The following is a 71130-nucleotide window of genomic DNA, read 5'->3' on the forward strand; positions in this document are numbered from 1 at the left end:
TGAGGAAAATAGCTCTTGTTTAAGCCACTTGGTCTGTGGGACTTGGTGAAGTCAGCCCAAGTAGACTAATTTGGGGCTTCCAGTTTTGGTGGCAGAGATGCTCTGGTTGCTAGTTATAATGCAGCGCAATATGGGATGGAGTGGGGGTGTGCACAGGGAGAAAGCACCTGGTTCTGTCAGGTGGGCATCAGGGGAGGTTCCCTGGAGGAGGCGGGAGTCCGGGAGCTAGATGCAGGAGGACAAGAAGGAGCTAGTCCTAGGGACAGGGAAAGGGGATGTGCCAGTGGCCCGAAGTGTTAAAAGGTTGGTGGGTCTGGAGGCCCGAGAGGAATCCTGTCACTAGAGTGCAGGTGGGGAGGGAATGTGAGGGAGAGAGGACATGGAGGCAGGCGGGGCCCATTTGCCAGCCAGCAAAGGCCCTTCTGTGTCTTTCAGGGAAGGCCATTTAGAATTCAGTGCTCTCCAGATTCCCTGCTTGCCTGAGGACTCTGCGCTGAGCCAGTAACTTGCTGTATGACCTTAGACAAGTCATTTAACCCTTCCACATAGCAATTTTCTTATTTGTAATCGGAGGAGAAGGATCCCTGCCCTGCCTACCTCCCGGATACTTTGTGGGCTCAAAAGCTAATGCCTGTGAAAGCACTTTGGCAGAAGGCCCATAATAGCGCCAGAGAGATGGAAGGTGTTATTATTATGTAACCACACTGACTCCCATCTGAGGAGCGTGGAGTCAATTGCAGTCTTGAGGGATGTCAGGGAATTGGCTGCTCTCTGAAGCTTGTCATAGAGACCCGTCTTTTCATTGTACTCCTTTCATATCACTGTTGGCTCGATGAAAGAAGGGGAAGGAATCTTTGATATGTCTAAATATTCCGCTCCCACCAAGACGGGAGGGATTCCGAGGAAGAGCTATTATTAGAGGCTGAGCTGGAAGCAGGCGCCTTTGGTGGATCAGAGCTGTCAGCTTGCATAAACAGCCTCGTGCGCTTTGGAGCCAGCCGGGCTGTTTCAGGCCCCGGGCGTGGGCCAGGGGCTCCTACCCTGCTGGGGGAACTGCGCTGGGCTGGCCTGGGAGAAAGGGGGACTGGGCTCCTGGTCCCGATTCTTCATCTACTTTGCTGGACAAGTGGCTCATGCTCTCTGAGCCAGGTGAAGACAGAGAGGGCTTCTGTGTGCAGGGAAAATGAGATGCTGTGCTGCTACACAGAGGTCTGTGCGGGCAGAGCAGGGCTCGGGCACAGGCTGCCAACACCCTGGGTATGTTGAGGCCAAAATAGTTTTTCTTTGGGAAGGGTATATTAGAGTTCAGTTCTTCCTGAACTCCCTATCGGAAGCACCCGAGAGTTTGAAAATTCAGATTCCCAGGCATCACTCCAGGCCTCTAGTATCAGAATTTCTGGGGGTGAGGCTAAGGACTCTCTTTAGTGAGCTCCCAGGTGGTCCTGAGGCAGGGGTTCCAGCATTTGGTTTTCCACACTCTGAATTTGTGGGACTGGGTTATCTGTCTGGCTCTAAGATGCTGTGATTCCATGAGAACAAGGGCACAATCTCTTTCTTCATTTGCCTCCAGGCCACACTTAGCCCCTGCCCCCCCAACCAGGAGCTTGAGGGTCCTTGGGCCTGTGGTCCATCTGCTGGGCAGACACTGGCCAAACCCTGGGTCCTGGTCAGCTCTGGCTGGGGACATTGTCCCCCACACCATTCTTACCTAGATTGCTGTGTCACCTGCCTGTGAGCCTTGTAGGGACCAAATGGGGAGAGCTTCTAGAAGCTGGAAAAAAGGGCCCCACTGAACTCTTCAGTGGCTAGACAAAGTGTCTTCACCAACTAAGAGCCTCCGGGAACAAGCCCAGGAGATCTGGGATGTCACCTAAATCTGGTTTAGCCTCTTGTTTCAAAGGTGAAGAGATGGTCTCAGCAGGGCCAAATTGGTTATTTGAACTAGAACCCCTGTCCTATTGGGTTAACTCTGGTTCCTCTGGGAAATGGGTTAGCTGAAAGAAAGCAGAGCTCAGTCATTGTCCAGAATCTTAGGATACTTTGTGTTCTAATGGAGGCTGACACCCTGGGGGCAGATTATAGCCTGCCCCTGGCCTGGCTCTCATGGGTCCCTTACATCACCAGTTTGCAGAACTGACCGTCTTTTTTAGCACAGCCCATCACAGCCCCTCAGTTTCTGCCTCTCTCCTGTCCCCATAACCACTGACATCCCCAGTGAGAGTCAAAGGCCGCCTGGTTGAACCTGCTTGGGAGGGTTTATAGACCCCCGTGTCCAGGATGCTCCCTTGACCAATGAAGTCATTGTCTTGGGGAGGTCCCAGGCATGAGTGTGTAGTTTTACAGCTCCCTAGGTGATTTTGTTGTGCAGCTAAGGGGGAGTACTGCTACTCCAGAGTAATTGGTCTCAACCCCAGGGCAATATGGTCCCCCAGGGACATGTGGCAATGCTGGAGACATTGCTCCTGGTGTTCAGTGGATAGTGGCTGGGACGCAGCTAACCCCTCCTACAATGCACAGGGCACCCCCCTCCCCAGCAGGGAGTAATCACCCACAACGACAGGTGAAGAGAGGGACATGCCCCACGTGGGTGAAATGTGGAGGTGACTTTGCCTGTGGTGCAGCCACGTGGACCCCAGCATTGCTCTCAGCCCCCTTCGAGGAACTTGCTAGAAGTGCAACCTCCTCAGCTCAGGCCTACTGAATCAGAAAAATCGAGAAATCTTGTCCTAAGGATGGAATGTGGGGAATGTGGCCCATCAGTGAATCTTTGTGGGTGCTGCCATATCTTGCGGTGGCCAGTTCCATGGCTAGCAACGTGGAGACAGTGAGTGTGGTGAGAGGTGAATGGGGGAACAGTCACAGAGCTGGGGGTCGGGGCAAGGCTGACTGACCCCCAGGGAGCATTCAGGGGCCACAGGAGATGGGGTGCCACCGTGTGTTAGCAGGGGTGGGAGAAAGTGGCTGGGCAGCAATGGGAGGTAGAACCAGGTGAAGTGCTGGGCAGCCTGGGGTGGCCCTCTCCCCTAGCCTCAGTTGACATATCTCTAAAATGGGTGATGATGCTGCCTCACGGCCTTTCCGGGTCAAATGACATAGTGTGTGAAGAGTTAGAACCCTAAGACTCCCAACGGTACATTTTACTGAGCACCTACTCTATGTCAGGCCTGGACCAAGTACTGTAGAGACAGTCTGACTTCATGTTCATATTGGCTCAAAAGTTCCTAAATCACCCTCAGTCTACAGATGAGAAAGCTGAGGCAGAGTTTGTAGGACACTTGACACTACGGGGTGACATCTGCCGGCGAGGCTGAGTGGCAGTGAGAGGACATTAGCCTTCTCCTTTTGTCTGACTGTGGGCCAGCTTCCATCCCTGCAATGCTGCCCCAGGACGGCCAAGAAAGCCAGCTGTTTGGGGCTCATCAAGCCTGCTCCTCGGCCCTGCCAGGGTTCACTTCGGGTAGAACGGAGTTAGGAGAAAGCCTTCTTCTCCTTCACCTTTCAGGGAGGTCATTCTGCACAAAGGAGTGGGAAATGGCTCTGTTAACACCAGGCCTGGTCCCACCTACCTCAGCACGCTGGTCAGTCACGTCGCCCTGAGGCTGCAGTGCCTACCACAACCAGGAGCAGGTGCAGAGGGGCAAGTGGGGCTCTTGCCTCTTGTAGATGCTCCACTTAGAATTCACATGTTCGTTCGTTGGCATTCATTCATCTCTGCTGTCCTCCATGTGCTCACTGGCCCATGGTTAACGATGATGGGGGTGTGGGCTACCGGGAGGCTTCAAGGAGGAGGTGACATTTTCCTAGCATCTTAAAGAACCCTAGCCCGCACTGTCACCTGTTCTCACCTACGCCTTGCAGTCTTGCCCACACACCAGTGTCCACATACACAGCACCAAACCGTCCACCCAGCTCCTTGCCAGGCCCAGGAGTTTCAACTGCACCTGTACTCCCTCAGTCCTGTCAGCAGCCATCAAAACAAGTCATGGGTCAAAGCTGACCCCAACTAGATTCTGTTTGGCTCACAGCCTTAAAAAAAACTCTGAGCTAAGTACAACAATTTAAAAGTCAGAAAGTTGCATATTAAAAATTGCATATTTATTGCCTTCTCTAGAAAAATGGCAGTCCCTCCAGCAACCAGCTTGTGGCCCGTGGCAGCGTGGTGGTCGTCCCTGTGATAGATGGGTCCCTCCCCCCAACCCCAGCCACCGGATACATTTAGAATCTAACTGGGCCCTGGAGGCACTTGACTTTGACACTGCTGGGTCTTTAAGGCTGGGTCCTGTGGAATTTCCCTGTGAGTGGCTGTAAGACACCGTTAACCCTTTTACTCCCTCTCAGGAGAGTGTGTCAGAACGGAGTGAGACTGACATTTGTAAGGGAGGTGACCCATTCATAAACATTGGCATTTATTATAAAATGACTGTGACTCACATCCCACCTGAGTGGGCTGCCCCTTGAGATGTGACACCAGAGTTTGCAACACAAAACACTGCCACACACTGTGTTTGGTTCTGCCCCTCAGTGGCATTTCGGAGAAGTTAGAGCTCCGTGCATACTTTGCCCCTACAGCCTCCGGCCTTCACCAGAACCGAGTTTCGCAGGTTCTCGGGGGCCATGCAGTTTACAGTCCCAGGTATACCTGCCTTCCCTCTCCCCAGCTCAGGCAGCAGCTTGGGGCTTTCTGCCTTCAGGAGTTGCTGTGGCCAGGAGGAAAGAGAAACTGTGTGGAAGACAATCCTGTCAGGCCCTCCTTTCTCACGCCACCGTGAGACAGTGGTGTTGGGAGGTGGGAGAGGAAGGAGGAGGATGGGAGAGCCCCTAGAGAAACAGGGAAGAAAGGACGGGAGGTCCCCCACTTCCTAGGAGGTGTCTTCAGACCCGAGTGGAAGGTGGCTGCTGTAGGGCCTCTCCCTGCAGAGGCCCGGGAGGGAGAGCTGGGTGATTTTCAGCCTCCCTGAGGTTTCCAATCCCAGGGTGGGACGCAGGCAGAATGCTGTACACCTGAAGGGGCCGAAGCTGGGTACAGGGGCTCTAGCTGCAGTGTGCAGTGCTGCTGAGGCCTGGAGGGGTTCCCCGAGCCCACACCCTGTGTAGACCCAGGGAAATCTGCCTGGGAGGGAAGAACTCCTGGCGTAAGTGACGGGGTGAACTTTCTAGCCAGCAGGATCAGGGCTCCAGAATTCAAAATGAAAAAGGCTTCGGAATTCAAAATGAAAATAATCTGTAGGAGAGGTTAAATGATTTTTCCTATAAGATTGAGTCTGGGGACTGAGATTCTTGTCCTCAGAACAGATAGTAAAGTAAGTCAGTTCCAGAATCACATCGCAGGTGGGTCAGGATAGCTCCCCTGGAGGGCCTGTCCCGGGCTCTGTGTTGAGAAGGATTCTGAGGCCGTCTTGGATCAAGGGCAAAACAAGCTTTCATTATTAGTGAGCTGTAGCATATTTAAAAAATCCCATTTTAAATTAAATTAAGTTAAATTAAACTGAGGCCCAGAGGTTTGAGCTTTTTGCCTAAAGTTGAGGCAGAGCTAGAGCACTCTGGACGTCAGTGCTCTTTAATTGAAACAATACAGTGTTTTTTTGTTGTTGTTTTGTTTTGCTTTTGCTTATTTGTTTCCTTACTTATGCCAGGCTCTGTGTTAGATGGTGGGGCAGTTAGAAAGAGTGTAATGCTATTAAAACTTACTATTAACTTCCTATCATAATATTTCTAATCCTCATGAAGTACTATGTGACCAGTGTTTCTATGAGTCAGGGTAGGTAACTGCATGTGAACCCCCTCAACTTTTCCTGTACTGCATGTTTAAGGCATGTTCCAAGGTAGGGCCTCCTGGCAGTCTGGCAGGAACTCAGGTTCTTTCCATCTGGTGGCTCTGTCACTTCCCAGGGCCCCACCACTGTCTGCTGGCAGAAGGGGAGGGGGGTGAGTGTGGAGGACCGCGGGAGGGGTTCCTGGGTTGGCTGGGGCATTTCACTCCCACCCACCATCCCAGGGCAGAGCTGGGAAGGTAGCCTGGAGGTGTGAAGCCAGGCCACAACACAGGTTGTGCCCATTCTAAAGAGGAAGACGCTGAGACTCCGCTTTAACTAGCTGGCCTGAGGCCAACCAGCCAGTGAGAGGCGGAGTCAGAATTTGCTAGGGCTACCCTAACAAAGTACTACACATTGGGTGGCTTCCACAACAGGAACTGATTGTTTCATAGTCAGTCTGGAGGCTGGAAGTCCGAAATCAAAGCTGGCCTTGAGTGTGTGAGATAGTACACTTTTGTCATTGCCAGGATTGGTCCCTCTGGGGTCCAGGGGAAAGAGGCTGCCTGTCTCCTAGCTGTTGGTAACCTCAGGTGCTGCTTGGCCTACAGGTAGCATTCTTGTGTGTTCATCTGGTCTTCCTTCTGTGTGTGTCCAAATTTCTTCCTTCTGTAAGGACACCAGCCATAGGGGAGTAGGGCTCAGCCCAGTGATCACATCTTAACTCGATCATCTGCAGGATCCTCTTCCTGAATACGGTCACACTCACAGGTCCTGGGAACTAGGACCTTCGCATCTTTTGGGGGCTGCAAGTCAACCCATAACAGTCCAAACCTGGGTATATTGGAATGTCGTGAGAATGGCATGAAGAGTCTGCCTCGAGACTTCCACGGAAGGTAACATGTAAGCTGGGCATTGAGGATTGGTGGGGATTCTGTAGGTGGAGGGGCAGAAAGGGAATTTTGGCCAGAGGCCCGATGTTCAAGCTCTACCACATGTGGCTCACTAAAGGCAGGACCTGCATTTTCTTTCCATCCTGGAATCCAGTTGAGGCCCTAATTCGAACTTCCTTCTTTGAGTCTAAATCGCCAAGAGCTGACTGCCCAATTAGAGGCATAGAACAAATATGGATTGAGAACTACGTTGTGACAGGAAACAGGCTATCCCCTAGGGACTCAGAGACTGATAAAAGAGCTCCTGCTTCCTGGGAGCTCATAGCTCAGGTACTCCCACAATGGGCCGACATGAAAATGTAACCAATGAAGTTAGTATAAGAAACTTGTAAGTGTGAAGTGAGTGGAAGAGAATGGAACCTTATAGCCATTAATGAGATTTGGCGTGGGGGACTGAGGAAATCTCGGCAGGCTTCCTGAGAGAGGGGGACTCTACGTGTTGGGATTTGACAGAGGGCTTGGTTATGCAGAGAAAGGAGAGGGGAATGGGATTTTAGACACGGGGAACGGCCTGGCCAGGATTGCTAGAAGCCAGGCTGCTTTTGGAGGATCAGAGAGCGTGGAGCGCCAGCCTGGGAGGTTGGATCTCATGCCATCCGAGGGCCTGGCTGTTTGCATTCTTCTGCAGGGCAGACTGCGTGTGAGGCCCTACAACTGCAGATGCCCTGGGCTTGGTTAGCATGGCAGCATGCATAGCCTGGGGCCTGCAGAGACCAGCAGGGGTTGGTGCAAATGCCCCCCACCCTCCGAATTCCCAGGTGGATACTGTGAGATAACTGCAAGGATCCAAGTTTGAGCAACTAGATAAGAACAGACATGGAAAGCAGGCAACTGTTGTTCTTGACACAAAGAGTGTGTGTGTCTGGGGATGTTCCTGCTAAGATCTTAGCCACTGTCCCAAATTCACAGTTATTAAGTTAAATGACCACCTCTGCAGCGTGTGGGGGGGTCCCCAAGCTGCCCTCACTTCTCAGACCTCTCTGGGAGCTCGGCTTATATGCCTGGTTCCACTGGCCTTCCTCCCTGGCCTTCGGAAGGTGGAAGGGGTGTTCCCCCGCCAACCCCATCTGCTGGGACAGGAAAGGTTCTCCTGTAGGGAAGGGAGGAGGGAGGTCATTTAGGACTCCTGCCCAGGGCAAGGGTAACCCCTCTCAGAGGCCCAGGAGTGAGGTCCAGAGGCCCTAGGCAGGACCGTGGTCTGGGTGCCGGAGCAAGGGTTCTAGTCCCGGCCCTGCACGGATGCACCAAGGGAACGTGGGCCCAGTGTCGTTCTCTGAGCCTCAGTTTTCCTCTCTAACAAACAGGGAAAGTGAAATCTATTGTGATAATCAAATGTTTTGATATTGGATAAGAAAGAGCTTTCAAGACAAATGTTCTGTCTTTTGAACGTTTTGGAAAATTTATAAGCAATAAACTTATAGTCTGTCAAAACAAACTTAGTGTGGAAGGGAAGATTGAGGCCAGTCACCCTCCTCCCCACATCAAGGAGTCCCTGAAGAGGAGGCCTCTGATCTCACCCTGTTTGTGTATTGGTTCACAGATCTTTAATTAGATGAGCAAGAACTGGGAAGAGAGCAACCAAAAGTCAGCCATCGCCAGTTAGGGGAGTCGTCCTAAATCAGGACTTAGGCCTGGTAGACGGACATAGATGCCAATGGGGATGCCAACCCCTGTGAGTCGTTCCAGGAACACACTCATCAAGCAAACGTTCCCACTCAGGCAAGAAGGGCAGCCCCTTTAAGGCCCAGCTCCTCCAGGGAGGCCCCCGAATTCTCTACATGCCGCCCTCCTGCTTATGGCTCTGTGTGGGAGGTGTTTGCTTCTGTTCGCCTGTGTTCTTTCCAGACGGTGGATACCTCCAGCCTGGAAGCTATGTGATGGTTGTCCCCCCAGAACCTGGTACAGGGCCAGTGGGGAGTAGGTGCCCTTGTAACAGGCAGTAACTCAGACTCTTGGCCGAGCCAATGTTATGGGGCCTGCCGGAGCCAATGTTATGGGGCCTGCCGTGTTGGGCACTGCGAGAATCCTGAGGATGGGTCTGGTCCTTGCCCCAAGTGTGTGCCCAGGCGGAAACCCAAGAGGGGTCAACAGAAGGGAGCAGTGTGGAAAGAGGGTGGGTGTGCGAGGGACTGTGGGCACTTGGCCTGCATTATGGGAACAGACAGGAGTTAGGCAGGCAGCTGGGAAGAACTGGGACATTTCAGGGGGAATCACAGACATCCTTCAGTGCCTAGGGAATGCAGGGTCTCGAGGAAGCGTATCATTTTCTGTCCTCCCACCAGTGGTTTGTACACGTAAGTGTCACTGTCTTACAGGTGAGCAAATTCCGGCTTCTCCAGGTTAGATGATTTTCCATGGTCATGCACAGGGCTGAGTTGGAGCTCAGGTTGTCTAAGGCCCGGGGCCATGCTCCTGGGCAGGCCAGGGGGACCACAGGTCATGGGCAGAGGAGGAAATGGGCATGGTTGGTGATTGGTGAGCAGCAGGGAGACCAGGGGGAGAAGGGACAGGCCAGGGGCACGATGGGCCATACCCCACAACCAAAGAGTGTTTCCCTGTCCTTGCTTACCAGGACTTTCAAGCCCATGGGCTAGACCTTGCTACCCATTGGGCAGATGAGAAAACTGAGAATCCGAAAGAGTGGGCTCTGCTGCTCTGCTGTAGATCGCTTAGGATAGGCTTAGAGAGAATAGGGGTGCCTCCACCAGAATGTCAGCTCAGTGCTTGTTTCCACCATACCTCCAGGGCCAGAATAGTGCCTGGCTCACAGCGAGGGCTCAGTAAATGTTTGCAGAATGCAGAATGAATGAATGAATGAACAAAAGAAGTAGCAAATGAATAAATCTGGGAGCTGTCCAAGCATTTCATGCCTCTCTCTCTCTCTCTCTCTCTCTGTGTGTGTGTGTGTGTGTGTGTGTGTGAAGTTGGCCATGCTGCCCTTAGATCAAGATCTAGATGACCTTAGGAGTTCTAGGAAGGACACATTTTTCCCCAACAACACACAGAGAGCCACAGGGAATGAATTCGCTAAGGCTCGTTCTGTCCTGGGCGCTGTGCTGGGCTCTGGGTCACTTGTTTACCCAACAAGTGGTGGGAACCGGGCAGGAGCGTCCTAGGCCTTGGGGATACGTCAGTGAATGAGAGAGTCAAGGTCCCTGTCCTTAGAGAGCTTTCTTCCTAGTTGGGGAACACAGAGGAATAAGTCAAAAAGCAAAAACAACCCAAAAACAGGAAGGGAGAGGACTTTTGCTAATAATTGCTATAAAAACAACGAAGGAGGGAAGAGTAGTCTGTTTGGGATGTTTTGGAAAGGGGAAGGCTTCTCTTGACTGGTGAATTTGTCCCTTTTTTTTTTTTTTTTTTCTCATGAGTGGGACCTTTAGCCTCGTAGGGAGATGGAACTAAGGCATGTTGGGGACCAGGATGGAGTCATTGTGGTTACGTGGGAAGGACCCTGTCACTGCATGTGGGGGGACTGCCCCTTGAAACCATGGGGAGGAGGGCTAAAGTCAGGGTGCTGGGGCTTGGGGTGTGTGCATGTTGATCCCAGAAAGAAGCACGAGGTGACCTGGGTGATGGTGAAGGGGTCTCATCTCAGCAGGGAAGTCCCACTGGGGGTTGTGAAAGTGGTGAGGCTTGGATAGCCACTACAATGGGTACCAGGGATGAAATCTTCCTGTATGAAGCAGGGTGGGGAGTTGTTCAAGTTGTGGGGGTGTGACAGCTGGTTGAACTGGTGGGCCGGACGGGCCCTCTGGAGGGTGGCAACCGCTACATTTGGAAGGGCGTCTTGAACTGCTGGCCTCTGCCCCACAGCAGCCCTTCGTGCCACTGTTCCAGGGGCCCTCGAACTGGCTATTCCAGCTGTGGTCAGGCTGGCTGTTCCAGGGGGCATCATGGTGACGGTTCTAGCCAGGGTCCTCATACTGCTTGCCCCACAGGCCCTCATGGCTATTGTTCCCGAGTGGGCAGTGGGGTGGTCTGCCCCGATGGTAGGGTTAGGGGGCCTGCTTGGGAGGGTGCCTTTGGCCCCAAGGAGCAATGGGATGAGGCTGATCCAACCATGGGGGGCTTGTTAGGTGGGATCTGATTATGGGGCCCAGGGCCCAGGGCCCAGGGTGGCTGTCAGGGGCAGGATGCTGGTTTCCCCTACAGGTGCCATATCCGGGGGATCCAGGCATTTGGATGGGTGTTTGGTGGGATCATGTGGGTGGGTGTGGGGGTTGGAGGTGGGACTGGTGGTTGTGGGATGGACTTGACTTTGGCTTCCATTTGTGGCATTTAGATTTGCCACCGCTGCTGCTGCTGCTGCTGGGCTAGGCCATTGACAGACTCCTTGTGCTGCATCTTGAGGGTCTGGATCTGCGGCTGGAAGGCCAGCTGCACTAGCTGGACCACCAGGGAGGACTCGCTGATGAGTGTCCCCTGGTACTGGCTGAGCCCCAGGGCTGGGCTCCGGAGCTGCTGGGTGACAGAGCCGTCAATGTTCCTGAGCTGCAGGAGCCATGTGACCCTTAGCTGCTTGTTCTCCTCCACAGCCAAGAAGCTGGTGCAATAGATGGGCCCCAGGCCTTTTTGCAGGGTGCCCAGCTGCTCCTGGCCTGCTTGTGCTGGCTGTGAGGGAGAGACTTCCGCATGTCAAGGCCCAGGGAGGCAGCCAATGAGGTGCAGCCAAAGCTCGAAGTGCGCCCTGTCAGCTGGGATGTGGTTCTGGAGGTGGCCCGCCATCAGCTCACAGTGTTGGGGGGACTTGGCGTTGCCACACATCCAGTTCTGCCTGGCCAAGATGGCATCTCTGGTGCATGTGATGGGCTGCGGCAGGAGGTCAAAGTAATTCATGCCCACCTGGCTCTCCTCCAGAAGCTTCTGTATCTGCTGCTTTACTGCATGGACCATAACCATGTGACAGGCACTATTTGAATTGAGTCCTACTTGGTGCAAATGGACCAGATCAGGAAGATCTGGAGGAAGTTTATTTCAGGTAGAACATGTGCAAAAGTCCCGAGGCAAGCTGCGGCTTATGCTCCGGAGGGACAGAAGGAAGCTGCTATGGCTGGAGCCCCAGTGAGTGATCAAGTTGGAGGAGAGAGGAGAGAAGGCAGATGGTAGGTGGGACCCATTGTGATTGGAGCTTTTGTAATTGCTACATGAAGAGTTTTGGGCAGGCCAGTCACAACATTTGCATGTTGGAGTGTTGAAAAGTTAAGAAGATCCACTCATAAATGATGTAAGTGTGCCGAATGCTAAGAAGATGTGAAGGATGTCATCGTAGTGATTGTGGGGGACTTGACTCTGTCAGAGGAGGTGACATTGAGTTGAGATCTTCAGGCAACTAGGCAGGGACACTAGGGTGCATCACTCCTGCTGGGACAGTGTGGCTGAAACATACCCAGAAGGGATGCATCCTGAGTAAGGTGGGCAGGATTGTTGGAGAGCAGATTGGGCAGGGGCCTCTGACCATGACGAGGGTCTGGCATGGAACCCACGGAGGGGTGGGTGGGGCAGCAGGGTCCCAGCGGAGGACCCCGGAGGGTGGGTGGCAGCTGGAGAGGATCACCGTGGACAGATCTGATAGCTTCCTGGGATCCCTTCGGATCTGCAGGTGGGGTTGGTCTTGCAACATTCCCAAGGAGAAAGGGGACACTCTGGGAGAGGGAAGAGACCTGTAGCAGGTTGAAAGGCGTCCTGCAACAAAGACAGGTCTACCTGGAACCACTGACTGTGATTGTATTTAGATTAAGGGTCTTCGTAGGTGTGGGTAGGGTACGGGTCTCAAGGTGAGATCATTCTGAATTAGACTAGGCCCTAAATCCCATGACAAAAATCCTCTAAGAGGCAGAACAACCCAGAAACCCGGCTGAGATTGAAGACAGTGAAGACAGTGGCTGAGATTGAAGGGATGAACCCACAAGCCAAAGAACGCCGGGAGCCACAGGAAGCTAGGAGAGGCGAGGCCAAGTCACCCCCTAGAGACTTCGGAGGGAGCTTGGCCCTGCCAGTATGTTAGTTTCAGGCATCTGGCCTCCAAAACTGTGGGAGAATGCATTTCTGCTGTGTTAAAAGCCACCCAGTTTGTGGTCATTTGCTGTGGCAGCCCCAGGAAACTAAGACAGTGCCCCCAAGAAACCCCAGCTGATGTTGCCGTGGTGGTTACAATCCACGGTGAGGACGCCTTTGAGGAGCTGTGCTCTGTTCCCATTTGGCTGCGCAACCCCCCCCCCCCCGCCTATATTAGAATAAGATTGAATTTTCTAGCTTGGGTTACTAAGCTTTCAGATCTGGAAACTGTGGCCATTAATCAGCTGTCACGGGATGTCGTAAACAAGGGGCTTTAAAAACCATGTTTGCTTTTTAGGCTGATAATACTTGGAGGTGAAGCCGGGAGAGTTATACATAATGCATGCATTTTAATGGGCCGCGCACTACAGCCCTCTTTAGTCGGAATGATTCGTTTTAATGTTCAAAATAAATATCAGAGACAATTTGCCAACAAAGCTGATTTTCTCCGCCCGCCATTAACTTAATCTTTATACCTCAGCCTAATGACAGAGGGGCTGGGGGGCGGAAGGGGTCTTTGTATTACAAGTAAGTGGGGAGAAACAGTCAGTGTGGTCACGAGCCACGGGGTGGCTGACTGCGTGTCCCAGTTTGCTTTGTGCCCAGTGTCCTGCAGTCATTATTCTGAATTAGGATCAAGAGGCATTGCCAATATCCATCTATTTTTTGACCTACAAGGTAGCAATCTCATATGGTTATATCTAAACACAGTTTCCCAGTTTGTGAGGTAAATGATGTCACAATGGCAATATGCCCTTTACTGTATAGGTGAGGAAACTGAGGCCCGTAGAAGTCACACCCCAGGCACCCAGTGCTCCTGTTCCCAGCCCAGGTGTTTTCCTTTCAGAATGTGTCTAATGCTACTTGCCTCCTCTCGGCCTCAACTTGCCCAGTCCCTGCCTTTTCTTGTGCCTTCTACTCCAAGAGCTTCTGGGTGCCCCTTAGAAAGGCAAGCCTTAGGGGCACACCTTGTTCCTGTCCCTGCTTGCTGGCATGATGACTCCTGAGGAAAGGTCAGCAAACTTATTCATAGCCCACCCTGGCCATGAGCTACCATACCCCCCGCCCCATCAGTATAGCATGTACATGGAGATTAGGAACTCACACTGAGCACTAATTAATTAGCATTACTGACTGATACTTAATTGGAGTAAGGTCTGATCCCTGCCTTCTGGAAGTCTACTGAAGGTAGGATGGGAGACAAGGTGACTGTCCCTCAACTTACAGTGGCTGATTCTTTCAGTTCACTTACTCATGTCTCTGTGCCCTTGCTGGGGGTGGTGGAGGAATTCAGCAAGGCAGGAGGTCTGAGCATGAACAGGGCAGGTCAGGGCTTTGCTGAACAAAACTGATTATACACCCAAAAGTTACCTTGCAAAACAGGGAAAAGTTGCCTACCCCTGCAGCCTTCACGGAGATGCCTATCTACTAGAGGCGGGATGGGGGAGGGCGCTGGTGTTGCGGCAGGTGTAATTGGTTGCCAGAGGATGCCGCTGCCTTGCCCTGCCCACCTGTCCAGAGTAAGGCCAGGGTCTTGCACGTCTTACTGGAGAGGCAGGTCCCTCTTCCAGGCTGAGCTGCAGAAGAAAGAAGACAAGCTTCAGATTCCTTTATTCTTTTCTTTATTCACTTAAGAAATATGAAATCGTCAAGCGCCAGGTGTTCTGCTCAGCATCAGGGCAAATTCACTCAAAAATCCAGGTTTCTGGCTTTCTGGAAAAATCATAAGACCTGGCTCACAGCCTGGTGTTCTGGTCACTCTCCCTAGCATCACCTTCACTGAGCCCAAGTCCCTCCTCTAGCATCACCTTCACTGAGCCCAAGTCCCTCCTCAATGCAGCCTGCCTGGTCCCTTAGTCTCTGCTTCCTGTACCCAGACAGAGCATATAATAGAAGCCAACAAAATTCTTATAGTTTGAATGAAACAGACTCTAATTCTTATAGTCTGAATGAAACAGACTCTAGATGGTTTTGCTTAAAAGGTCCTGTTCTTCCTTCAACATTTCCACAACTTGGTCCAAGGTCCCCCCCAACTCTCCCCCACCACCGCCAAGGGAGCCCACATTGGGGAGGGAGCCTGATGGACCAGCACCCGCTTCAGGTGTACTAGGAGAAGTGGGGGCAAGGTACTGGGGGCATGGCCACCTTGGTGAGAGTGTAAACTTGCCTCACCCTCTGGAGGGTGACAGGGCCACCGCATCTGTTTACATTTGAAAAGCCTATGCCCTCTCGTCCAGCTGTCCCAGGGCCCCTTTCCGCAGATGTGCTTGCAAATGTATTTGAGGGAGAGAGGACATAAGCTTGAGTTAACGCAGAAACGTTTTTAGCAGCAACTAGTGGCCACCAACACGTCCATCAGGGGCCTGGGGGCAGAAGACACATCGCTTCCGTGCCAAGTGGCTACAGGAGAGAACGGAGGAGCTGGTTTTGTGCTGATATGGAGAGATTCAGAGATGCTTTTTCAGCAAAATAAAGCAAGGAGCAGAGCAGTGTATATAAGAACACACTTGTGTGTATAAAAAAGGATGGTGTGTGTATAAAAAAGGGCCTTGGCACAGCCCACCTGAGTGTGAATTCCTGCTCTCTCACTCAGCAGCTCTGTGACTTGGGAAAGTCACTCAGCCTCTCTGGGTGTAGTTACTCAGCTGTCAAAAGGAGCTAATAATAGCACCTGATCATAGGGTTGTTGTGAGGATTCACTGTGTTAAAACATAAAGCATGAACAGGACTGGGCCCAGAGTAAGTTCTTCTTCTTCTTCTTCTTCTTATGCATATATATATATATATATATATATATATATATATATATATACACACACACACACACATATATATATATAGTTTTTGGAAGAACACACGAAATGTTAGCAGAGGTTAGTTTGGATATTGACGAGGGTCTGTGTGGGAGGTAAAACTTCTTTTTATTTCCTACATTTATGAACAGTTCAATAATTTTAAAGAGGCATTTTTACTTCTATTTCAAAATCAGTTAAACACACACACACACACCCCACAGAAGAGGAAGCTATTTCTGTCCAGAGTTAAAGTAGGAGCTGAGAGAGTTAACTGAAGAGGTTATAAAAGATCTCCCAGACAAAGGAAAGAGACAGAGACGATAATTTTGGGTGGAAGGACCAGCTTATGCAAATGTCCTGAGGCAGGAAAGCTGATAGGGAAGGTACAGCATCATATTTTAGAGACACAGAGGAGCAGAGGGTCCTTAAAAGTACTTATAGTGGGTCCAGACCTCACACACTCGAACTCATGCATGTTCTCAGGTGATAAAAAATAGATTATATATTTTTAAGCTGGACATGACATTTCCATTAACCACATTCAAAAACAGAGGCACAGAGAAGTGAAGTGCCTTTCCCAAGATTACACATCCAGCCAGGGGCACAGAAGATCTCTTAACTTCTGGCGTCATTTTGTTCTGCTACGTAGTATGGACTTCATCTGATCCATCAGAGAATGGCTCAGGATAAGGTTTGGGAAACTGAGGCTTGGAGGACAGATTGCTTGTTAATTTCTTTATAGTTGGCCTTCCCTCTTGGTCATTGGCTGTAGGGAGGCACGATCTAGGAATGGTGTGTTGTGGACTAGCTAGCATGCCTTAGGGCTCAGGACAGTCTCTGGCACGTGGTAGGTACATAGTCAGTGTTAGTTAAATGACTGAATAAATAAGATCACGTGGGAAGCTAGGGACAGTGGGATCAGGAAGCCAGGTCTCTAGACCCCCAAGGAAGCCGAGACTCTTGGGGCCAGGATGGAGCCTCAGTGTTGTTGGTCGAATTGTTTCCCTTCCCCTCCTCCAAAAAGGGGGAAATGTTGCAGTCCTAACCCCCCGGTATCTGGTGATGTGGAAATCAGTGTTTTCGGAAATGGAAGCAATGGAGATGAAGTCCTCCTGGATGAGGGGGAGGCCATAGTGGGCCAGGAGGGGCCGTAAATCCGAGGCCTGGTGTTGTCATAAGGAGAGAGAGAGTTGAAGCCATGGAGGGGTGGTGGTGCACAGGGATGAATTCCACGTGGAGGTGGAGGCAGATTTGGTGGTTGTGCTGCCGAAGTCAAGGGGGCCCGGGGATTGGTGGGCACGACCAGAAGCCAGCAGAAGCCAAGGTTCTTCCTCAGAGCCTTGGATGGAACAAAGCCCTGCCAACACCTTGATTTCAGACTTCTGGCCCCAGAAATCTACAGGAGAATACATTTCTGTTGTTTGGAACCATGGTGTTTGTGATCGTCCAGCATGCTGGGAATGAGTATTGGCATCGCACTGGCGCAATATGTGTCTGAGAGCAGGGCCTGGGTCTTGTGGTCGAGGCTGCCCTTTGGGAGTCACTGAATGAGGTGATCTGGCCCAGCCCTTTCACCAAGACCAGAGAAGTCAGGCGCATGGACTAGGCTGCACAGCTAGTGGGCCCGGGGCCAGCAAAGAGCAGAGCCTCCAAAGGTGGCAGCTGATGAATGATTTAGTTGCCCTGCCTGACACAGGACCCCTGGCCACCCTGCCTCTCTGGGACCCCTTCCTTCCCGAACAGACCAAATGGTGTTGGCAGGGGTGGAGCATCCAGACAGAGGTGCAGCATCTCGCTTTTGCAGGAATGGGTCCTTTTTCCAAACCTCTGGCCAAGCTGGTTGCACCACTTACCGTGGCCCCCACGGATACCGAGGGTGCCCCCCACTGCCTGCATCCCGCTTGCTCCTCACACTTTCACTGAACCTCAGACAGGCATGAAGGAAGCTCTTCTCTCCACCACCCCAGATGAGGGGCCCAGATGCTGCACTCATTGACCTTGTGACCTTGGGCCAGTCCCTTCCCTTCGCTGTGCCTCGGTTTCTCTGTTCCAACTGATGTGCTTCAGTGTAGCATTAGGGGTGGGGGAGGGGGACAGTGTGATGGTGAGGAAAGCCAGACGCAGAGACCACTACAGCCTAGGTCCAAGTCCTGCCCCAGCCCTGACCAGCTGTGTGACTGGGGGGCAGGCTGCCCAGCTCTATGAGCCTTGGGTTCCTCCCCAGTCAGATGGTGCAAGCCACCCAGCCTCCCTCTTGTCCAGGTGGGGACTAAATGACATAGGGCATGGCAAGTACCCAGCACATACATGTTCCGGAAGTGTGGCCATTGCTTTTTCACCTTCCCAGTGTCACTGCCTTTATCTGATGCCAGGAGCTCCAAAGATAAAGTGCTTTGTACAGCTGGAGATCTCATCCCCAAGCCCATGCACATGTAGTCTCTGGCCTGTGCTGTCCACCGCAACCCCTGTGGGTTGGACCCACCTGCCTGCCCTTCAAGGCTCAGCCGTACTGGCCTGCTCTACTTCTCAGAATTCCCTCAAATTGAGTGCTCTTCCCTCTGGGTGTCCCTGAGGGCCTGGTGCCCCATGGTGACGGCCTTCCCACCCCTGGCTACCATCTGCTCTCACCCCACCACTGTCGGGGCCTTCCCTTCTTTCTCTCCAGCACAGGTGCTCCTGTCTCTCCCCGGCTTCGGTTCCCCAAGGGCATGAGTGCCTGGACCAGGCCCCTTACCTCCCCAGCCCCAGGAGGTGATCTGCCCCATTCTTCAGGGACAGGGAACTGAGATTGAGAGGGTTAAAATGCTGGGTTCGATTCCCAGCTCTGCCACTCCCCACCTCTGGGGCCCGGGGCAAGTGACCTCCTGTCTCTGAGCCTCAGTGTCCACTTCTGTGCCATGGGGACAGTGCCAGCGGCACCTGCCTGGCGGGGTTGTGGGGTCAGGTGCATTGCCATCTGAAGGCAGCTTCTTAGGGCTGTGAGTTAGCTGTGGCTATTGCTGGACTCTGGTTGCTGTGATCACTAAAGCCTCCAGGGCCACACAGCCCAGAGAAGTGGGGCGTCCTGGCTGGAATGGGTCACCTAATGCCTGTGTCCAGCCAGTTTGTCTCTGAGGCAGACCCAGCAGCCAGAATTTACAAATGGGTCATGTGCTGGGATTTTCTGAGGGGAAGGGAGAGCCCAGTGGGAGTCAGCTGTGCCCTTTCGGCCCCTGGGCGTGGCTATAAAGATTGGGGCAGGCGAGTTGGGGGGTGATGTTCGGATGCCAGAGCCTCCTGTTTCCCTGAGGGCCCTTAAGATCGTGCCTTGCTTCTGCCCTGCTTCACTGTGTCCCAAAAGGCAGATGTGCTCCTGGGGAATCTTGGGGGACTGGTCAGCCCCCTTGAGTTGCCTTCCCTCAGAGGAGCTCCTGGGAGAGAGTCCAGCAGGTAGAGAGTGGAGTGGTCCCTCTACTCTCTCCGCAGTCCTCTCTCTACTTTCTGCAAGGTGATGCCTGGCTGGGGAAGAGCATAGGTCAAGTCACACTATGTGGGGCAGAAAGGAGCTGGACTGGCTGCCAGGAGAGCCTCTGAGCCACCCCTCCCTCACCCTTCCCAGTTCGCTGTGTGACCTCAGGCCTAGCACCTCACCTCTCTGAACCTCAGTCTCGTTACTCAGAAATAAGAGGCTTGGACTCCAGCTCCAAGAAACTATGAAAATCTCTTTCTCTTGATCAGGAAAGCAAAATGGAATCTTTCATTCCAAGGTATTGCTGTCACTGTTACCTATGTGTTTGCCACCTTCCCTCCTTTGCTCAGGGAGGGCTCACTTCAGGTATGCCTTCCTCCAGGAAGCCTTCCTCGACCACCCTTCCTGTCCGAGTCGGGGCCTCTCCTCTGGGTGCCCATATAACCTTGGGCTTCCCTCTATCAGAATATTCATCTTTCTGTGGTGCAACTGGTTTTGCCCAGATTGGGAGCATTCTGGGGGGCGACGTTGGATGTCTTTCATCTTGGAATTTCCATCCCTAGCCCAGACCCTGGTTAGAGACCTCACTCATATTAGTTGAACTGTCCTGCCGTTAGAGAACGGGAGGAGATTCTGGACTTTTGGATCAGGGCGTTCTCCTGGGGGGCCAGGAAGAGTGGAAGACCCTGCTTTCTGGGTGTGTGAGGCCCCTCTTTGGAGAATCTTTAAATGGCAGAGCTGGATGGGTGTCCCGGAGGGGAGGGACGAGCTGCTCCCCCTCTGAGAATGGTGAGATTTAAGCTGCGTTTCCATCCCAATCCCATCTGTGCATCTTGCTGGAGGCCTCCGTGTGCCCTGCTGCGTCTTGCTCCGTGCTCTGGGCTCCCGGGAGCTTGGCCGGCGCGGGCTGGGGCTGCTGGCACGTCCTCCCTGATCCTCCCTTTCATTCCGGCCTCTGTGAACACGCTGCCCCGCGCCCTTGGCCCTCTGCGCTCAAAGCTTCACAGAAGCAGCTCAGCAGGAGCAGGAGCTGCTCTGACCCCTCTAGTCTCTAAAACTCTTGTAAAGGAGAAATACTATGACGGGAGTGTCTTCTGTCAGATTTACATTTTTTTTTTTAAAATGCCAACTGCTGCTTCATGGGTTTCAAAATGGGGAAACCCAGGCTCCATGGCGAGGATCAAGTGCAGGGAGTGACTCGGTGTCTGCTTCTTTCCCCACTCCCTTCTCTGGACTTAGGGTCACTGTCTGCCTAGCTGCCCAGGGACAGAAGCCACCACGGCAGCCTGGGGGAGGCTCCTGTCCTCTCTCCCCACATGCTCTGGCTCCCCCATGGTCCTTGTCCCACACCACACACACTCCTGCCTCTGGATTCTAGGGGTCCTGCCTCCTGCCTAGCATCTCTCCCCTCTCCTAACTCCTAACAGTCTCCCTCCCCACATCCTAGCTGGGAGCCCCGACTCAGGCAAATACAAAGGCTTGGAGCCTGACAGATCTGGGTATAACACTTAGCTTTCTAGCTGTTAGCTTTTGGAAATTGGATAACTCCCTAACCCTCCCTGGGCCACAGGTTCCCCATCTGGAATGTAGGGCTAGAAGCATCCACCTTAGAGAGTGGCTGGAGGAAATGAGGGATTAGCATGTGTGACTTGCTTCAAGGTGAGCCCAAGGGCAGTTCTCCAAGCCTGGCCCTGGACACAGGGGAACAGCACTGTCCTCACACTATTGATTACAGAAATTGAAAGGAAGAGTTAGAAACTTGTTCAGCAACATGGCATTACCATGACATTTTAGCTTGTTTTATAAAAAAAAAAAATCTTTAACAAGAAATATTTTGAACAGACTAGAAAATGAATTGATTGGAAATCAAAAATGTGTTTTCACACTGAGTTTGGGAAGCTTTGTCTCATCATGGAAGAAATCTCAAGAAACGGTGTCTATTTTCATTTTTTATTTGTCCATCTGTCTGTCTATCCATTCATCCTTCGATCCATCCATCCATTCGTCTGTGGATCCATCCATCCATCCAACCAACCGTCCAACCAACCGTCCAATCATCCATCCATCCATCCATCCATCCATCCATCCATCCATCTATCCATCCATCCATCCACCCAACCATCCAACCAACCGTCCAATCATCCATCCATCCATCCACCCACCCAACCATCCATCCATCCATCCATCTAACCATCCAACCATCTGTCCAATCATACATGCATGCATCCATCCATCTCTCCATCCATCCAACCATCTATTATGAATTAAGCTCTCACTATGAAGCTCAGAAGAGGTAGATTGGCTCCTAGCTAACACTCCCCATTTATTCAGTCTCTTTAGGGCAGGAGAGAGAGGTGGATGTGTCCCCTGAATTCCCTCAGCGGGTGGGCAGAAGCAAGTTTGCTTAGCAAAGTACAGGTAATTAGACCCACATTACATTTAGTTTGGGAGTGGGCGGGATAGGCCAAGAGAAGCCCCCACCCCAGTTCCCATCACTTGGCCTGGCTTGGCATTTGCCGCCTTTTGTGATAGGAAAACCTGGGCAGGACTGACTTGAAGTCTGTCCTTCATTTTCTCAAAAGTCAAAGTCAGGAGTTTGCTCCCTCCCCCTCACCCCCCCCAGCCTAATTTCCTTTTATTATGGAAACTGGGAAAATGACAAGTAATTGCTTGAAGATGCTAGAAAGATTGCATTTTGTTTTGCAACTATCAGCTTGAAAATAATGTTTAAGAGATTATGAATGGGTGATTAACTATTTTTTCCATTACTTCCCTCTCAAAATCAAAACCACAACAATTGTGATACGCAGAGTAGAATGAAGGCCCTGGTCTCTAAAGCCAGGCGAGAAAGCAAGGAGCCAGTGTCCCTTCTGGGGAGAAATCCTACCTCTGGGGCCTTGGAGAAGACTGGGCCTGGCGAGGTAGCTTCTCTGCATCGCCCGTCCCTCCTCACTCCTTAGATCAACAGCAGCGATGGGGTCTGCAGTCAAATTTGCTATTTACTGCCTTTCCTGAGTCAGTTTGTTTTGGGTGAAAACAGTCTCTGATGTGACTCTATTGCGCCATTTCAGCGGGTGTTTATCATTTAAAAGGAACAATTTTAATACCTACATTTGCCTTACAGTATGAGCCATAAATGTGATTTAGACCTCCCTTTATAATAGACTCTTACAAGCGGTTGCCTAGACTCCAGAAAACCATTCCTCCAAGTGGTGGCCATGAAAATGAACAGGCTTTTCCTTCTTTTACGGAAGTTTCCCTTTTTAATACCTCTTGAAATTATTGAACGAAAGCTGGGTAAATGGGCTGATTTGTGCATCTTTCTTGCTGGGAATCTGGAGCTCCGGGAATGCCTTGGGAGAGAACGAGTTGTTGAGGGAGCTGTTGCATGGGGGTGTCGGGGGGCTGTTTGTGCTCGCCTCTGTGTCTCGCCTGTCTGGGCCCGAGCTTCCTCCTCTGTGGCAGGTTGGTGGTGTTGATGGTAATATGGACCCCTTACATCAGTGCCACTCAGAGTGAGGGCTAACAGCATCAGTGCACCTGAAAGCTTGCTAGAAATGCAGATTGCCTGGTTCTGTCCAGACCTACTGAACTGGAACTCTGGGGGGCGGGTGGGGGTCCAGCACTCCACTTTTATTAGCCCTCCAGATGGTTCTGATGCACGCTAAAGTTTGAGGAGCCTTGACTCCTTAGGAGCAGAGCCCGGCTCGTGATCAGACTGAGCCCCTAAAGCAATTCATAGGCTCCCCTTAACCAAACGGGGAGGTCCTGGGAAGCTGGAGGCCCACCATGTGCTTTGGGCCCAAATTAGCTTATAACAAAAATAGCAGGGCCAATCTTGGACACCACAAACCAACGCTGGACATTGACAGATGGGTGTGTGTGTCTTGAGATGACAAGGAGGATGATGGCAGGTGTAGAAGATAAAATTTTGTCCTGTTCATTGAGAAAGACCCACTAACTACCCACTGTTGTCCAAGACCCTCTGTCACAGCACGCTGCCTCAGGGTTGGGCCAGGCTGGTACGACCCAGGGGAGGAAAAGAGCCACACAGGAGTGGGGGACACCTGGGGACTGTCTTCCATTTCCTGGTGGGCTGGGCCATGGAAACTGGAGTTGACATCTCCACAGTTTCAGAGATGCCCCAGGGGGAAAGGAGGCATGGATGAGAGTGAACACTCCCATCACCAGAGGCAAGTAGACACAAGCAGAGGACCGAGATCCTGCTTGCCATCCAGGGCTCTGCGACACCGGGAAGGGTCCCTTTCCGTCCCAATATTCTGGGGCGTGTGCCTTTTGTTCCAGCTACGGCTGACCTTCTTGTGGCCTTCCTTCCGCAGCATGGGAAGGCCGTAACCTGGCGAATGAGGAGAGCCCTCCTGCGTGGAGATACTACTTCCTGCTGAGAAATGCCTCCATTTGGGGGAAAAATTGGATTAATTTTTAGCGGAAGCAGCAGTGGCTGATCGCGCAGTTTTCAAATTGTTGACTATGATATTAAGTAACAGGCAGACTCCTGTCCAATGGATGTTATTAAAATTAACTGTTTTAGCACTACATTTAGAATCAAAACCAATCTGTCACTCCTAAATTGGTTTCTTTCAACTGCTATTTGCGGGTAAAATGAACAGTTTTAACAATTACATCTCCAGTGCAAATCATAAACTTGATTTACAGGAAAACACTTAATTTACTGCATTTGACTATGCACCAGAGCTGCCAATTATCTGACTGTAAATTTCCCTGCTTGGTTATTTGCTTCTTAAATAGCAGCCTTGGTCCCCTTGCCTCACTCACCTGTGGGCACAAGGCTCTAGCTGGGGTTGTACCCCCAACTGGGGGTTTTGTCTGTGACGAGTTGGGTGCTTAACAGTGGACAGGGCTCTCTAAGGAGCGGAGTCTCTGAGGACCCTCTGTTCTGTGCTGTTGCGTGTTATAAAGCCCTGAGTGGGGTATCAGTGCTATTTAGTGCAGTCTGGGCTAGTCATTAAGGAGGGAAAATCAGAGTGTGTTTGGCGAGGAGCGTAGTCGTGCAGTGGTGGCTGCCTCTCCCACAGTTCCTGCCTTCAGTGAGTCCACAGTCTAATAGGAAAGATATGTGCTAGATGACACCTCTCTGTTATATAAGAAATCATCCCCTTAATTGTTGGCTGTTAATGAGCTAAAGTGCTGGGACCCACTGAGTGGCAATAATTCTGCTCAGCGGCATGGAGGTAGGGAAGATGACATGGAGGAGCTTTGCAGGAGGTCCATTTGAACTGGGTCTTGAGGGTACATAGGAGTTTTTCGTGTAGAGGAAAGGGCATTCCGGGTCCGGGAACAGCATCCTATAGGACTATAGCCAGGTCCTATAGACGTGGGAGAGCAGAGTGCCTTAAGGGGCTGTGTGCTTTGGCCCAAAAGGAGGGGAAGGGGCAGCCAAAGTGGGTGGAGGCCATGACCCTTTGGAAAGCCAGGTTGGAGCCAGGACTCACCTTTGAAGGACTTTAGAGTCTCCCTGGTTTCTGAGTGAACCCCTTTTCTAGCTAAGCAGTTGGAAGTCCATGGCACCGAAATGATTCGAAGTCAGGAGGGATTCTGAATGCCGAGAAGTTCTAAGGTGGAGGAGGGTTTCCTGGTATTTTGAGAAGTCAGGAAGCATATGCAAATCCCATGCAAATTAGATGCCAGCCAGCACCTGCTCTGTGCTGTGCTTGGGCGGCTTTCTGCCGCAGGGAGGGTCCCCTGCGTTTTAACAAAGGTGAGAGACATGTCTCCTGTATCCTGGGCTGAGCTATGGGACATGCAGGAGGCTGCTTAGCAGGGAAATTGCTAGCCCTGACATGACTTGCCCTGTCAGGGACCTTTCTGTTGGAGAGAGTGTCCCATTGGGAGAGGGAAGGCCCAGTGTGGAGGGCCTCAAAGGGCAGGAGGAAGCTCCCAAGATAGCCACCTGCAGGGAGCCCCCGTTTTCAAAGATGCCAAGATTTTGGCAAGGCAGGCTGGCCTGGCAGGGCTGGAATTCCCATCGCTTCTGCACACCCAGTCCTCTGGGCAGTGTCCTCTCAGGAAGGGACCACAGGGATTTAGAGCATCTTCCAGAACTAATGTCCTGTGGTTTGAGGGTCTGTTTAAGCTGATTGTTCAGCTCTGACTCCACTTAAGCCCCAGAGGGTTGATGACTGACTTGGTGGTGGTGAGGCTGATTCTCCTCACAGGGGACTTGGGGCCCAGCCCCTGCCTGCTATACCTTGAGCAGTGCTGAGGAGCTGCCATGAGTGGAGGGTCCTAGGCTCACCGAGAACAGCGAGTCAAAGCTGAGGACATCTCAAACTCTGTTTTCCCTCAGGTTTTGTTGTGGTCTCCCACAACAATGGAGGTGGAGGTCAGTGCCTAACCCATGGAAGTATCCAGGGCTGACTCTTCTCACTGTGTCATGTGACCTTGGACAAGTCCCCTCTGCAGTAGTCCTCAAACAGCCCAGCCCTTCTGTTGGAGAAACCTTCCCTAGGGAGAGTCAGTCCATCCCGACTCAAGGACAGGGAGAGCTGAGCTGTTTTGAGACAGAGGTTGCTAGACAAGCATTTTGAGGGGCTAGGGGTGTCATGGGTATCCTGGTCTCTGGAAGGATACTGCACCCCCCCATCCCCTACTGTCCTCTAGAGGGATACTGGCTGGGGCTCACAGTGAGGCTTGCTGCACATGGGGACCCCATGGGAGTGGCTGATAGCTTGTTCTGCATGCCCTGCTCTCTCCCTGTCTCTCCCGTCTCTATTTTCCTGGTATGCCTGACTCATCCTCCAGGCCTGGTTCTTTCTGTGCTCTCTGTCTCGAATTGCCTGTGTCCTGCTGGCCTCCTCCCTCTGCTCCTGTTCTCCCCCCTCCCCCCAACTCCCTAAAGGGCTGCTCCTTGCCTGGGTTTGAAGTCGGCTTCCCTCTCCCCTTCTCCACGTTTCTCTCTGCCTCAGTATCTCCTGTCTCCCCATCTGCATTCACTCCCCTGTCCCTGCTCCCACACCCAGCTTCTGAGTCCTGAACACTTTGAGGGAAACTGAGGAAGGGTCTCTTCTGAGGGCAGGAGAGCATAAGGGGCGAGGACGGAGAACAGCCAGCCTTCAGCAGGTGGCACTGTTGGGCGACTTTTGCTTGTGAAACCTTTTAGCACTGAAAAACACTGGAATCTATTGGCATTTGAGAGACTTCTTCCTTTTTTTTTTTTTTTAAATAAAAATAATGACTCTCATTTCCCGGGCATCATTAAACAAGGTGCAGTGTGTTCGTGTGTGTGTGTGTGTGTGTGTGTGTGTGTTATGAGGATGTATGAATGCAGATATCTGCACGTGAGTCCATGGGGCTAGAAGTGTAGGTGTGTGTGTGAGCACATGCCTAGACCATGAGCGTCTGTGTCTGTGTGTAAGAATGCTGGAACGTGTGCCTGGGGGAGTGTTTGTGTGCCTCCGTGTGAACGTGGGTTTTCAAATAAGGATCAGTGTGGACCAATGTAAGGCCTGACTCTGCCTGTGCACCTGTCCGTGCTGGACTCCCCGGTCTGTGCCTATGTGTGTGTGTGGCTGCAAATGTGGTGACTGTGTAGAGATAGGTTGCTGGGGGAGCACAGAGTGACGTATCTGTGTTTTCACACATGCTCTCACTGGCAGCAGCTTAGTATTGTGGACAAGCGGGGGAGCCAGGGAATCAGGCCTCCAGGTTTAAACTGTGTGTGAATTTACAGCTGTGTGATTTTAACCGAGTCATTTACCATCTCAGCCTCAGATTCTGCATCAGCAGAATGAGCCCGTAGCAATCTCTACCTCTCTGGATGCCTAGGAGGATATCAAGGGCCTGTCACGGCACCGGGCACAGTTAGCCCATGAGGTACAGAGCCACCATGTGTCAGCGTGAGGGTTGGGAGGATACTGCCTCTTCTGTCCAGCTCCACTGACGGCAGTGGGGCTGGGTCGGCTGGACCCAGGGGCTTGCAATGGTTCTCTTCTCAGGGGCTTAGAGGCCTGGGGTAGGGTGTGGGCCTCCTGAGGGCCTATGAGGTCTGAGCAGGTGCAAAGTGTCCTGGCTCTGCCAGATAGGCCCAGACTGGAATGAGCCCCGTGGTGGAGGGACTGGAGAGGCAAGAGCTGGAAGGGACCGCAGAGGTCATCATTTCAGTTTCTCACTTAGCAGAAGGGGAGAGGCCAGATCAGAGGAGCCGGTGCTAGTCAGTGCCTGGCAAGGAGGCCCCCGACTCATAGGCCAGTGTCTCAGGGTGCTTGGGCAGGCTGACCCCTGGCTGGGAACCAGAGGCAGAGCAGAAGGGAGCTGTGCGCCCCAGCTGCTGGTAACCCTGAGGCCCGCCGTCTCTGTCTTCCCTCTTCCCCATCTCTTCGTAATGACCTTCTCTCTTAAAACTGAAAGAGGAGGGAGGGAGACATCTGTTCTGTTTCTGTACTCATGTGTAATAATCATCCCCCAACTCAGGGCTTCAACGATGTATTCTTATGGTGCCTAATCCTATGGGGTGACTGGGCTCTGCTGGGCAGTGGGCTCGGTTGCAAGTCACCTAAGGGATGGTCACTTGCCTCGCATGCCTGGCCCCTCAGTATCCTTGGCCTCTCTCTGGGCAGTGTCTCCTTCTCCAGAGCCCTCTGCATGACTTGGGTCTCTCCCAGCACAGTGGGGTCAGGGTGGTTGCACTTTTCATATGGCAGCTGGCTCCCAGGACACAGAAAGTGGAGGCAGCTGGGCTAGGCAAGGGCTGGGCTGCACCTTGAACCGGGGTTGCCATTTTGCCATGTTCTATGGGCCCAGAGCTGTCATGGGCCCACCAGATTCAAGAAGGAAGCAAAACAGAACCCACTTCCTTATGGAGGAGAGCAAATGTCTTGTGGTCGAAGAGCCTGGCGGATGGGAATGGTGTTGTGGGCACCTTTGAAAGTGTGGCCTGCCACAGCATTGTGATAATGTAGGAAGATGACTAACAAATTCCAGTGTCAAGAGCATTTCTTCTCTGTCCTCTTCAGTCCTCTCAGCAACTTCTTTGGCAGATCTGTCTGGGCTTCTTCAGTTGCTGTGTGATCTTGGGCAGCTTCCTTGCCTTCTCTGTGTCAGTTTGTGTGCATGAAATAGGATGATCATGGCAGAGCTCCCCACACAGAGCTGTAAAGCATGGCTTGGCACGTGATAAAACCTCAGATGTGTCATTGTTGTAGTCATCCTTCTCGTCCTCTCACAGATGAGGAAACAGCCTCAGAGAAGTTAAGGAACTTGCCCAGGGCCACACGGTTTGGAAATGCTATAGCTAGGCATGGAACACCCACCTTCTCCCTCCCCATTCTGTACTCTGTTCCCATGGAGGCTCTGTGTTGTCAGGAGAAGAGTGGAAGGGGCTGGGAAGGCAGAATACAAGGATGAGAGGTCGGAGGGATGTTGTCCTGTCTCAAGCTCTCTGTTACATGTGCCGGGACTCCCAGGCTCATATCGCTGTCCGCTGGCTTCATCGAAGGGCAATCTGTCTCCATCCTACCACTCTGAATCCAGCGCCACCTCCTGAGAGCTGGGATGGGACCAGCGCCAGACTCCTCCCAGCAGCCCCCCACCCCAGGGCTGCCACCCCATTCCACAGGACGGGAAACTGAGGCTCTGGGAAGTGGCCTGTCTCCTGCAGCTCCCAGAGTTGCCGGGCAGCTCTTCTGACTCCTCCCAGGCCACGTGCCTGCTGCCCTTTATCCTCTGGGGCAGCCCACTCCCTTCTGGCTTTCTGCACACCACACCTCTCCTTTCACAGAATCACTTGTTAACAGGTGCTTTTTGAATACTTTCTAAGAAACGTAGCCTAGGGAGTGAAGTCCAAATCTCTGCTCTTGGCCTGCAAAGGTGGGGCTTCCTTATAGGATCTCAATCCCATTTTTAGTTTTATCTTTTTTGGATCCCAGAGAGTCCGTCTCCTTAGCATTCCCTGGTGTCCATGGGACCTGTGGCCTCAGGCCTCCCTGCTTCTGCACAACTTACTCCTCTAGGGAGACCATGCTCTGATGGCCATGCCTCCCTCTGCCACAGGTCACATACAGTTTTAGTTGCCTTTTCGTGCCCCTGTCTTGAGCCCTGCACTAAAGGTAAGCTCTTCAAGGCTGCAGGTGTCCTCCCTGTCTCCTGACCGCCTCCTGGGCTGGGCGTGGATACATGCAGGATCCAACATCAGGGCTGCATTGATGATGGATGGGGCACCAGGGAAAGTGGAGGGGTGGGATAGACACTGGATGCTCCCTTGCGTCCAGCCGGCGTGGCTGGAGTTTCCCCCTAGGTGGGGAGGGACCCGACACCGAGGACAGTAGACATCACCCCTGCTCTGCGCATCTACCTTTGTGTTCAGTTTGATTTGAACCTGGAGCCATCACTTCTCTCTTAGAAGAAGAGTAGGGGGAGAAGAGTAGGAACTGGCCTCCGTTGGAGCGGCAGAGATCCCAGCCAGGCTCGGGAATGACTTTCCACAAAGAGACAAAGGTGGGCTGTTTGATGGATTAGATTTCAGGGAACTGCCTTAGATGTAGGGGTCTTCCCTGTCATCCTTAAGGGCTTAGGGGTGACGGTGCTCCTCCCAGGCAGTGGAAGAGATGACCTCTTTGGGGATTTTCCATCCCTGTGATTTCTAGACTGCCATCTCCCATGGTCCCCAGAGTCCCAAGGCAGAAGGTGAAGTTATGGACAGGAGAGTAAGGGTGGGTGAGGAGAGAGGGGTGAAGAGGGCTCTGTGAAGCTGGGTCCTGTCCTGCCCAGAGGAAGGGAGGCTGCCGTGCCAAACCAGCTCCAAAGACTGTTGGAGCCACCCAGAACCCCCCACCCCCACATGCCACAGTTATTTTTAGCACTGGGATGTGCAGAACATGCTACAGAGAAATAGAGTGGAAAATCTGACACTCAGAGCCCTGCTTCAAGGGAGACCCAGCTTCTCCAGTCCGGCGTTGCTCACGTGGCCTGATGTGCATCATTCACGTTTCTGTGCACAGCCTGACTTTGAATTCCAGTGGATTCTCTGGAGCTGACCTGAAACCTTCTCAGTGGGGGCTGGGGTCCTAGGACTTGGCCGGTGGTGGTGGCTCCTGGTCAGACTGTCTTCCTTGCGTGAGTTGTACACAAGTAGGGCCTTCTATACAAGACAAGCTCGGCTATCATTTCCCAGGCCTTTCCAGGCACAGTGTGGAGAAGGCTGTGTGGGTTCTAGAATTCCTGTCAGTAGAAGATGGCACTGAGGCCCAGAGAGGGGGTTGTGTGACCCAAGGTTGCACAGGCAGAGAATCACAGCCATGATCAGGAAAGCCAGCACCTTGGTTCTTGGAGTGTCCAACCCAGAATGTAATGTCTAGGAAGCCTGGGGTGGAAATCGAAAGCAGCTTGGGAGGGTGCGAGGAAACAGCAGACACAGACTCTGCTTGGAGGAGGGGACGGCTTCCTACCAGGGGCTGATGTAGCGGGTCCTTAATTAAATGTTACTTCAGGTTTTCTTCCTCTTATTACAAAAACATGCATGCTCTTTGTAGAAAATTTAAAAATACTGATAAGCGAATAGAAGAAAATTAAAAACACCCCTAATCCCAGCACTCAGAGATAAACCCTGTAAATATTTTGGTATTTTGGTGGAGATACTGCCAGGCTTTCCCTTTTCCTTCTTGAAAACATTTTCATTCATTTTTAATTACACGTGCAGTATAGGAATGCATTCTTGTTAGCACGATATGGACCAGGCTGGGTCTTCTGTCCCTCTCCCGCTGAGGGAACCACGGCTGCGGGTTTGATGCGAATCATTCCTGATCTTGCTTGAAGTGCACACACACGTTTCTATCTGTACCTATAGAGATACACGGTTTTATTTTTAGTGTGTTTGGATGTTTTTTCTTCAACAGAAATGGTATCACACAGTATGTATTGTTCTGTACTTTGATTTTGTCACCTAACTATTAGTCTTGGGGTTTTCTCCATGTCAGTACTTATAGCTGTGAGTCGTTCGTTCTTACTGCTGGGTGGAATTCCGTACATAGATACATCAGAGTTTATTTAGCTATCCTCTGATGATGGGCTTTTAGATTGCTTCTGCATTTTTTTTTCCCCCAGCACTATTACAGTGCTGCCTTCGATGCTCTTGGGCAGGCTTCCTTGGGTGAGGATACTTATCCTGGATCAAAGCTGAGAAGAGAAATTGCTGGTCAGTTTCTTTTCACACACATTAAGAAAATGGGAGCCTCTTGCACCAACTGCCATAGGAAACTGCCTTCTCCATTTCTCCATGTTACTAAGAAGGCAGCTGTGACAGCATTTCCCCAGCTCTGTTCTGGACGGCAGTGACGTCCCCAGCGCCACTAATGGGTGCGCCTCAGGAGGAAAATTCAGGGAAGGTGTATCGTCGACACAGTGTATAGTCGAGGGGTCGGAAATTCACCAGCGCACATCGGTGCGCCAACGGGTGTCCTGAAGCAAAGAAATAAGTTGTCTATCCAGCCTGGCTTTTCCCAGTTTGAGAGCTGTAGGAAGCACAGACTGTAGCAGAAGAGACAGCACCACACCCGTGTGCCCTTGGCCCTGCCACTTCAGTGCACTGCTGCTCCCCAGTCCACCTGCTGGCACCTGGGTTTTGTTTGCTGAGGGCTTTCTCTTGCTGCTGGAGCCTTCTCGGCTGCCTGGTGGTGGGCTGCAAGTGCTGGGCAATCAACATTGGCCTCTCCTGCCCCCAACAGCCCTCCATCCACGACTGAAGCAAGCTGGTGTTAGATACCCCAACTCCCTCCCCCAAGGGACAAGTGTGGAACATCGAGGCAGGTGTGTTACACTGGTCCCACAGTTTGTCCAGAGGACTTAGGCTCCGATCGCCCACCCTGGTAGCTGGTTTGAAACCCAGCCATGACTGCCTGCCTGCCCTCCTGTGTCACTGCCCCACTCCTCTGCCTCCACCTTCCTGCATTTGAGCCTTGGGTCTGCTCCAGGGAGAACCCCAGTGAAGACTCTGATCAATGATTACTTCATAATAGCTTCCTGAGAATGTCCTGAGTGTTTCTTTCAGCCGATTCTGCATTGTTGGACAATTACAGGTTACTTCCAATATTTTGCTAATATAAACAGTCCTGTGGTGGACATCCTGAAGGCTCGAGAGCTGTATGCATTCTTCATGATTTCCCTAGGGGCTATCCCTAGACACAAAGCCACTGTGTCAATGGCTGTGCACTTTTGTTTTAAGGCTTTGGTAACTATTTGCGACATGTGCATCCTCACCTTCTCTCCTTGCTCTGACACCACCTTCCCGCCCACCTTCCCAGGCACAGAGTGGTCAGCTGTGGTGGTGCTGTGGAGATACAGAGGTGCAGGGAGGCTCTCTTGGAGGGCCTGGGAAGGCAAACCAGAGGAAGCGCCTGGCAGGATCCAGGAAGACAAGCAGATGTCCACCTGGGAGTTCTCAGTAAGGGGTTTGGAGCTTGGTGGTTACGGGTGCTTCTCCCCAGGTTTGTGTTTCAAACCCTTCTCATCCTGCAAGGCCCATATGAAACTCTGCCTTTTCCAGGAAGCCTTCCTTGATTGATCCAACCCTTGTGAGCCTCTTCTCAAGGCTTCCCATGATTCACTACTAATTCTATATGGTCCATGCCATCCCTGGGGAGTAGGGATTCGTCTGTAAGAGTCAACTTTATAAAGGACAGATTTATATACTTGGGGTTTAGTAAATGCTTGTGGTAAGAGCTCTAGCTTGGGAACCAGGGAACCTGGATTTGAATCCTTCCTTTGCAGCTGACCCCTGTGGGGACCTGTGGGGCTTGGGGCAAAGATCCTGAGGTAGTCTTGAATGGAAATGAGCACAACGGTGGGCCCACTCTCTCCCCTCCCGGCCTCTTGTTTTGCCCCCTTTCCCAGGAGCCTCTGTGCTGGGAGCCCCAGAAGCAGGGCCGTCTGCGTTTTGCACGGGGCTGTGAATATCAGCGTGCTTGCCTTCTTATCCTTGCAGGTGCAGGTTTCCGGAGACAAATATACCCTCCATTCCCAGCCCCTCGATCTGTCTAAACACAATTTGACATGCGTTGCTATTAGCTTAGCACCTTATCAAATAATGCGGCCTGATCGAGATAAAAGGTTTTACAACCCTTGCTGCCTTTGTTTCTGCCTGCATTCACCCGCCGAGACAGCTAATAATTACCACCAAAGACAAAGAGAAATCTATACACTCAGCGTTGAGGTTCCCGTGCGCATGTTAAGTAGCAGCCTGAGGACAGAGAACGGGGAGGAGGCGGCCCCAAATGCAGCCCGTGCAGGCCCAGACTGGGCCTTGCTCCTTGGGAGAGAAAGCGGCCCCCGTGGATTCTGGGGCCTCAGGCCCCACGGGTTGCTGCTATGACCCCTGAGGTTTGATGTCCCCTCCTGGAGGTGGAGACAGAGGTGGCAGGTGGGCTCCAGAGCCCTGCTGTGGACATGGCGAGGCCTAGTTAGGTAAGCTGGGGGAAGTTGGGACTGAAGTGAAGGGAGAGGCAGGGGGCGCTGGTGTAGAGGGCCTGGCCCCCCTCAGGGATGCTGGCACAGCATCTGGTGTCTGTGCTGACTCGGCTACTGGATCACACTACGAGCTTGGCTAACCCTCTAGACCTTCGTGGGCCTCAGTCTTTGTGTCTGTAAATGGGGCTCCTAAAGCAGTGTGGTGGGCATTTGGAGACTTCAGTTCTATAGAATTAGTTCGACCTTGGACAGGCAGTTCCGTGCTGTTCTGAGCCTCAGTTTCCCCACCTGGGGAATAAGAATCTGATTGGGATGATGGCTACTGGTGTTTTGGGACTCTGTCCCAGGCAGTAGCTGACTCAGCTGGCATCTCCCTAGATTTCTGTTCCATGACTAGGCCCATGTGGGGCCCTGGCTGTGGGGACTGAAGAAGGAGGAGACGTAGGCTTTGAACATTTTCCAGGAAGGCAGTTTTCATCCCAGAACCAACAAGCAAAAAGTGAAATGAGAGCTGGGATGGCAGTGTGGGCTATCACTAAAACCTAAAGCAGTCTGAGAAGGCTTCCTGGAGGAGGAAGGCATGACTGGGGATCTGAATGGGGGTGCATGCAGCAAAAGCAGTACTATGGACTAAATGTTTGTGTCCCCCCACAAAGTTTTTGTGCTGAAACCTACTCCCCAGTGTGGACATATCAGGAGGAGAGAACTTTGGGAGGTGATTAGGTTATGCAAGAGGAACATGGTGGGATTTGTGCCTTCATAAAAGAGACCCCAGAAAACCCCCTCACCCCTTTCCACCCTGTGAAGACACAGAGAGTCCACAAGGCGGCCTTCACTAGACATTGAATCTGCAGATGCCTTGATCTTGGACTTCTGGCCTCCAGAACTGTAAGACATAAATACCTGTTTTTTATAAACCACCCAGTCTGTGCTATTCTGTTACAGTAACTTCACTGGACTGAGGCAAATGGTGTGAGGATCCAGAACAAGGTGGGTGTCGGGGGTTGTGGGTCTCTGATAGAATGGTCTGGACTCTAGCATCGGTGGGCACCGGCCACTTGCGGGGGGCCAGGGGTTCCCGCTGGATCCCAGGACTGGGAGGCTGCCTGACTCCCGTCTCCCCATGCCCTGGCCTGCAACCAATAAAACCCTGATTTATTGCATTGGCCCATTTCTGTGGTGTAAATACTTCGGCTGTGGCTGACTTTAAGCTGCATGCAGTGTGCCGTCACTGAACATGACTGGGAAGAGATGCAGAGCTGGCTCGTAGGACTGGGGCGAGCGAACTCCAGCATGACAAGCTGGAGTCTTGTTTAAGCTCCAGAAGTCAGATCAGAGACTCACAGAATGTCAGGACCCCAGAGGCAAAGGATGGTGAGCAGCACACGCACCACCTCCGCCCCTGCCTGTGCCTGCTCAGACAGCACTGATCAGTAGTGTCTCTGCCAAGCCCAGGGTCCTTCTCAGGAGAGTGTTCCACGACGGCTCTGAACTCACCAGGGTTGATCTAGATGAACCTCCTCAAGATACAGATGGGCAAACTGAGGCCCAGGTCAGGGAGAAGATTCTCCCAAGGTTACCTCAATGGTTTGAAAACACTGAGGCTGGAAACCCAGCAGCCTGCTTCGCCAACCTGCCCCTCCTGCTCCCTGACACCATCATCTCTCTCTTTGAAAGCAGCAACAAGGGAAACGGCCCTGCTCCTGAGGAAGACAGCTCTGTGCCTGGGCTGGGCAAGTCTTTTCCTTGAAGCCTCCGCTTTGACAGGGACGAGTCCACCTAATCAGGAATTCTTACAAACACTCCGCTGCAGCAACCAGCTCTCTTTGCTCTCTGCCCTTCCTTGAGGTATGTGCGTGTGAGCGTGTGTGTTCATGCGCCTGTATGCAGATTAGACATTTCTACACACACAAATGGATGTGTTTTTATTCCCTATTAGCTGGTGACAAACTTGGAGCCCTCCCCAGGGAGCAGCGGTCCCTCCAGAGAGCCGCCTGTCTGTCTCCCAGATTTACAGTTGGAGCCAGGGACTGAGTCATGATTTATCCAGGGATTGGCTCCAGGCCAGCCCGTTCATGGCCATGAAGCGCCTGGTTTGCTCCCTTTTCCGTCCCTTTCCTTTGCTTTTTCACGTAGCTCCACTTAGGCGCGGTTCCTCTGGGAAGTTCTTCCTGATCCCAGACGCTGCTGTCTCCTCTGCCTCGTGCTTTCCTCTGGCTTGACTCCCATCGCCCTGCTTTGGAATTATTGGTTTTCCTGCCTCCCTTCCTCCCAGACTGAGTGCACCCTGAAGGCAGGACTGTGGCTTTCTTTTAAGAGAGGAGCCCTCGGTCACTGTTGGAGGAACCCCAGCACCCCTCTTTTCTCCCTGCCTCTCTCCATAGTTGTCTTCATCTTTCTGCGATTCGGAATCCAGGATTGTTGGGCTGGAGAAGAGGCCTGGGGGTCTTGTTTTCGTTCTTGCATGGCTCCCCATGTGTCTGTCAGCTAGGCATTTTGCTCTAAGCCCTAGAAATAGACTCTGGCTCTTGGGAGCAGGAAGGACAATTTATGGGAAGGGGAACAGGTATTTGCTGAATTGTAGAATGCACAAAGATCGGGGTTCAGGCAGTAGGCCAGGGGTCCAGGATCATGGCCCCTGCTCTGCCATGTCCTGCCAGCCCAGGGCACTGGGAAGCTCTGTGGGCACCTTGGCCATGGCGGCCCTTGGAAACAGGATGTTTGTGCAGCTGTGGCAACAGAATGTAAACTCTGTGCCTTTTGTGTGTGTGTCCTCAGCTAGGATCCAGAATCGCCTGTGGCTGCCTCTAAGGCGTCGAGCTAGGTCACCCCCCAAAGCCAGGCCCCTAGGACAGTGTGTGGAACACACCAGGTATCACCCCACTGGAGACAAGGTTGTTGAGGCATGTGCCCACCATTTCTGGTCTCTCATTGGCAAAGGTTGTTCCTGGGGCACAGCAACTCCCTGGCTCTCTGCCCTGCCCAGCACATAGACCAGACCCCCCTCATGAGGAGAAGCCGGGCAGCCTCGGCAGGACTGGGACATGTCTGTGGGTGGCCTCCAGACTGGCCTGAGGTACCATGGTGGGTGCTGACTGGTCTCTTATGCCCCTCCCAGACTTCCCTATACAGGCAGAGGGCTCCGGGTTGCTGATTCTGTGGTTGTACCTGGTCTGATACTAAGCACAGACTCTCACTCTACCCAGGCCTCTCTTATGGGTGGTCAGGAGCCCACCTCACCTCACCATGGTTGGGAGGCCTGACTTGGTGGTTTAATTTGGAAATGGGACTTGGGGCTGGGCAGCCCAGACACGGACTTCCCAGACCCTCAGATGGTTAGCTCTGAGAGGAGTCTTAGACACCCCTTGCCCCATCCCTAAATATGCAGATAGGGAGGTGGGATCTCCTCCCACAGTGTCCCCACCCCCCTAGTGACTTCTGGAAGGCATTTAGGGGTGCGTTCCTGACTCATCAGTTTTGCAAAGAGGACTGATTGTTCACCACGCTACCTGGCCAGCAGCCCTACCAGGAAACGTGCACGTTTGTTGTGGGAGTTGTCTGAGTCGTTGCCGGTCCTCAGCAGTTTTTGGGTGGTGCTCCAGGGATGCTTTCCAGTAGGGGAGCCTGCACGTGGGCACCTGGAACTGAGGCAGGGGGCTACTGGCTTCCGCTCCCTGTGAGGGAAGCCTCTCCATGGCTGGGGGTGCTGGGGCCGAGGTGGGGATGGCTGATCCCTCTCTACTTCTGCCCACAGCACGGGTGGGGCAGACGGCAGGCCCTGAGTCCATGTGTGCCACATCGAGAGCTATTACCTGACTAGGAGCTCTGATGAGAGGGGGTCCCTGCAGGCTGGGAAGGAGGGTGCCCTGACCAGGAGCTGAGACCTGTAAAGGTGAGTGAGGCAGCAGGCCAGGCGGGGCAGGAGGAGTGGGGAGCCTGTAATGCCCTCATTGTTAGGCCGTGCATGCTCCTCTGGGCCAAGGGTGATTTCTTGGGCACCGACTCAGAAGAGTGGGCTGTGCTCAGTGTCACTGTTGCAGCACTGCCCTTCCCAACTGCTGATGCAGCTCAGTCTTGGCCCCTCCTTTGTCCTTTCTCTGGCCCGAGAAGCTGCCCGCAGCCCAATTGGCTCCCACCCTGCAGGAGTCCTGCCTCTGGTTGGAGGGTGGGGTGTGGGGGGATGTCACCTCTGTCCTGGCCAGCTTCGAAGCCAGCCTTGCCAGCTGCCCTTGTCCTTGGGGAAGGGGTGGAGCTGGGCCCTGCCTGTGGGAAGAAAGCAGACATTTTTTTATTGAGTGCCAGCCGTGTCCTTTGTACTATGCCGGACTCTTGAATGCCTTGTTTCATTTCACCCTCACAGTAGTGGGGGAATGTGATAGTACGTTCCCTTTCCAAAGGGGACAAACCGAAGGTAAGGCAGGCATGTCCAGGGTTGTACAGCCAGTGAGAGGCAGAACTGGGGACCTCAGTCTGGGTCTTTCTGTGTCCATGATACCCTCTTGAGGGGGAGAACGAGGAGGCGAAGGATAAGCTGGATCACCTCACAATTTCACTTTCTTGGGGGAGTCCTGGGGATCATTTGTAAGTATAAAGGACGGACCAGGCCCTTTGGGGGGTGAGGAGCACTTGATCCCCCATTTCCCAGTGTGTGCTTGCAGAAGCCAGGGAGGAACTCTTTCTTTCCCAAGGGCTGGGACCCACATGGCAATCTTGCTTAGATTCCAACCTCCTCCACTCCAGAATTGGAAGGGACCTCAGGAAGTCCTTGTTTACAAGCCCATTTTATAGAGGAGAAAACTGAGACTGGAATAGAGAATTGCCTTACATCCACCTGAAGCATGGCCAAGCTATAGATGGCTGTTCTCTGCCTGGGAGCAGCCCTCACAAAGCCTAAGGCCCAGAGAGGGTTGGGGAAACCTCTAGAAACCCTGCTGGCTGGTGTTTAAGTGATGAGCCCCTGGAACTTCAAACTCATTCTTGTGCCTTGTTGTGACAGTGAAGGCCATGCCCGTCACTATGCTCTGCACTGGCACTTGATGCGGCAACATGAATGGTCTGGAGTCCCTCAGCCAGGGGGTGGTGGAGTGGCAAGTCCCAGATTTGTGGACTCCCGATCCAGTGCTCCCTCTCTGGTTTCCCTTTTCAGTCAGCAGGAAACACACAGGCTGTGAGTTCTTCACGGCTTTGGAGAGAGTTTGGACAGGTGGCTATAGAATTTTAGAATCCTAAAATCCCTGACTTGTGGAGATGGATGGGGTCTCAACGCCCTCTCACCCGTGGCACAAATCCTCACCGGCCCCTGTTTGAACACTTGTGGTGATGGGGGGCTCACTCTTCCCCACTGCTGGCAGCTTCAGCCGATAACTACTTCATTTCTTCTTGGAGCTGATGGCCGTTTGGCCGAGATTCATGCCCACCTGGGCTCCTGCTGGCCTGGCTCCCCATTTCTTGGTCACAGGTGGCTGGTTCTCTGGGTATCCCTTCTTTCCTCTACAGATTGAGTTTGTATCATGGCTCTTCCTATCATCTTGTGAACTTGGACATTATACTTAGCTTCTCTGAGCCTTGGTTTCCTTTTGTATAAAATGATGGTAACTTTATTGGATTATTGTGGAGACTAAATGAGAAAAGGCATGGAGAGTGCTTCACTTGGTGGTTGGCATAGAGTAGGAACTCAGTACATGCTAGAGAGTAATATTGTGGCTCCTCGTTTGTAAGCTATGGATGGTAGCTCCTGCCTTGCAGAGTCATGTCAAGAGCTCTCTGAGATGATCTACATTAGTGGTCCACACAGATCTGGGCTCCTAGTAAAGCTGGCCTAATAGTGACAATAGTCTTTTATCATGTTGCCATTGCAAGGGAACGGTCCTGCTGGAGTGTGTGAGACATGTACTTCTAGGTACTACTTTCCTGACACGCATCTGAGATCTAGCCCTGCCCCTTTAATTTAATATTAAACTCCTTCTTTGCTTCCTTCCTTCCTCCCTCCCTTCCTCCCTTCTTCCTTTTCTTCCTCCCCCCTCCTTCCCTCCCTCCTCCTTTCCTTCCTTCCTGGCTTATCTCACTGAGTTATATCAATTAGGATCCTTTCAGCTGCACTTAACAGAAGAAAGAATCAAAATAGCTTAAAGTATAGGAAGATTTATTTTTTTATGTTATAAAAACAGTAAAGTGATAGTAGAGTCTAGTGTAACCAGGAAGAGTTCAGAGCCCAAACCCAGACTGCCTGAGGTAGGATCTCTGCTAACTGCAGGACTTTGAGCCAGGCACTTAACCTTTCTGGACCTCAGTTTTCACATCTGTAAATGGAACTACGAATAGTAGCCTTCTCTCTGGGCTCTTGGGAGGATTAAATGGGTAAACAAATACAAAGTGCTTAGAGCAGTGCCTACCATGTGGTGAGTACTACATTAGCACAGACTGTTGTTTATACCAGAGCCAGGATAGTTCAGGGGCTTATCAAATTAGGGACCCAGTGATGTGAGCAAGGCACTGGATTTTTTTCCATTGTCTGTTCTGCCACTGTCAATGTGTTGACTTTGTCCTTCGGCTTGGGCCCTCGTGGTGCAAGATGGCTGCAGCTGCACCAAGCATCACTCCTCATACAATATTGTCCAAAGCCAGAAGAGAGAGTATCTCCTTTTTCTTAGAGAGGAAAGCTTTCCCAAATGTCTTCCTTTGCATCTCACTGGCTGGAGATAGGTCAAATGTCTAATCCAACTACTTGGGAAGAGGAGGATGGAATGGCTGTGACCAGCTGACCCTAACCTAGATTCATCTTCCCGAAGCCACTCATATTTGTACCAACTTTTGTGGGTCTATAGTGAGAAAGAAGAGAGATGCAATGATAAGTCAACCAGCAGTGTCTACTTGGGGTAACAGGTATGGGGACACAGCCATGTGGCAAAGGATTTGCCTTCATGCCAGGTTCTGCTTTGCAGGCCTTGTGATAATTTTTTGGCTGGTCCTGAAAGCCTCTCTGAATTGGGGAGGGCTGCCATTCACGCTGCCAAGGGCTCAGCTAAGGCCTTATCCATTGTCACTCACAATAATAGCGACTTCATTTATCCAACCTCACTTTCTGTTCTCCATAATCTCCAAGGCAGGTACGACTTTTATCTTCATTTGCAGATGAGCAAGCAGAGGCAGAGAGAGAGAGAGAGTCACTGATGTGCTTTAGCAGAGACTCCTGGTGCCTGCCTGTAACACTTCGGTCTTTCTTGGAGGTTACCTGTAGCCTCAGTGGGCAGTGGCTGGGCATGCCGATGGCTTCCTGCTTCAGGCTCCTGTGTGCTGGGCAGCCTGGAGGGTCAGGGAGTTAACGTGCCCGGGCACGACCCTTAAGAATTAAGGGATGAAACTTGGTAGATTAAGACCTAGCTTCCTTGGGGGACATTTCTGAGTAGTGTGTGACATTTCTGAGAGATGACAGCGGTAACCCGCTCATGAAGACACAGCCTGTAGCTTCTCTCTCTGCATGGCCTTACTTTCTTGCTTCCTCCCTTGGACTTCTCAAGATCCCCTTGCCCAGATCCTGGGCTCAGGGTCTGCTTGGGGTAAAACCCAAACCAAGAGCCTTCTCTACAGTTGCAAGGTGATCCAACAATGGCCCTGGGATACACACCCGCCAGGCTGCTAACCTCCAGCTTGAGCATGCACCTCTAAGCCACCATCCCCCCATCATCAGAAGAATCCAGAGAACCAGGAGCATCTCCACCTCAGACCCCAAATCCCAGTGCCTTTCTTGAGACCAGCAGCCTGTGCGGTAATGGAGCTCGGGGCTCTCTGTGGGCGCAGGCCTGCTGGGCTCCCACAGCCAACTGCGGTGGCTCATGAACTGCCTCACGGGCCAGGACCAGTGACCTGTGAACTGACTCGGAGGGACAATTTGGCCTTCCCCAGCTGGCTTCAAAGGAGTGATTATGGACCATCCAGGAAATAATACATTTCGTGGAAAAGACCGTAATTATGGAGTATTGAGTAAATAATATGTGCTTTTAAAAAGTCTGCAATTATGTATTTATCCTATCTGTAATTAGGGAATTTTTAAAGGGTGCATTATAGGTAATTTAAAAATAAAATAATGACACCACTCAAAACAAACAGCCCTAAACAAAGACAATTCAGGCCACCCCAAACTCAGCTGAGTGATGATTTCAGGAGAGCCACTGTCCTTGGCTTTGGGGAAACCAGATGGCCCAGGTTTTTAGGCCTGGGGGGATGAGGTGAGCTTGACCCCCACTTAGGTTTGATGTCAGAAGTTCACCAATGCTAAGAGTCTCTCCTTGACCAGACTTTTCCTGGACTGCCTCAATCCTCAGCAATTTCTTCCTTGTAGGACACAGCCAACAAGTGTCTACTGGTGCCAGCATCTTTTCTCATTTTCATTCTTCTAGAAGCGTCAGGATCCAATGTGGTAGTCACCTGCCATGGGTAGCTATTTAAGTTTAAATGAGTTAAAATTTAAAAGATTTAAACATTCAGTTCCTTCATTGTACTTGTTGCATTTTGAGAGCTCAGTAGCTGCCCCCAGCTCATGACCGTTGTATCGGACATTTCCATCACTGCAGAAAAGTTCTATTCCACAGCATTGCTTTGAGTTGACCAGGTACAGAGGTGATATAGACCTGATCTGAACAACTGTGGTGAAGGAAGTTTGTTTCCTTCCCACTGGCCTGCCTGGTGAGTGCACCCTTGTTCATCCTTCCTTCTGGAAGCCTCCTTGATGTCTCCAGTGGTCAACTCACGTCCTTTCTCTTTTACTTATGACGCTCTTTTGCCCATCTTGTTTTCATGCCAGTCTCTCTTACCCTGAGGAACACTTTGTCATTCACCTTCATGATCCTGCTTCCCAGGCCAGGATCTAGAATGGTAGTACAGAGGTCCCAGCTCAAAACTTCTGTGAAAACCTGCTCCCTTCCTCATATCCTTATTCCACTGCTCAGCGTCTGTGTCTGTCCCATTGCTGTTGGGCACATAAAGTACCAACCCAAATGCAGTGTGTCACGGAAGGCTGCCCGTACTGCCCACATGTAACTCTTGTTAATTGGCGCTTGTCTCCACCTGGCATCGAGGGCTGTATGAGGGTGGCCAGTGAGGGGAAGGCACACCCAGGCAGGATCTAGGGTTGCAGGGTCTTCGTTGGTGCCTGTCTCCTGGTGATGAGGCCCAGGAGCCTGATGTGGGGATGGAGTCAGGGGCAGGTCATGGGGGTGCAGTGTAGGGCTGGTGCTGGTGAAGCCCCAGGGGAGAAGGGAGATGAGGATGTCAGTCGGCAGCCAGGATGTGGCCAAGGTGCTGCTGAGTGGACAGGTCAGCAGGTGTGTCAGTGGCGGGGTGGGGAGACTGGAAATGAGCCCCAGCAGCAGAACCTCCTTCTCCTGCTCTTCAGCTCCTTGCTTTCCTTAAGTGGAGTCACTGATGTGCTTTAGCAGAGACTCCTGGTGCCTGCCTGTAACACTTCGGTCTTTCTTGGAGGTTACCTGTAGCCTCAGTGGGCAGTGGCTACTGTGGAAAGGTAATGCTGGTCTTGGTTGTGCTAAGGGAGGCCAAGGGCTGGAGCACTAGAGGGAAGAGGCAGCAGCAGGTAGCTGCTTGGGGCGGCAGTGGGAATCGAGGCCAGACTCTGTCCTCCAGGAAGCTGGAGGTCAAAGCCACAGTGTCTGCAGGCTCTGAGCCTGCCTCTCTCCCTACCAAGGGGGCTCTTCTGGCCAAGCGTTGCAGGTGCTAATCTTTAGTTCTTTCCCCTTCCCTTTTGTTTACAGCAGCCAGTTTATTTTACCTCGGCCCTCCCATCGACATCCCAGAGCAGGGGGTGACATCTTATTCACAGATCCACTGTGTGCCCGGCCCCGCAGGGCACTGAACCAGGAGCTGATGCCCGTAGAAGGAGGGGGCAGGTGGGCGGCTGCGCCCGGTTGTCCGTGACCAGGACTTGAGCCTCAGCCCAATACCAACCCTTTTGCACCTCCAGCTCCTTCACCGAGAAACACGCCTCATGGTCTTACGGTGGACAACCGCTGGGCTAATGCAGGTGAAAGAATGTTTAATTTTTTAGTTAAAAACTCTACTTCAAATTTTGAAGAGTTGGTGTATTTGTGTATTCAGAACTACAAATAAAATGAGAGAATCAGAGAGTAAACTTCTTCCCCAGCCCCCTCGCCCCCATCTGTCCATTCCTTCCCCCTGAGCTAGACACTGCTTCGAATTTCTCTTGTCCCAAGGGCTCCGTTTAATGTGTTTACATTAAAGCAAACACAAACATATATTTCTTTCTCTCCTTTACACCCCAGCGGTCATGTGGTGAGCCCACTGCTCTGCGCTTGGGTTCTTAGGTTGTGTTTGTGTATCTGTGAGAAACTACCCGCTCTTTTGAAAGACAGTCGCCCCAGAGGAACTCAAAAGGGCTCTGGGAGCAGGGATCATGCAAGCTTCTTTCGTAGCTGCCCTTAGGGTGGCCAATGGCCCAACACAGCATGGCGGAGCACAGACTCCGGCCGTCAATGGAAGCACATTCTTGGTGAGCTTGGTGACCTCTCTTTCCACATCTGTAAAATGGGGATGAAAAGAGTTACTTTATGAAAGAGTCATTGTTGCCATGATTCAGTAGAGTGCCAGGTGTAGGGTGTCCAGCACATAGTAGGTGCTCAGGAAGTGGCCCAAATGAGAGCATGGTGACTCCCTGAGGCGAGTGGCATGGGTGTGGCCATGATCAGGGTGGGCTTTGAGGGCCGCTCTGAGGATCTGGCATCTCCCCTCCAGCTGCTGAGGGTAGGCAGGGTTGGGGGCATGTGGCGGACTCTGGGGTCCTTGTTTACAGCTGAGCTGGGCACTTGGGCCTCCTCATTTGTGTTCTGTCAGAGGCCGAGTGGAAAGTAAATCTTGCCTGAGTAGCAGTGTGGCGTCTGAAGGACCCTGTCAGATCCCGTCAGAAATCCGAGACGAGGCGTCAGGATGGAGGCCCTTCAGGGGCAGAGTGTATGTTGTTCATCAGCGTCCTGGTCCCCTCCCCAGTCTCCAGGGCTAGGGAGGACCCCCTGGTCACCACTGTCATTTGGACAGGCTCACACTTCCCCACCAAGCCCCTCAGAGCCCACCACAGGTACTGTCGATGTTGGGGAGGCCCCTGAGGCCCCAGAGTTTCCCTGTTCTCCCCATGTGTCTTCGGCATGACAGAGAGGAGACCCAGACAGGATGCGCGCAGGTGGACCCCGCTTCCAGCCCATCACCCCTGGCCTCTGTCATTGCAGCACACCCTCACTGCTCCTCTGTCCCCTCTGATCTGTCTTCCTCCTGGTCTCTGGGATCACTGCCTTACAGATTCACCTTGATCGCCTCTCTCCTGCGTTTAACAAGGGCATGCCAGGCTTGCATCCCCTCTGCTCACTCAGACAGGCTGGTGGCTCCCTCTGCCCCAAAGTCACTGGTCTGGACTGGACTCGGAGTGGGACAGAGATGACCTCCAGCCCCTCTTACGGTTTAGGCGTGTCCTTCCTGTCTTTTACTCCCTAACTGTAGCCTCACATCCTCCAGCCCTGCCCCTGCCCACCTCACCCTACTCCTGGGCCCGCTCTGTGGCTGGATACCAAGCTCCCCAGATGTCATTTCCTTCAGGGGAAACAGTATGCTCTAATAGTTAGGCTGTGGCTGTAAGAGTCACACTGTGTGTCTTCAGATCCCTTATTAGCTATGAGTCCTTTGGCCATGCCCTTCCCTTCTCAGTCTCAGTGTCCTCATCTGAAAATAGGAGGAAGGGTATGTGCCTCTGCCAGTCAGAGGAGCAGGTGCTTGTCCATGACCTTGCAGGGCACCTGGCACGTGATCAGCCATTGCGGTGCGCCAGCATTAGTGTTACACCACTGATCTCTGATTTCCAGCACATGAAGCCGTAGTCTGACACTCATCCCACCCGCCTCGGAGAAGAGAAGCCGGCCCAGTGGGTGGACAGCAGAGAGGGTCGTGGTGGTTTATTTTATATAGAAAAGATCCTATCTAATTCATTCTACTCCCTCCAGGCCTCCCCACTCCCATCTGGGCCCAGCCACCTAATCCCTCCCCCACAAAAGGGATTCCCAGGCTCCCAGAGCCCTGACACATAAACCTTGGGCCCTTCAGGCAGGTGCCAGCCACAGGAGTAGTGGTTTACAAGGTAAGGGTGTATAAGATGTGACAGGCCCGGAATTAGCAATGCAATTCCTCTGTCATTTTTATCATTGGCCCCTGCAGGGAGGAGCTGATTAAATGGATATTCAACTCTTCGCATTAATGTGCATCCAGCTTCAATTTGCATTTCATTAGCTGCACAAAAAGCATAATTTTATTATTTGCCGTTGGAAAGCAGATCTCTGCTAACAAGCAGCTACGCGCTGTTGCTGAAATATGATGTGACTGACTTGGTCTGCTGTGTTGCCCGTGCTGCCATCCTTGCCCCTCTGCAGACTTTGGCTCTCCGTGGTAGTACAAGGCTGTCTTGGCCTCATCATGGCAGACTGTGTTCTCATTCTAGCCCCAACCCCTCAGAGGGCTTCTCTGCCTTCTCGTGGCCACCAGCTGGGGACCCATGGGTCCCATTTACTGATGCATCTAGGGAGGCAGGGCTCAACTACCACTATCGCCTGGACAGTCACTGTCATCACCGATAATAACAATATGACAAATGCCCCGGCAGTAATTCCACCATCATTACCACCACCGGTATTGCCACAGTCATGACCATCACCACCACCCTTGTCACCTCCATCACCGTCACCTCCTCCACTTCCACTGTGTTGGTACAACAGTAGCTGCCACCATTACTATCACCACCGTCACTTCCACTACCTCCCTCTGTATCATCTCCACCTTCACTACCGTCTTCTGTCACCTCCACTATCATCATCCGCCATTATCACTTCTACTGCTTCCAGGATATTGATACGACTATGGCCACAACCATTGTTATCACCATCACTATCTTCACCTCCACCCTTACCTTGTCCCCCCTCCACCACGATTGTCACCACCCCACCCCTTATGTCACAATCACCCTAATCATCTCCATCGCCACCAGGGCTATCATTATCATCAATCCCATCACTGCTGCCATCACGACCATCACCATAATCTCCTCCACCACATTCATTGTGTCCGTACACTCTTGACAACAGCGTTACCACCATTACCACTGTCATTGCCATCACCTGCACGGCTACTTTCACCACCACCTCTACTACTACTGCCACCATGATATTGAATACCACCATCCACCATCATTGCCTCTGCTGCTACCTGCCCGTCTCCACCACCACCATGACCAGCTTCATCCTGACAACACCAATGCTATCTCCACTATTGTCACCCCTGCTACTCTCATCGCTTCCTCCGTTCCAATACTGGGACCCTCACCGCTGATAGTATCACCAGCATTCTCTCCATTGACACCGTTGCTATTATCATGATCACCACTGCTGTCCCCATCATCTCTACCCACACCAGTGTCTCCATTTCCCCAAATTTAATGAGTTTCTTGACCCCGTGTGATGCTGAGGGGATAAGCAGACTGAATGGAACCCTTGAGGGCCCACCAATGTCATGGGGGGATCTGGAGCTTGGAGCAGAGGGAAACATAGGAAAATCTGTGTAGTGGAAGGATTGACTTTTTTGAAGGCAGATAGAATTGATCGCTTATTAACTGTGGGGTCTTGGGTGAGTCACATTTCTGAGACTTAGCTTCGTCATCTGCAAAGCAGGGCTCATAATATCCTCTTCATTGAGTTGCATATGAATTCACTGAGCACATGGATGCTGACGGTCTATGGAGTGGAGTGGACACTGTCAGTTCTCTCCCCAGATCCCCTTGGGTCTTCTTTAGGAGTTCTTCTTGTCCACACCTGCCCTGCCCCAGCCTCTGCATGCTGCTTTCTCGTGGCTCACAGCCACAAGCGTCTTTAGGGGATCACTTGCAGGCTATTCCAGTTACTTCGCCCCAAGGGGCTGAGAGCAGGAAGTGTCCCCAGTGTTGCCTGTAACCAGTTTTCAGCGAGGCAGGACTGTGAAAGCTCAACTTCTTTTCTTCAAGGTGGGGCAAACTTGGCGGGTATAACTTCTAACCCAGAGGTCTGTGCAGGGTCAGGCCATGCCGGGGCTCCCCTTGTGACCACATCATTGCACGGCTGCTTTCTCATCCTGCTTGCCCCACTCCCCTGTGACATTTTCCCAGGAGCAAGTTCCTAAGACATCGCCTGCACATAAACCTTTGTTCATCCCGGGGTCTGCTTGTGACATAGAACATAGCAGGATTTTAGTGCTCCCCAGTTCTCCCCAGCCCTCTTCTCACATCCATCAAGGGCATTAGGTAACAGGGCTTTTGCATACATTGTTCAGTGGAAGGCTGTGCTAACCCTGGCAGTTTCTCAGAGCAGAACTTATTATCCCTACTTTACAGACATAAAACTGAGACCCATGCACAAGATCATGGAGCTGGTGAGAAGAAGGTGGGGGACTTGAAGGCTGTCTTCTGAATTCAAGCCCAGCTCTTTTCCCACGCAGCTCAGGATGGGCTCGGGCCTGCGGCGGCATCTATACATGGTCATTACGGGTCGGTTGCCAGGTAGCAAGTTCTATCTGTTGTTTTTTTCTGCACATCTCGAGCACAAAAAGACTCACCGACCATAAGGGGCTCACCATGGAAGAAGGGGTAGCCCAGCTGGTTTAAAAGGAAGACCATGCAGTGAAAGTGACCTTGTTTCTGCCGGCACACCATGTGACCTTGGGCAGATTGTTTCATCTGTCTGAGCCCTGGTTTCCCATCTAGTCCCCCCAGCCCCTTGATGAGGCAGGGGCTGTTATCATCCCAGTTTTTCACATGACTGGAAGTTTTCCTAGATGTTCTGAGAAGGGAAGATGGATCAGAACAGAGAATGAGGTGCTCTTGTCCCCTTCCCCCAGCTCAGGAATCCTTTGTGCCATGTTTCTGATAAAGGATGCTTGGCTTCAGCTCGCCTACTTCTCCACGCCACGGACTATTCTCACACTCTTGCAGGGTGGGCCTTCCAGTTCAGCCTTTCTCCCACAGAGCGACTGACCTTCCTGTGATTTTCATTCACGGGGTCTGGTTGAGTTTTTGGGGTTGCTCAGAATGACCATGCCCTTTAGGGATTTGAAGACAACTTCCTATGCCCTGAGTCTACTCTTTCCAAGGCTGGTCCCAGTGAAGGGGGGTAGGGCAGCCCCTTACACATCACTGTCTCCCAATCCCCACCTTCCACCCCCCACATCATTTCATTCTGCACCTGTGCTCACCAGCCCTCCAACAAGGAGCTCACAGTTGCATGTCAATGCTATTTATGTGTCTGACTACCCGCCCCCCCGCCCCCGCCGGCCATGAGTTGTGCTCTTCGAGGTTAGTTCTCTTTAAAATCTACAGGGTCCTGCCCCAACCCAGAGTAGCATAATAAAGTGGTCTTTGGAGTCATTCTTGCATTCACATCCCAAGCTCTACGGCTTTGTTTTAGGCAAAGCACTTTACTTCCTTGATCCTCAGTTTCTTCACCTGTGAAATGGGTCTGATAGTATCACCTACCTCCCATGGCTGTTGTGAGGCTCCAGTGACATCATGCATGGAGAATGTCAAGTCCTACAATAAGAAGCGTCTGGAACTGAGAAGTGACCTCTTTGTTGAACATGGGTAGCTGGAGCTGGGCATGATCCTTGGGGTGTGTGTGTGAGGGGGGTGGTGTCTCTGAGCAACCCAAGGTTTTCTGGGCCTTTCACCTTCCTGGTCCCACACCATTCTCACTCCAACCGGTGCCCCGAGGTTGGCTGTCTCCCAGTGGAGTCGCCAGGTGGGAGAGGGTGGCAGGCGGCAGAATGCAGACGGAATGAAGTGGGCGAGCTCCGGCACTGAGTGCTGTGGTTTGAATGGATATGCGTCTCCAGACTTCAAGGCAAGCATCTCTGGCCAAACCCACTGTGGAGATCCTAAATTGGCACCCTGTGGAGTGAGCTGTCTGATTCTACAAAGGCAGTATTTCTGGTTTTCAAAGGAACTGAATAATTTAAAATGCACAAGACAAAAAGTGGGATTAAGGCGATCTGATAGGCTCTCCAGGCTGGGGTATCAATTATACACACTCAACTCCTAAAGCCTTATTTGTGAGATTCAGAATTTATTATCTGTCTGAAGCACTAATTACCAGGTTTTTCTCTTTTAGTCTTACAGGTTTCCTTTCAAATTTATTTTCTCGTCCCTCCACCATTCCTCCCCCGCCACTGGGGCCGAATAACTCCTGTTCCTAAAACGGGAGCTGCCTACTTGAGGACAGACAGAGGGAGATGTTTGGGTTTGGCTTGTCCGACTCTGGGCACTTTGGGAAAGTAGGAAGGAGAGCAGGAGGACTGGGCAGTGTTACGTATTAATAATGGGACCCTTTCCTTTTAAAATGTCCAAGTCCTGTATGAGCAGTGCTTAAGGCAACTAGGTCCATGGGAAGCACTTTGATTTTCCTTTCCTGCCTAACTTCTTGTCTTCCCCAGAGTTAATAACTTTCCTGTTCTTTTGCCTGCTTGCCTGTCTGTGTGCTACTTTACCACTCATTCAACTCCAAAGTCTGCTGCTTGCCTATGCCTTCTCTCCAGGTTTTCATGTGCCTTGGGCATGCTACTGGTTTCATCATCCTGAGTGGTCCTACCTGATTCTCCGGTCCTGGTGCCCTCGGAGGTGACATTGTCCTGTGCCTGGTTGCCACCTCATCCCGACCCTGCCTTTGTCATCCTCCTTGGAACACCTTTCCCATCTCTCCTCCATGGTGAGGCTTGTCACCATTGCCTCCATCTCCAGTCTTCTGTGTCCCTCTTGGTTTGCGACTTTGATTTGGCAGAATGCATCCGCAAGAGCTTTTAAGGAAGGACCCGTGAGAAGCAAAAGATTGCCTTTCTGAAATTCACTCTTGATGACTCAGTCGAACATGGAATTCAGGGTTGCATATTTTCTTTCAGAAATGGGAAGAATTTGGGGGTGCCTGAGTGACTCAGATGGTTTAGCATCTGACTTAGGCTCAGGTCATGGTCTCAGGGTCCTGGGATCGAGCGCCGCAGTAGGCTCTGTGCTTGGGAGGGGGTCTGCTTCTCCCACTCCCTCTGCTGTTCCCCCTGTTCTTTCTCTCTCTCTCTCTCTCAAATAAATAAATAAAATCTTAAAAAAAAAAAACAAACGGGAAGAATGTTCACTATGATCATTTGCTTTCCAGTGACATAAAGAGGTCAATGTCAGTTCATTTTCTCATCCTTTGTATATTACCCGTTCTTGGTTTTCTTGTTAAAAGGTTGAGGAAGCCATGGGGTCTTCTCATCAGAGTGGGAGGCTTCGGAGCCAAGCCCTCTGGGCTGTACTGATACTCTGTTTTATCCACTGTATGGTGCACTTTAATAGAACTTATACTTTACAAACTCGTGCCCTCTAATTCTGGGAAATTTTCCCAAATAATTTCTTGGATGCCTTCCTTCCCTCTGTTTCGTTGGTTCTATCTTTCTGGGAACTCATAATTTGTATATTGGACTTCCAGGATCAGCCCTCTGACTTTATCGTTTTTTCTACCTTTCCTTTTGTGTCTTTGACCTTCTTTTTGAAATCTTCCTTCCATTTTATCTTCCAATGCTTTTATTGAGTTCTACCACTTTCTTCTCTTCTGTACCTAATTCTCAAATCACTCTCCACATGGCCCCTGAGTGATTGTGTTGAGATTTGGGCACATGGTATTGAAGTCTTTCATGTTTCTCCATGGCCTGAGGGAGAAGGAAGTCTCTTACTCTTGGTATGACCTGTAGGCCTGCCTATTTCTGTCACGTCATCACATGAAACCTCTCCATGTAGCCGAGGCTGCAGCAACTCCAGACAACTCACCACACTGGATGCATGAAGTCACCTCTTGCCTCCATGCCTTGGCTCAGACTGCCACTGCTGCCTAGGATTCTCTTTCTCTGGCTGCTCCCATCATTGACTTTGGTCTGCATTTCCATGCGAACGTGACGTCCCTGAGGGCAGGAGCAATGTTGTAGTCATAACTGTTTGCCCAGTACTCACTAAGACCCTGGCCCATGGCATACTTGGCAATACTTGATAAACACATGTGTTTGTTGAGTGCACTCATTATAAACCTCTGGACTAGATTCATGGGCGTCCATGGAGGAGTCCAACACGATCCCCGTCCTTGGGTGATTACATAGAGAGGGATGTTCATGGGTGAGCGTGCACACACACACACACGCACTATGTCTGAATATGGCAGATCGGTGCATTACGAGAGGGATACACGGCATGCAGGGAGAATTTTTGAGAAATAAAACTCTCATCCAATCTAGTTAAATTAAACATCAATGCCTTTGTAAGAGATGTGGAGTGTTACCTCTTTGGACCAGCGTGTAGGCGTGGCCATTTCTGTCTGCAGCCTCTGCCTCTCTAGGTGGGCTTCAGGCTCCCTACTGAGCAAGGCTTGATCCCAGGACCCTGGGATTATAACCTGAGCCAAAGGCAGAGGATTAACTGGCTGAGCCACCCAGGTGCCCCAAAAGGAGCCCTGTTTTAATAGGAAGTGACCATTTATTCAGTGTGTTTTGTGTATTGGGCACTGTGCTAAGTATTATAGATATGTGACCTCAGATATGAGATCACAACCTACAGTGGACCAGTGGGCTAGGGACTACTATCATCATTTTGTCCATGAGGAAGTTAAAGCCTCAGAGAGGTTAAGTGATTAGCTCCAGGTCACATAGGCCAAAAAGGCTGAGGCAGCCAAGACTCAATTCTAGGTCTGATGACTCTGTCCTTTAACACAATAAGGAAGAAACATGAGAGAGAAGGAGGGCACAAACGTTTGCCTTTGGAACTTCTATCCTAGAGTTCCTGGCAAGAGGTGTCTGAGGGGAACCAGGACAGAGAGGTGGGGCTGTGGGTTTCCCATGATGCTTTTGTCCCGGAGCCGAAGCAAGATAGAGATGTGATCCTGGGAAATCACTGTCTCTGCCCCTGCACACCTTGTGTGACTTGTAGGGGTGAGGAGCCCTACAAGTAGAAAGGAGGTAGCCCCCAGTGGCTGTCCTGGAAGGAAGGAGCAAAAGCAGTGGGAGATTTAGTGGTGCAGCCTGAAGGTGGAAGGGACCTTGGAAACTGTCCAGCCCTATCCCCTTGGTCCATTCCTCAGGAGGAAGGCTGGCCCACCCAAGGCCGCCTGGTGAGTGAGGTCAGTGACTGGCTTGTCGTCTGGGCCTCTCATTGCGCATTCCAGGGGCTCTTCTCATGGCACTTCTGAAGGGCTTCTCTGGCTCTGGAGGGCAAAGGATTCCCCCAAGAACATAGCTGAAGGAAGAACCAAGAACAACTGAAGAGGAGTGTGGAGAGCAGGATGTCATCCAGATTATTCTAAAACACCACCTGGGTTTTTAAGAAAGAGGTGCCTTTTAATTACTTGGTGTGCTTGAGAGCGACTCCAGCCACCAAGGAAGATGTGCCTTGGGAGGCCTGTCATGATGGAGACAGTTCTCATTTTGAAACTTCTCAACGAATCCCAGTCTTGTCACTGACACACTGCTGGGAGAGACTGAACTGGCACATCACTATGGAAAACAATTAGTCACTATCCTGTCAAGTTGGAGATGCCTACATCCTATGATCGAGAAAGTCTGTTCCTCAGAGTAGAACCTGGAAAATCTCTCCGACGTGTGTTCCGGGAGGAATGGACGAGGATATTCCTGTAGGGTTACCGGTGAGAGTGAAATGAAAGGACACCACGCAAATGCCTTTCACGTGACCGTGGAGGACTCCATCATTATGTTCACACCAGGCGGAAGGAGGGGACTACAGCTTTAAACAACAATGTGGCTAAAATCAGGAACAGAATGGTGAGTGAAAAGAGCAAGTCTCGGAAGACTACACAGAGTATGGTTTTATTTATGGGAAATTTAAAAAGCAGCAGAAGTACTGCTGGGATACAAACATACACAGGGAAATGATAAAGAAGACCAATGGAATGAGAAGAGCCAAGTTCAGGCTGTGGTGTGGGGGAAGGAAGGCAGCCTCTCGGAGAGGTGAAGGAGAAGCCCATTCATTGTATGCAGCTGGGGGATGGGTCTATGGGTAGGGTGTGCTTGATCTTGTTTTAACCTTACACAGACTTGGTCATTGTTACTCCCTATTCCCTATGTTTTCAAGGTTCAAAGGTGCATATTTAAAGGGACCATTTAATAAAATACAGGTAAACAAACAAACAAAAAATACATATCACTCACTTTCTCACCCTGAAGTGATAAACACAGGTAACCTTTTGGTGGAGGTTGTTCTGGGCTTTTATTGACTTTTATTGGAGTTTGGTCACGCATCTGGTCTGTACTGGGATGTATGCTCAGGCTGAGACAGAGCTGGGACCCAGCTGTTTCTTCCAGGAGGTGGACCTGGTGATTCTCTTGCCCCACCCCCGTGGTTGTCATGTAGAAGGGGATTTTTTTTTTTGTGTGGCAGGGATTGGAGGTTGGATGGAGGAGGTTTGGGAAGTTTTTTCTTCTGAGGCTTAGGAGTGGGACAAAAGAAGAGACCCCTGACTGGCCTAAATCCATTTTTGGTGCAGATGGGAGGGGGGATGGGCAGAGCAAATTGAGTGGTGTGATGAGACCCGAAGCTCAAGGAGACCAGCTTTGGGACCAGGCGCATGTGAGTTCAGTGCTGAAACTGAATGGGAGTGTAGGATGGGGCCAGGGAGCAGTTCTGGAACAGAACAGTCCCACCAAGCCCAGTAGGGAATCCTGTCTATCTGGCCCCTCCTCTGTTGGCCCACAGTCCCCATAGGAGAGACAGTCACGCTGGTTCATGTGGGCACACGTGAGGCACCTGCACTGTCCCCCAGCAACAACAGGGAGGTGATAGGACTTTCCAGTTCTGCAGGTGGGAGCTCAGAGCCACTAGGATTTGAATATTAATGCTCACATAACTACATTTATATGCACAGCTGTCATTAAATGATATTTGATTAAATAATTTTTAATGGTTGCCATAGTATTCTATTGTTTGCATGTATTGTGGTTAATTTATCTGATCCCTTATTGTTGGGAAATTAAATTGTTTCCCTCTACAAGCAACTCTGCAATAAATATTTGTGAACACTCATGACCATTTCCTAAGGAAGCATTCCTGGAAATAGACTTACTAGCACAATGGGTTTGCAAAATTTTAAGGCTTTTGATACAAATTGCTAAACTGTCCTCCAGGATGAATGTGTGAATTTATACTCCCACCAGCAGTAAATAAAAGTAGCTGTTTCCTCACACTCTTTCCAAGATGAGATATTATTATTTAAACATATATTTTGCAAATTGAAGGCTCAAAAATTATGGCGTCTCATTTTCATTTGCATTTCTTTGGTTTCCAGAGAAGGTAAACTTTTTTCATGTTTACTGAACATTTATTTTTTAGACACAGTTTGTTCACCTTTTGTCATTTTTTTTCTCTTGTCTGGGTATTCATATTTTTCTAATACAATTTGAAGCCTTGCTTTAAGTTGAAGACGTAACTTTTTCTATCATGTGATTTACATTTTTTCCAGTTTGTCTTTACATTTTTATATAGTTTTTTTACACTTTTATTTTGAAATAAGATCAAGCTTATAGACAAGTTGCAAATGGAGTCCAAAGACCATTTTTCTCCTGGGCACATTAGTGTGCGTTTCTTGCAAACAAGGACATTGGTATTATGTGACTGTGATACACCTGTCAAAATCAGGAAGTGGACCTTGTATGTGGGTATCGGCTCTTCCTGAGACCCCGTTCAACTTTGCCAGTTGTCCAAACAATGCCGTCTGTAGCTAAAGGATCCAGTTCAGAATCACGTGTTGCATTTGTCATGTCTCTTTATTCTCCTTCAGTCTGGAGCCATTCCTCGGTCTTTCCTTGACTTTCATGACTTGGACACTTTTTTTTTTTTTTAAAGATTTTATTTATTTGACAGAGAGAGGTCACAAGTAGGCAGAGAGGCAGGCAGAGAGAGAGGAGGAAGCAGGCTCCCCGCTGAGCAGAGAGCCCGATGCGGGACGCGATCCCAGGACCCTGAGATCATGACCTGAGCCGAAGGCAGCGGCTCAACCCACTGAGCCACCCAGGCGCCCCGACCTGGACACTTTTGAAGAGCCCAGGCCAGTATATTGGTTGAATGTTCATAGAAGTGTTCTTTCTGTTCCCTCACAATTTGCCTCAGCTTATCTGCATTTGGCAGGATAGCAGAAGTGACGCTCAGCTCTTTTCCTTGCAACCCACCGGCTCACATGTGGTTTGGATTGGTCTCATTACAGCCTAAGTTCTCTCCAAAGAAGAACCTGGGACAAGGGCTTTTATGTAGTTTATTTTGGTTATTGGTCCTAGGGAAGAGAACTGGGGGCTGGGAAATGGGAAAGAGGGAAGGAGGGGAAGCCACTACCAGAAAAATGGGGTTCAATCCTGCTGGGGGTCTATCAGGATCTGTGTGCAGTGTGGCTCAGAATCATCTCCCTGACAAATGGAAGAGAGAGAGATATTCACTCTCCAGCTTTATTGCTTAAGGCCCAGGGTTGCCCTAAGGCATGTTAAATCCCTTGTACTTTGGGGTTTGTGTTCACACCAGAATGGCTGAATGGGTTACTGCAGGTGAGCTACAGAGCTGTGCCAGAGAAGCCAGGAGGAGGGAAACGCACACAGAGACAGAGGCGGTGTGGCTGGAGCGATGGGTTCACATATCATGCCTAGTGCAGTGGTTTCTATAGCCGTAACTGAGAAGCCTTATGAAGGGATATGAAAGGTGTCTCATGTATAACCCAAAGATAATATCAATGTTAATCTGCATTTTCTCTAAATACAGTCTGTTTTTTATTTTAATATTTGACCTATCTGGGCTTTATTTTGAAGTATAGTTTTTTTCTTAAGATTATTTATTTATTTATATGAGAGAGAGAGCATGTGAGCGAGCACGAGCAGGGGGAGTAGAAGGAGGGCGAGCAGACTCTGTGCTGAGTGTGGAGTTCAACGTGGGGCTTGATCTCAGGACCCTGAGATCATCACCTTAGCCGAAATCAAGAGTCAGCTGCTTAACCTGCTGAGCCACCCAGTTGCCCTTGAAATATAGTTTGAGATAGGGATAGAGTTTAAATCTGTTTCCTAGTGGGTTGGGCTATTATCCCCAAACCATAGTTCACTGAATAGTCCATATTTTTCCACAACCATGCAAAATTCTGTCTTCAAAGTATATTAAAGTTTCAATATTGAGTCTTTTCTATTCATCCGCCTTCTTTTTTCTCTGCTGGTACCATACTGTTTTAATTATTGTAGCTTTAGAATGCATTTTAGCATCTGTAGAGCAAATATCCTCTTAGTGATGGTGCTTTTTTTTTGGAATGCAGTAATGACTGGTAGTAGTTTATTTTTCTAGAGGAACTTTTAAATCATCACATTTTTAAAATTCTCTTTCACCTTCCCCTGGGGGAAAAGCTCTGTGCTTGCATATTCTTCAGCTAGGCAGCAAACCCTCGTTTCACAGATGGCCAGAAGACGTAAAAGCAGAAGATATGAAGATGCAGATGGTGTATTCTCACCATGCTGCCTGCTCGTTAATTTTACCTTCACAGCATTCCCATGACTTTAGGAAGTGTGGTCATTGTATAGACCACAAGTACAAGGCTCAGAAAGGTTTTGCCCAGGGTCACACAGTGAGTACTGGAATAGGATAAAAGCAGTTTTGTATTTAGAAGGCTCATTAGAAGAGCGTCAGTCCAGGAATCAGGACAGAAGTCTGTGCTTCTAATGGGAAACCTTTGGTCTTTATACCTTTAAATTGAAGACAATTTTCACTGAGCTCCAGAAAGATCTGCCTAGAAGTGAGGGGTATGAGATATTAGAACAGAAAATAGTATGGCATATTCCATGAGGGTCTTTAAATAGAGAGGCTGGTTCTAAAGATCGTGTCCCTGACACCCACATCCAATTCCCCGCCCCCCGCCTTTGATACCCTGCGACCTTGGGCCCTGGTGATGGCTGATTCTCCCCTAATGTGGCCACTGCTGGCTTCTGTAGTGTTGCCTGCCACTAGCCTGCCTGGGTCTCAGCCCCCTGTGGTCTCCTTAGCCCACTTCCTCTTAGGCTTATGGCTGGTTCTCTGGTTATCCCCAAGTTGATCCTTCTGTCCTCTCTATCCAGATCCTACCTAGCTGGGCCATTTCAGCTCTGCAAAAGGCACCCCAGGAACAAAGATATACAAATAGAAAAGAAGTGAGTTCCTTTGGTGAGGTTGTTCCCTAGACACTGTTCTTTTCTGTAAATTTTAACATCCTAGAGAAACAGGATGCTACTTGTTTCTTGATGGGGAGAAGAAGGTGTAACTGAATGTCTCCCCTGCTAAGCATTTATTTATTTATTTATTAAAAAAAATTTTTTAAAAAGATTTTATTTATCCATTTGACAGACAGAGTTCACAAATAGGCAGAGAGGCAGGTGGGGGGGGTGGGGAAGCAGGCTCCCCGCTGAGCAAAGAGCCCAATGTGGGGCTTGATCCCAGGACCCTGGGATCATGACCCAAGCTGAAGGCAGAGGCTTTAACCCACTGAGCCACCCAGGCGCCTCTCTGCTAGGCATTTTAAATATTTTTAATTTATTTATTTGACAGAGAGAGATCACAAATAGGCAAAGAGGCAGGCAGAGAGAGTGAGAGGAGGAAGCAGGCTCCCTGCTGAGCAGGGAGTCCGATGCGGGACTCTATCCCAGGACCCCGAGATCATGACCTGAGCCGAAGGCAGCGGCTTAACCCACTGAGCCACCCGGGCACCCTCTGCTAGGCATTTTAGAAGGCAACTCATTTAGCCTTCCCAGCAGTCCTATAGGAAGGGATGCTTATATCCACTTCACAGATGAGGAAACTGAGGCCACAGGGCTTATGGAACTTAAATTAAGTCATGTGGCACATTAACTGCAAAGCCAGGGCAAAAACCCAGGTCTGTCCTGACTCCAGGTTCAGTTCCACAAATGTGAGGCTGGCATCCTACTGTGTGCCAGGCACTGAATTTTGGCTCCGTAGCTGCCTCTGTACTGCCAAAGATTTGAGCAGATCAGCTGAGGACATTTTCTGTAGGTCTTTATTTTCCTGAGAGCCGTTTTCCATTCTAAGCATATCGTGTGTTGACTTTTGGAGTTTGAGCTATTGAGCTGGGCATATTTGGAAAAGCTTGGGTCCGTGGATGTACAAAGACCCTGTGAGATGGAGCCCTATCTGTTGGGCCAGTCAAGCCTCTTGTGTTTGCTTTCATTTTCCTTTGGCTCGGGAAAGGGTGGTTTGGTTTTGCAAACGAAGGCTGAGGGCTTTTGCCAGCTTGCTAACTGTCTTGTGCCTGTCAGATGTGTCAGACTCACAGAACATTGCTCCCCAGCAGCAGGCCCATGGTTTCTGAGAGTGCCTTCATAGAAAACCACTCATTTCCCTTCGCAAGAGAGGTGCCCAAAGCAGAGATTTCAATATATTCCAATTTAGCCAAGGGAAGCCAGAACATGGATGCTGTTGCCAAGGAAACCACCTCCTTCCTCCCCGTGTGCTGTGCATACGTGTATCACTTCATCTCTCCGCTCTCCAAGGTAATATCATAGCCGTGTGCTTGGGGAAGGGTTTTTAAAAAGGCATATAAAACCTCTTAGCATCGAGAAGATTCATTAAATGATCTCACTCCAGAGAAGCTTAAATTATTCTTTTTAGACCCTTTTATGCCGAGGATGGGGAAATGGCTGAGTCAGTGCTATCTCTCGTACGTAGCCCAGCTTGGTGTCTTGGTGGAAACAGTTTTCAGAAATAAACAAATCAGGGTTCGGAAGCTTAGACAGGGAGAGAGCGTGTGTAATAATAACGAGGCCATCATGTAGCTAGAATGTCACCAGATAATCCCTCCAGGTAGATCTGCCGAGACCACCTTGATCCACAGGCCTCCTGGGTGCGAGGCCACGTTTCACAGGGCAAGCTTCAAAGCACAGACAAGAGAGGGTCTCTGTTGCAAGGCTACCTGTCAAAAGGCCCCTTGTCAGGGAACCGCGTGAGGATCTCTGTTCCCCAGTCTGGTCTTGGGTCCAAGTCTGGGGCCGCTTCTGTCCTTATTCCAGTGTCAGTCTTTCTCTCTCCTGCTGGTACTGCCTTCCCCTCCTCTTCCCCACCTGTTTTGATTCTGGATGTTCAAGTCAGCGGGACGCACCCCCGTGGCTCACAGCAGAAAAGGCAGTGTGGGCTTCGTTCTTGCTAATCATCTGAGAGCTCTGTGCACTGTCCCTGGTTTCACACCTTCTCTCAGTCCTTCTTGGCTCCTGGCGCTCAGATCCCCTACTGCCCACTGGATGAGTAAATTCAATTTGGCTTCCCTTGTTCAATTAGTGGCACTAGCCAAGGATGTTGGCTTATATTAATGGTTCTCAGCTGGGGGCAATTTTGCCTCCCAGGAGACATTTGTCTGGAGATATTTTGGGTTGTTATCAGTGGGAGGGGGTACTGGTGGCATCTAGTGGTTTGAGGCCAGAGATGCTGTTAAACATCCTGCAAAGCACAGGACAGGGCCCTCAACAAGAATGATCTAGTCCCAAATGTCCATGGTACTGAGGTAGAGAAACATCAGCTTATTCTCTTTGCCTATTCGTTTCATAAATGATGCCTACCGTGCATCATTCTCTAAGCCAGGACCCAGGGTCATAAGCCAAACAGGACAGACACATGTCTGCTCACTTTCTCCCTGGAGACCAACCAGGAAACATTAAACAAATAATTTCACGACTGAATTATTTAAGTACAGCTGGTGTCCTGATCTGGTTTGGATCTCCCGCCCCAGTTCTGAGGCCTGCTTTTACATACCAACCCAACCGGCTTTGGCTTCTATGGGTAATGGACATCCATTGTTTTCCCCCCACTATGGCCATGTGTGGGGCAGGTGGCCGTCAGCCCCCAAGCTTCCTTCCTGGCCAGGCTACAGGCTTGCCTGGTGTAACCACGTTGTTGCTGATCATGATGGGAGTACAGTTAAGGGACAATAACAACCCTGGAATGTCACAAAAGTTCTAGGATTTTGTTATCTTCTGAAGCCAAAAGCCTCTGACTCTACCTTTTCATCTCTTTCTAGGTGGGACTTACCAAGCTGCACCACCCAGCCTCCCTCTGACCAGCCCCCTTCTCTGGTAGACTTAATACCATGCAATCCTCCAGGGTTAGGAACACGGACTCTCGAACGGGACAACCTGGGTTTGAATCCCACCCCCTGAACCACCACCACTTACTAGCTGTGACCTTGGACAAGTTCCTTAACCTCTCTGTGCCCCGGTTTCTTTTTCTGTAAAACAGAGATAATGGTCATCTCTCTCTGCTATGGTTATTATCATGAGGATTAAAGGAGCTCACACGTGTGGAGTCCTTGATCCACAGTAAGTGCCGTTTACATTTTGTTATTAATATCATCGCCACTACTTTCCCAGCATGTTGACCTGGCGATGCAGACAAAGCAGAGATTTCTATCTCTGCCTCTTGGGGCCACGTGCTTGTCTCCGCAGAGCTCAGCCATTCTCGGAGTGCCACAGATCTTCTTTTTGTGCCCCTCGGGAGAGCTGGCTGCAGAGAGGTTGAGGGGTGCTCTGCCTGGGCATTTTGAGGGTTTCCATGTGTAGGAGGAAGATGACAGTGACTGTGGAAGCAGACGGTTGTCATGGAAATGCACCTGTTCCAGGTCGTTGCAACCTGGGCTCTCTGGGCTGGCTCTGCATGGGCATGCCTGACACCGAGTCTCTGCCTTGCCCCTGGTTCAGGGCAATGAGGGACAGAGATCGACGTCTTTCTTCCCTGCTGTTCAACTGCAGCTGCTTTTTCTGTCCAGTGTGAAGAGCAGCCGGGGCTTTTCCTATATCCCAGGGCTCTGTGAGCATTTCATGAGATGATGGGATCTGAATAACGTTGGTAGCAACTATTGACTGGATGGCTTACTGTGTGTCTGACAAGGTGTGGGTGAGGGGAAGGGAACTGGTCGTTATTAGACACCCCCTTCGAGACTGGGCTAGGAGGCCTTTGTGTGTCTTCTCACTTAAGCCTCCCGGAATGCTCAGGAACATGGAGTATCCTGACCTTAGCTGTGAGGAAGCTGGGGTGTAGACATAAATCCCCCGCTCAGAGTCTCTTCCAGGAGGTGGCAGTCCCAGAGTTGGTAGCCATGGTCTGTCTCCCTTTGGAGCTCACGCCATGTCCCTGTAGGTGTTGTTGCTTCTGACCCTTTGGGGAGACTCCACAGCATCCAGGAATGACAAACACGGGCTCCCTGTCTGGGTGACCAGAGTCAGCAGAGGTGCTTTGCTAGCTGGGGGCACCTATACTGCCTTTGTTGGAGGCTGGGTGCTGGGGGACTGGGCAGGGTTGGGGTTGCCCCAGGTCATCTGCAGCAGGGTGATGGGACTCCGGGGTTCTCTGGGGCCCGCCAGCTGCCCTGGGGCCAGAAGACCTTGCTGTCCCCGTGCCCTGGGGAGGCGCCTCCTAGGAGGCCAATGACTTGTGTCAGGACTCACAGCCTGGCACTGACAGTTCTTTCTTCTCTTGTCTTTTCCTCCCCTTCCCACCTGCTAATCTCGCTTTCACACACAAAGCCTTCCTCGGCACCCGCGTTTCCCTCCTCAGTCCCTTGCCCTGCTTTTGTACTTTATGATGCAGGACTTTGGTGAGGAAACTCATTAGAGTTATTATTCTGTGCACAGAAATGTGTCTTTCATCCCATTCATATTTCATGTTCCTCCCACTTGATCTTTTGACGCTTTTTAATTCCTGATATTATACCACACACACACACAGCTCTCGTCGGGGATCGTTCTTTCTATAGAGTTGTCATTCTTGCTCTCCGTGCGAGGAGTGCTCCGTGTTATATGTTTATTAATTTCCAAAAAAAATTTCGGTATATCGTGATTGACGCTGTCTGATGCCGACGCAGGGGTCGGTGACGTTTTGATGGGAGTAGATGTGAGAACCGCGCGCAGAGGTCTGGATGCTCGTTCTTGCCATTGTCACCTTTCTTCTCTAGAGGTCAGGCACCCGTCTGTGGAACGGGCAGATCCATACCCCAAGGCCTCGTCCAACCCCTGCGTTTGGCATCAATGAGGCTTTTTTGGGAGTAATAAGCAGGTGGTTTAAGCTCAAACTTACGATAAAAGAAATATTTTGGGAGGAGTCAGGGCCACCCACCGAGTCACAGAAATGCCTTTAGAATCAGCCCTGACCAGGCCAAGCAGGGCAGCCCCCGGGACCAGGGAACGCGAGGTGCCCACGCTGTTTCTTTAGGCTCTGCGGCTGGGAGGGAGGAGATCCAGTGGCCCGCCCTGGTTCTCCGCTCGCTCAAGGTTCAAGCTGCAGGGATTGGCTCAGCGTGGGTCACGTGACCTTGGAGGGGGCGGGGACTTTTGATTGACAGTTGTATTACGAGTCGTTTTCCTCCAATGAGGGCAAGGTGTTCCCCGAAGTAGGAGGCTGTTTCCCTGAAGGAGGGCTCCGGGTTCTGAGTCAGGGGGAGCAATAGACACTGCGCGGTCGGGGCAGTCGGGGAGGTGGCGTGAGCACCCAAAGAAGAGAGGAAGAGGCAGGTTTTTCTGGCTGTAAATCTTCCACCAAGAGACATACTTCTGGGCCTTAGAGATGGTCCCCTGATTCCAGGGCTGGCAAACTTGATCTGGAAAAGACCAGCTAGGAACTATTTTTGACTTTCCGGGCCATATGGTTTCCGCCACAACTGCTCAACTCCTCCATGATGAGCCTTGAAAGCCGCCGTGGCCCATCTGTAAATGAAATAAAGCTTTATTTACAAGAACAGGCAGCAGAGCTGGACAGGGCCTTTGGGTCACAGTGTGCTGACCCCTGTGCCTGCTGATTGCTCTCACTTCATAGGGCAGACGGCCCCTCTTAGCAGTCCACGTGTGGAATCTGGCTGTGGTGCGTCAGCTTGCCTCTACTTCAGAATTCCTCAAGGAGCCTACTGAGCCCGCAGATGCCTGAGACCCAGCCCAGACTTCCAAATCAGAATGTCCAGGGATGGGCCAGGGTCAGGGTCCTAGGTGATTCTGACCTGTGCAGTGTTGTGAACTGGTCTAAGATGCAGTCAAGGAGACAAGACTCTCCAGTATGAAGGGGCTCTGGGAAGCAGCAGGTAAGACAGGGTGGGCTTGGGAGCTGAGGGAAAGGAGGAGATCCTCAGGGCTGTGAGAGGGTGTTTATGCAGGGCAGGCTTCCTGGAGGAGGGCCTACGGTACCCTAAAGGGCAGTCTGAGCTGCCACAGTATTAATGTGACTTTTTCTAGCTGTCCGTCTTTGCTCTTAAAGCCAGGAGGGGAGGTGATTAAAAATCCAGGCGCTAAACCTGAAACCCTTGCTTCCCTGCCTGAAGGCAGCAAGGTGTCTAAGCGGTTTTCTGTTTTTATCCTTCTGATGGGGGCCACACCCATGACCCACCCTCATTTCTCAGGCTTTCCTCAAAGCCTCTCCTTCCCCTTGCAGATATGTCGTGTTCTCTTCCAGACCCACTTTACTACAAACCCCCTTTCTCCTTTGCCCCAGGTGACACCCACCTGTGCAATCTTCTGGTACTGACCATGTTCTGGCAAACTCAGCTCCTTCTTGCTGTAACTTTTAGGGAGACCAAGAACCCTGGGAGTGGTTCTGTCCCATCTCTCTCTTTCCATGTTTTCTCCCCTGGAAGATACCCTAAAACTTTTGGGGTCTGCTCTGCTGGGGTGGTAGCAGGGAGAGTATGGTCTGTAGGTGTTAGCAGAGTAGTTTTAGCCCTAAGGAGAAGACTGGGCTAATGCTTTTAGGATGAAGCCCAAGACTCAAGGCCTCTGGTTATCACTGCTCTGGCCTTGGACCCAGACAGGGAGCTTTGCTTATTACATTAGTAGGCATCTGTGGTCTGCCCAATATTCATCTCTTCCTTCTGGCACTAGAACTTCCTTTTCTTTGAGAATTCCTCCCCACTCTGTGTTCTTGTGGATATTGTGCCATGGCTCCAGAGTGGACATGTGACCCAGGCCTGGCAAATCTGTGAATCACACTCCCCAGGCAAAGTCATTGGTCCAAGGATGGGTCAATGGGCAAAGTTAGCCCAATGTTGGCACTTGTGTGGGGTAGTGAAGAAGAGAGAACTCTCTTTCTGGATTTGAGGTTGTAATGCTATCAACCTGGAGCTTTTGGAGTCCTACAAGTAGGGATAGCGTGACTGAACATGACTGCAGCACAGGAAAACGAAGCAGGGAGCTAGAGCAGAGAAAGAACCAGAGAGCAAGAGAGCAAACACTGTTGTAGAGTGTTTGGTTCCAGTCTCTGGATCCAGCAGGACCTGAAGCCAGAAGACCTACTTGGATTCTTTTTTATGGTGTGAGTCTCACATTCTCTTCTTGGATTAAGCCAGTTTAAGCTGGAAGTAGAGAGTCTTGATTGATAGTTTCCTTGTTGCTGGCAGGGTGGGTCCCTTGGCAGGGATGCCTGAGCTATAGGCAGACTACCTAGTCCCCTGTGATGATCTTCTTGTCTTAAAAGAAGAGCCCAGATTAGTGCTTACCAGGAACAGGTAAAAATAGTTCATCACAACAGGGTTCAGTGTTAAGCCTTTTGTGTTCTGAAAGCTCTGTGATGGCCCAGGCCCATTCCTGTCCCTGTCCCTCTTGCAGCTCCCAGCATGGTCCTCAGTTTAAATGTGTTGGTTGTCTGGCTGGTTGAGGGGTGGCATGGCTCTCCTCCACTACCCAGTCACCCAAACATTCTTATCCTGTCCCAGTCTCCTTAGTATCATTTCATCTACCCAGTTTCCAAGCTGGAGGCCTTACCTCCTCGCTGTCCTTACTGTGGTCCCCCACCTGTTCTTGCTTTCCTATCCCCACTTGCTTGGCATAGACCTCAGCCTTTTGCAGGAGGAAGCCACATGGCCCTGGACCTGACAGCTCACCTAGGTGGCCTCCATTCTCTTACCTGTGAATGGGGTTGAGGCAGTACCCTAAAAATATGAAGTGCCCCCAAGGATTTGAATGTGATAGGGATTCACTGGCTGTCTGAGCTTTCAGCAAAGACAATAACGCATGAAATGGAGCAGAACAAAGATACAAAGTCACCTTCAAGGGTGAGGGGGTCAAAATAACTTAGGGAATCACTGGCTGAATGTTCATGAAGTCTGAGCACATCAGAAGGGAGACTTCTCAGCCCTTCATAGGAACAGAGGAAGACAAAAGCTGCCAGAGCTCTGAATGGCTGGCCCAGGCCTCTGTCCGCCTGCCTGGCAGGCCTCTGTCTATCATAAAGAAGGACACGTCCCAGCCTGATGTCACTGGCTCCCCTAGCAATGATCTAGTGCTTGGGCTTCCTGTATCACTAGCCACGGGGAAGAGAATGTGTTGGTCAGACAGCAGAAGCGTCTGCAGTGAATATGCTGGCATTTGGGTTTGGGTCATCAAGCTTGTGAGCTGTGAGTCAGCGTCCGGAAGCCTGTCAAAATCTGGGTACTGATGACTCTGCGTTCTGGTTTGCAGGGCTGGGTCAGGCTCTGGCCCGGGGCTCTCAAGGTTGGGAGGGGATTGGCGTCACCAGTGGGGCTACCCCAGGGATTCTGATTGATGAGGTCGGGGGGGCCCTCCCATTATATAACTCCTTGGGAGGCAATGAGCCCGGGCCCGGGGAGACTTGCTGCCAGGACCCAGGGACTGTACCACCAAGCTGCGAGCCAGCCTGCTTTCCTGCCTCTGTTGAACCTCCTTACACTGGGTGCTGCCGATTGGCTTTACGGTTCACTTGAGTAATTTGCGCGGAGCCCATTTTAATTCCCGTGAGACTCCCTGCATGTCTTGATGGCATTGAACATGAGACACTAGACACTCAAGAAGGAAAAATGGCTTCTTTATTTGGAAATTGTGAGCACAAAGGAAAAAGATGTGCCAGCAGTTATAATGCCTCCGAATCTTCCACCTCTGAACCTGCAGTTGGGTCTTGTCTCGTGTGGGCTTTGCTCCCCACCGGGTGAGCACAGCTCAGGGTAGATGTGTTATCATGACCCTCCGTACAGCTGGATTTGGCTAAGAAGCAGCAGCCCCCACTCCGGTGCTCCAGAGAGATGGGCGAGTCTTTCTCTGGCCCTTCTCCGAGACTGCAGATCAGGAGGGGTTGTCCTCATGCTGTTGCTCTGAGGAGCCCCTTGGAGAAGCAAAGATTGCTCTGTGTGACTTAGAAGAGTGTAAGTGTGGTAACTGTAGAGAGAAGGACATTTTTCTGGCGAGGCTTTGTTGGCCTGGACCAAACTGTCACAACCCTGTAATCCATTTTGAGCCAAGGCATAGTCACCTTTGGAACAGTGGACATCATTAGCATGACCTCATTTCCCTTGCTTTTTCCCCTCAACAAATCTCTGCTATCACTTCCACCTCATTCTCTGTGCACTTGACCTCATGTCCTGCTTTGCAGAGAAAACAGAAGACGTCAGATGGGAATGCCAGTGTCTTGCAAATTTAAAAGCATCGTCTTCCATCTCATCTTGTTTGCCAGGGCTCTATTGGAGCAAGGCTAATGCCATCACTTGCTGCTGTCTTAAGGGCCTCTCCTTGCTCTATCTTCATGCCCTCCCTTTATTAAAGAGTCTCATCAGCATTTAGTTATGTTTGTATCTTCTTCGTCTTCAAATGGAGAGCTTTCCTTCCATTTCCTCTGCAACCCTCCCCCCAACCCCGAGTTCCTGTCTTACCATCCTCACCTCTGTTTGCAGCCAGATTTATGAGAGGATGGTCTACACTCTCCCTCCCTCTTTCCTCACCTCACATGTACCCCACCGTCCATTATAAGAAGGCTGCTGCCCCCGTACTCTTCCCAGAGTGCTCTGGACAAAGTCACCCGTGGCCTCCATATTACCGGATCCGAGGGACACTTCTCAGGCCTTATCTTACTCCCCTTGCAGAAACATTTGACTCACTCACCAGTTCCCTTTTCAAAACCTCTTCCCTTTGTTTTCGGGACACTGAAGAATCCTATTTTCTTCTTCCCTCCCTCTTCTTACTCAGTCTCCTTTGGCAATATTCTCCCTCTGTCTGTTCCTCACCACTGTGATTTTTCAAACTTCAGGGCGCCTAGAAATCAAGGGTGGGGGAGGATTTGTTAAAATAGAGATCAGATTCTTGGGCCCATAATTTACACATTTCAATTTGGTGGTTTTCTCAGGAATCTGCACTTTATCAGTCCTCTTGGGCCTCTGATGCACGTGGTCTTTCGAGCACATTTTGTGAAATCTTGCCATAGTCATCAGTGGTCCTTGGCTTGGGCCTTTTCACTCCTCACTGGTCACATTTCTTTTGAAATCTCACCTGGCTCAAGACACCAGCTGTCCCCTAGAGGCCACTTCTGTCCAGCCCAGTCCTTGCTTTTGAGCCTCAGAAGCACATATCCTTCTGCCTACAAGACAGCTCCAGGAGGATGTGCCAGAGACACTTGAATCTTCTCCAAGCCTGCCTGTCCCCGTGTTCCCCTTGCATGTCTCTGGCAACATTACCCACCTGGTTATCTAAGTGAGAAGCTTTGACCCCACCTGTTTTCTCAGTGCTGCCCATCAAAGACCCAGTCAGTTTCCAAGTTCTGTATATTCTTAACCCCTACATAGGTCTCAGTTTCACTAGTTGCTCTTCATTCCCACGGCCACTGTGCTGTCCAGGGCTCCATGATTTTTTCCTGGATCAGCCCCTTCTTAGGTTCTCTGCCTCCAAGCTTGCTTTCTCCTGTCTGGTTTCCACAAAGTCACCCAGGAGCCTGTTAGCCTCTGTCCAACCTTGTCACTCCCCTGCATTCAGGCTTGTTGTCTCTTGCGTCTGTTTGGACAGAATCTTAGGCCAGCACAAAAAGCCTTTCATGGCTCCTGTCTTGCAAGACCAAGCAGCCACTTCTCAAGCCTGGTCAGTCCCAGAAAATTCAAAAGATCATTGCAAAGGTTAGTAAGCTTCTGTCCTGGAGATAAAATACAAAGGGTCAGATTGTCAAATCAGGTATGTAAGAATCAGAGACCTTATCTAGTTTTAAGCCTTACTAATAATTGCAAGGATACAAATAATCATAAGGCACAGGTAAATCAGGAGCTCTGGAGCCACCAATACTGTTCCCCAGGACATTTCTTGCCACATTAGAAAGTGCTCTGGGTTAGATTTGTCAAAGGAGATCTCTGTGTGATACGTGCAAGGCATCCCTTGCTAAAAGGGGAGCTGTTTGGCCGTGAACTATCTCCATTTTATTCCCCGTTAGTTACCTGACTTGCACAACATTCCCCAGGGAGTCATGCCCTGTAAATCCACAGGGTCCAGGTTTGTTTACCATAAGTAGTCCTAGACAGATAGGGTACATTGTGCTAAAAGCATTCCATAGATAAGAGCTCTTTTGCTAGCCAAAACCATTAGTGTATTGCCAGGGTCTCTGTTGCTAGTGTGATTATGAGGGGATTCAACTGGGTCATCTTTCTTTCTTCCCCAGTCAAGGTGGCGGTGGCCAGCTTTGGTTCCTGCTTTCCTCCTCTGTCCTGCTCAGTCCACCTATAGCATGCTGGTGTTTCTCAGAGCTCCATCCTTGGCCTCCATGCTTTTTCTTCTATGCACGTGCCCCAGGGGATCTCTTTTTCCATGCCTGTGGCTTCTGGCCTCTAAACATAAAGTCTCCCGAATACGTACCTTAGACCCTTGAGCTTCAGACCCACAGGATCCACGGCCCATCAGATCAGTACTGTCCCTTTGATGTCCTGCAGGACCTCAGACTACATGCCCACCTCTGACCCCTTCTTTGCCTCTTTAGGCTCGCCTCTCTGTTCAACCAGTAGCCGGGCCAGGTCAGGATCACTCTCCTTAAGCTGACTGAGCTTCTTGATCAGTGTGTGTCTGGGGTTGATCTCCAGCGTGGGCTGCAGGAGCTGAGCGTGCTCCTCCTGGCTCTTGGCCAGCTGCTGCATATGCAGGAAGTGCCGGGCAGCCCCCATCTCCAGCACAGGGATCATGGCGGTGGGTGTCCAGTCGAAGAGTCACCTTCACATTGGTGACACATGACCCCAACACATTTCTCATCCAAGCCATCAGGTCTTCTGTCTTCTTCTCCGACAGGCGGTCACTGGCAGGGGCCCCATCCTCCAACTTCTCCTTCTTATAGTTGTCAGCAACGACGTCCGTCTGCACAGAGATCAGCTTCTTCTTGTCAAACTCACGAAGGTGGAGGAAAGTCAGCTTACCAAAGTGCTCCTAGCAGAAGAGAACCTCCATGGTTCCCCCACACCCACCTGCTTGCCCAGAAACTTTGAATCATTCTGGTTCTCTTGCTAGCTCATTGACTTAGGGTAAGTCAGAGAGAGTAGACTCTCTGAACCTCAGTTTCTGCACGTATAGAATGGTGACCCAGGCAATATCCGTTTCACAGAGTTGTGGCTAGTGCTGATCACCATGGCCAGCACTCAGTAAGTGCTCAGTAGTGATCAGCAACTGTCCTTGACTCCTGCTATCTGCCGTTCCCCGTGGCTTCTCCTCGCCCTGTGCTATAATGTATACACATGTTTTTTCTCCTGAGGGCCCCTTCACTATTGTCCCTTTGGTGCCCCTGTCCCTGTCTCCACAACAGCCTTGAGAACCGGCCTCCTGGATGGCTCCCTTCGTCTCCCATCCACTTTCACCAGAAAACATTCCTCAGTGACCCACTGGATTAGGTCACTACTTTGGAAGGCTCTGTGCTGCTCTTGGGATAAAGTCCAAGCTCTTGAAAGTTGCTTAGGAGGGTGGGTGAGCTCTGGCCACTTCTTGTCCCCTGGGGCTCCCAAGCCCAAATGCTAACCAGCTGACACCCTGAACCTTCAGTTCTGCCAACTGTTAGGATCTGCCCAATACCCTCCCCACTACTCCCTCCCCTCACCTCCACCTGACAAACCCTCCAACCCTCTCCTGTGTTCCTGCAGTGCTCTGTGCACCACCCTCACCAGAAGACTCTCCAGCTGTGAGGTCACTGGCAGGTTCTGTGTTGGGACCCCTCATGGGGCTGTGAGCACCAGGGGATGGGGCCATGGCCACTTCATGCTCCCATCTCCAGTGCTTAGAACAGTGCTGTGTAGGTTCCTGATAGCAAATGAATGCCATTGTTATATGGTGGGTCGTGGGAGGGGGTGGTGAGCAAGAGGAAGGAGCCCCTGAGTCTGGGGTTTCTGGCTTGAATGGAGTTGAGACTTCATTGAGGCCATTGTAAGGAAGGTCTGGTTGTACTGGAGTTATTGGGCTTATGAGCTCTTTGGATTGGGAGGGCCTGGGTAGACTCTGGAGAGCAGGTCCCCCAACCCTCTCCCCCTTTTAAAAAAGATTTTAGTTCTTTATTTGAGAGAGTGTGTGTGCACACACATGAGCAGGGGGAGGGGCAGAGGGAGAGGGAGAAGCAGACTCTCCACTGAGTGGGGAGCCCAAAAAAGGGCTCGATTCTAGGAGCCCAAGACCTGAGCTGAAGGCAGATGCCTAACCAACCGAGCCACCCAGGTGTGACAGAGGTCAGGTTCCTTGCCCCAACACTTGGCAGTTAGCACAGGAGAGCAAGTCCCCGTGCCCTGCCCCTTCTGCTGCCCTCCGAGTGAGTCCCTGCAGCTCTGGGGCTCAGCGCACCATCTGCCTCTGGCGGTGGTGGAGGAGTTGGCAGGTTCTCATAGCCT

General features: G+C 51.1%; 1 pseudogene; it reads right to left on the minus strand.

The window, feature by feature from the left end:
* Positions 1 to 10611: 10611 nt before the first annotated feature.
* Positions 10612 to 11605, minus strand: LOC122899257 (annotated as a pseudogene).
* Positions 11606 to 71130: the final 59525 nt, after the last annotated feature.

Source organism: Neovison vison, chromosome 2 (assembly GCF_020171115.1).
Source record: "Neovison vison isolate M4711 chromosome 2, ASM_NN_V1, whole genome shotgun sequence".
NCBI classification, from domain to species: Eukaryota; Metazoa; Chordata; class Mammalia; order Carnivora; family Mustelidae; genus Neogale; species Neogale vison.